The 60,660-nt window shown below is 34.6% G+C and overlaps 2 protein-coding genes across 4 annotated transcripts in view; one reads left to right on the top strand and one right to left on the bottom strand.

The window, feature by feature from the left end:
* LOC150094874 (glutamate receptor ionotropic, delta-1-like) overlaps positions 1-14,653 on the top strand; it is a 23,844-nt gene extending 9,191 nt beyond the window's left edge. For all 3 annotated transcript variants that reach the window (XM_090411400.1, XM_090411399.1, XM_090411401.1), the window contains 7 exons: positions 1-106; positions 647-737; positions 3,862-4,020; positions 5,345-5,489; positions 6,070-6,299; positions 12,506-12,756; positions 13,418-14,653. The exon at positions 1-106 is cut by the window's left edge and continues 1 nt beyond it. In XM_090411400.1, coding sequence (XP_090267526.1) covers positions 1-106; positions 647-737; positions 3,862-4,020; positions 5,345-5,489; positions 6,070-6,299; positions 12,506-12,756; positions 13,418-13,670 — 1,235 coding nt within the window. In that variant the 3' untranslated portion in view covers positions 13,671-14,653. The remainder of the gene's footprint in view (positions 107-646; positions 738-3,861; positions 4,021-5,344; positions 5,490-6,069; positions 6,300-12,505; positions 12,757-13,417) is intronic.
* A 9,735-nt stretch (positions 14,654-24,388) lies between these two features.
* On the bottom strand, positions 24,389-54,937 carry LOC150094873 (glutamate receptor-like). Its single transcript, XM_090411687.1, has 8 exons — positions 54,737-54,937; positions 39,442-39,548; positions 38,918-39,008; positions 38,413-38,571; positions 34,221-34,371; positions 30,104-30,333; positions 27,620-27,873; positions 24,389-24,617 (listed from the first exon to the last, which is right to left on the bottom strand). The coding sequence occupies exons 1-8, from the start codon at positions 54,935-54,937 to the stop codon at positions 24,389-24,391; spliced, it is 1,422 nt and encodes a 473-aa protein (XP_090267813.1).
* Between the last annotated feature and the right edge of the window lie 5,723 nt (positions 54,938-60,660).

Raw genomic sequence — 60,660 nt, 5'->3', positions numbered from 1 at the left:
TTCCAGCCTGGATTCACGTTGGTCTAGATAAGAGTGGCAATCCAATTTTAACTAGGGGCGTATGTGCAGAGATATTTCTAGCACTTGCAACTGTCATGAATTTCAGGTATTGTAGCATATTTAATATTATTTAATTATATTTATATTTAATTTAGTAGTTAAAATAATTATCGGTTATATAATGTGTTATTTAAAGATATATCCAGATTACAATTAATGTATTTTAAGTAGTTTAATAGCCAAACACTATTAATCTAATCTAAAACATTACTTAGTGTTAATAATACTGAGTAACTTATAAAAAAAAATATTTTTTATGAGTTACTGTTTTAAGAGCAGTTAAAGATATAAAAATGGTTTTCAAATTTTTCAAACTATTTCTTCATTTTGAAATATCGGACCCATTTTAGCTTCTATATTTTATATTAGAGATATAAGTACATTTTTCATATCAGTGCAAGTGGTAGTTAACATTTTATCGAATCCAAACTCCACTATGGTCCTTAATGTTAATAACTCATAACAACGTTTGTAACCAGCAGAGAAATATTTTTTTAGAATTTCTCTGCTTGTTATTGAATATTGAATGGCGGATTTATTATAAATAATTTATAATTATAAATTAATTTAATATCGATTTCAATAGATACCGAATCCTCTTTCCACCTGATGGAGCATCGTTTGGAGGTGTAAAGGGAAAGAATTATACTGGATTAATTGGAACAGTTTACAGGCAGGTAAAGGTCAACTTAAATTCATATTTTTGAACTGTTTATTAAAACTTAATAACTTAATAGTTAATAATTATTAATCTCTGAAATATTTTATTACCAACACTAAGTGCTACGCTTCGGATTTGTAAAAATCCACAAACAAAATGTGTCTTCAAGACACATCTTGTGATATGTTTTCAAGATGTGATGAGATTATTTTGAAAACAGAGACAAGTGAAAAGAGTATGAACATTCCAGTCGGTATGTTCATACTTATATATATCTACATATATATAAGTATGCTTCGTTTACGAAACATTCGAGTATTCTTTTCTATTAGAGGAATTAAGAACTTTATCGTTATGTACATTTTTCATATTACCGAACAATTGGTTATAATTCCACTGCATATTGCTTTACAATGCTGGTAAATGAAATTTCAATTTTATTCTTGATCAAAATGGAAAAAAAATGTACTAAAATTTACCACATAATGCCAACATAGAAAATCCTTATAACCAATGATTTATTGAGTGGTGTTTTACGTTTGCTTCTTCATATACACAAATCATCACATCGATAGTTTAACGTTTCGTTTTGAGACTTACTTGTTTGAGACATATGATAATGATGTCATATTATACATCAATTTTAATTGCCTGTATGCATTATTCTTGAATTTGCTCATACTTATACTAATTATCTAAGTTATAAGATTGTATCTTGGCTCATTATGAAAGAATAACTTCTTTCTTATGATTATTTAAAAACTAAATTAGCTGATTGAATTGTTTAGTTCTTTAATGCATACCTTCCGTAAGCTTCGACATTCCTAATTTCTTCCATTACTGTAGCAGAAATGTTTCCACTTATTTATGTAGTGCGTTCATGTCGATCAAGCGATGATCAATATACATAAATAAGTACTCCTGTATATTTAAAGTTGTGATGTATTGAAAAGTACAGGGAAAAAAGGTACGGTTTCAAGATTTGCAGGCATATTTTAACACGTCTGAAAACTTATTTCAAAAGAGCCAAATGCATGAACTTTACTTCGTATCCACACGATTGTACTTGGTGGATCCCTGTACTCCTGTACCGCTTCTTTGGCCTAAGTAAAGATTTGCATAACTTCCTTTCTTCCATAAGTAAAGTTTCTATGTATAATTCATACAATCTGTTGAGCTTAATATAGATTTTAGCAATATGATTCCTGAAAATTTAAATTCCCTTTCAATCATCTATCTATTATCTTATCGAATCGAATAGGCTTGCATTTTTTCACATTACATGTTCAACTGTATATCTTTCTCCATTCATACAATATTTTAAGCTTATAATGTAATGATCGTATTAGGCAAATTCAGTACTCTGCTCAAATATATATCCTTACCAAAAATAGAAAATGGTTACTTCTTAATATTTCAACTTAAATCATTTATAAATATATTAAACAACGAAGATATTAATACAAAATCCTGTGTGCACGCTCCTAACAAGTTGTCGCTTTGAAGACTCTCCTCTCAATATTAATTCTGACGTCTTTCATTCAACCAATGTCTTACTCATCTCGCTATGTGATCATCAGTTACTACATGGTACATTTTGATCAATAGATGCTTATGTGAAACGTTATCAGAGGCTTTCTAAAATCCAAATAAATTGCATCCGAGTCATTACCTCGTTCAACTTCCCAGTTGACTTCATCATGATAAGTAAGAAGAATTGTTATAACCGATCTCACCTTAACGAAACTTTGCTCTGCTGTGTTCATCAAGAGATCATTATCAGGAATATGTCTGATAAGTTTCCTAATTAACTTTTCCATTACTTTGTGTCTAACACTAAGAATACTCACTTATGTATAATTTTCCACATTATTATATTAACCACTTTCCTGAACTATCCATGCACATTTCCGATCAGAAGGAATAATTACAATGTCTGTGATTCTTTGAAGATTATCAAAATGACATTAATTAATTGAGACACGCATCTGTTTACTACCAAGGAAGTTACATCATTCATACCGTCAACCTTATCAACTTATCCCTCGAGCAGTATTTTCTTTTCCCTACGTAATTAGTTGTCAAATATACACTTACAAAATGCTTATTAATTTTTTCTGCTTCCATAGCTAAATAAGTCAAAATGTTTCTCGATGTATTCATTATACATAATTCATTTCTATTATGTTTACTATCTATATTGGCTTATGTTCAAAAGCTTTCTTGGATTAAACATAGCACTACTAGCTAGTTGTATTTCTAACTTTGCTTAAGATCTTTAAGTGATAATTTAGTTAATATTAGTTCTTATATCTATCATACTTAATAACTGAGTTATCAGGTCACTCCACTTTCCATAACTGCTTTTTATATTCCTTAAAGTATTTCTTAAATGTTCACAATAAATCATCTTTTTCATAAATATCATATAAAACCAGGTTTATTATGACAATTATGACAACATTGGCTCTCTCTCTCTCTCTCTCTCTCTCTCTCTATTGAACGTGCGTTCAGCTAATCAGAAATTCGTTGGTGAGTTCTCCACACCCCTCTAAAAGAAGTCACCGTTCCTTCAAAGTTGAACTCCAAACTCAGAAAAGAATTTTTGTTAATCTTTGTAGTAACCTTTGTTGTTTGTTTGAATAGATTCCTCCATTCTTAATCAAAAGAGTGATTTCAGCAGTCTTTCGAATCTTATAATGATGCTATTTGTAAGATGGCTTCAAAATTATTTCTAAAAAAGGTTCCCCGGATAATTTTCTTTCTTCTCTACTCCTTGGAATAATATTATCACGTATGTCTATTTCCCAGAAATAGACGTTAGAAAAGGTGGTTAGGCTGATGCATAATAGATAATAGTTTTGTATGTGAATTGTGTGTATTCTCCTGACTGGCTTACGGAATGAAAATATCGAGATTCCAGGAGACAAACCCTTCCACCTCTATATTGACAGTGGCTAATTCACTTTGCACTGAAAAGTCTAGATGAAGATTCTTCGCTTATAAAAGGGATGGAAAACAATCTCTTTCTGACTATGGAAGGAAATGAGCCGAGTCACTGAGCTTCACATAATTGTATCTATGTATGTCTTATGAAGCAAAATATTATGCTATTTCGTTTTATTTATTTTTTCACTTAGGAAGCGGATATCAGTGCTCTGGAATCAATGCTAATACCTGATAGAATTCTCGCAGTGGATAATGTGTATCCCCATCGGTATCTGAATGTGATCTTTGTGACCCGCTCTCCACAATCGGCTTTGAAACCTGAAGTATTAGCTGCGCCGTTTTCGTTCCAGGTGAGTTTTCAAAAATCGTTGTCATCTTCTGAATTCCATCATATGATGTCTTTCATTTAATTTTATCTTCTTAGCTATTCTCACTAATTATTTCTTATTATCAATTAAATATTTAAATTTTGGCTCCTTCGCATACGACATAAATATATTACACGTTCTGCAAGTTCATTTCTTTTTATCTATAAAAATGTAGTGAAGTAATTTTATTTGATGCAGTTGTATGTGACGCAATGTTTCCACTCAAACGGCCATATTTATAAAATATATCAAATAATTTAAAATTCGTATCCATGCTATTTCAATAATATCATAAAGTTATTTCATTTTCAATGGACCCTTCGCATCCATGTAAATCCGACAAGAAAGCTATGATTATTTAATACCTACTTCAAAACGCAAATAAAATCTTAACAGAAGAATGTGTTTGATGTGACAGAAAAACAACCATTAATAATAAAAGTAATACAATAAAACAAATAAAACTAATTCTTAATAATAAAATCATTATGCCTAAGTTCAAAACAACTACAGATACCAGTTATACGAATAGATGATCTCCAAATATTTGTTACCTACTAGAATTTAATTAAAGTGTCTACTGCTGGAATACTTTTAACGATATTAGAGATTTGATTCACCCTTCCCAGCCGCATTTTATTCCTTCAAGATATGAAAATGAAACAGCCATCCCAAAGATACTATGCCACCAATTTACAGAATAGAACATAAACACCAGTCGATACGGATGATGCAATAATCCTAGGAATCTGACTCCATGATGGATACAGTTTATAAAATAAACCCTGATATACTATTAAATAACTGCACTCTGACTTAAATCATATGCATACCCTACTTCTGATATATCCTAGTTGAACAGATGGTTGAATTTTTCTTTTGTTGGCTATGTCGCTTATTAGAATCTTTCCAGATCCCTCTAATACAATACATCATCACTTCAGAACATCTGAAATGATAATGTGTTGTATTGCACAAGAGGGGAAAAAAATCTTCTCCCACTTTTACCAGGATTTCATTGAAGCAGTCTTCAGTTTCGTGTTTTGAAGACAGGGGATTCACCAATAAAAATAAATAAATACATAAAAAGACAAGAACACAGTGACTATACGAGTAGATTTAGTTGTTTTTATAGTACAAACTCTGTCTGTTGGGCAGCACTGATTACTGTTCAATTATGGGTTCTAGCAGAACTTCTAGCACTTCATTTTCTAGAACTTCAATTCTCATCGCATTTCAAATTTAATATAGAGATTAGGAAAATGGTATGAATTATTAAAAATACTTTTTTTTTCTTTATTTTCAGGTTTGGATCTTGATTTTAGTGACGGTAGGCATTGTCATCTTCTTTGCATATTTCCTTTTGCTGATTTCTTCTCGCATTTTCCTTACAGAGAAAACTAGTCTCCATGAGATTGTGTGGTTAATATTTGGAAGTCTCTTAACAAAAGGCAAGTTTCATTCTGAATAAATCTTTATCAATCAATTCCAAGCTTCCAGGTGAGACTGCTATATTACACCAGTTAATTGAACAATAAAAGTAAAACTTAACAGGTATAATATACAGGTCTTATTTCTACCTGAAACATTAGTTGTTGTTTTGTTTCGGGAAAACAATTTTACAACTTTCTTGTAACAGAAAATAGTCCACCTTCATATGCTTCATCCAATCGGAGATGAGGCTCAAACCCATCTCTTTCCAACAAAGGACAAACGTTGAGTAATCTTCGCTACATAACTATGAATGATTTTAATAATTATCTTACATAAACGCTACTGTAATTCTTATATTGAACAAATTCAAACCAATATTCTAAGAAATTCCTAAGATGAATTATAAATTTTTGTACGTTATAAGATGTATAAAAGAAAACCAGTAAAGATTATGAGGTTGCTGAAATTAAGATAGATCGAGAGACATTTAGTAATATTTTAAAATTGGATAACAGCTTTGATGTGATGCAATATTTAATTCTTTCTTTAATATTTGTATAAATAGCAAAATTATACTTTTTCTCCTTAAACTTGCAGGAATGAATATTCAGCTATTTCGTTACCCTTCTTTTCGCATGCTGGCTATATTTTGGTGGCTCTTTGCCGTGGTCATTGTGTGGGCATATAGTGGAGCTTTACTTTCCTTTATAACTCTTCCACAAGTTGAAAAGCCCATAAGCACTCCATCAGAGATGGCTAAAGCTGTACAAGAAAAACAAATTGTCTGTGGAACTTTTCCGAACTATGCGGTCGAAGCAGCTTTTAAAGTAAGTGAGATTTTGAATTACATTTGAAATGCGATTAAATTGAAACAGTTGTAACTAGATACTAAACTATAGAGCTAAAGTTCTTCCATTTAACATAAATAAGATAATGGAATAAAGAATATTATGGATTCATCTGTATTTTATAGCCACATATTATTTAAGAGCTCATATATTCGCCTTAAATTAGTGCATATATTCTTAATAAATTTCAGCACTCGTAATTTTTTAAGATTTCTATAAAAGTTGAAGGTATTTATAATATAGTCAAGTACAATGACTTAAGTTACTTTAATGAATTAAAATTAGCTATATATTTTAGTATTTAATTACGCACCTATTAAATATTTACTTAAGATGACTATTGAAACTACGGTGAGAAAACTACGGCTGTTCGGTCCTGGGAATTCAATTCAATCCAATACTCTTGGAGGGTAATGGATGGCAATGCTGTAGCCAATGAAGTTCTAACTGAGGCTCGGCTATTGCTGTTACCCTCCTGCCATGATCAGAGCTTTAATAATAGCTCAATAACATCTTATCCCGACACTGTCCTCTACAGATAACGGGGAAGATGAAAAGCATTCTTGCTTCGCCCCTTTAAGCCAGTCCTTATAAGGACTACGGTTGTTCTCATGAGGAACAATCTAATAAAAGACGCAGAACATCGGGAGGTGAATTGGAAGATAATGTAACAACTCAACAAAATCAGATCTCCCAAGACAGAAAAGAAAAGATCCCTCCAGTTATCCTTCGAGATAAAGACAAATGGATCTCAGTCTCAAGATCCCTAGGAAAACAAAATATCAATTTTTCCTGGGCAAGAAATACTGAAGAGGGTGTAAAGATCCACCCTACCACTGTCACTGATTATCGCTTGATGACGAAAATGTTTGACAACTCCAAACTGCCCTTCCACACTTTTACGCTAGCAAGCGAGAAGAACTTAAAGGTAGTTCTAAGAGGAGTGGCTGAAGGCATCACAACTGATGAGATCACAGCTGACCTCATCAATCAAGGACTGACTCCAACCAAAGTCAGCAGAATGTTGAGGTCAGATAAAACACCAATGCCACTGGTGTTGGTCGAAATCTCCAACACACAAAAAAGCATCTGTGAAGTTACGGTCATCTGTAAGCTTAAAATCACAACCGAACCTCTAAGGAAGAAGGCATCGGCAGGGCAGTGCCACAAATGCCAGAGGTTCGGGCATGCCCAAAAACTGTGCAGAGCTGCATATAGATGCCTAAAATGCGGTGAGGGTCATCAAACCAACTCCTGCACCAAACCCAGATCGACACCTGCCTGTTGTGCCAACTGTAGAGGACCACACCCCTCTAATTACAAGGGTTGCCTTTTCCATCCAAAAAACCGTGGATCATTAAGAACTAACCACGCTCCTCCAAGAAATGACACAATGCACATCCAAGCAGTTCGCCCTCCAGATCATATTACCTCACATTCGACAACACATGAAGGCACTCGACCCTCAACCATGTCCAAATCATATGTGGAAGCGTAAGAACCCAGACTTCTTCATCGCAAGAGCGAACAAGCTCTAATCTCACATCAGCTTTAACCTCGTCACTTGCAGCAATGCTGCATGAATTCAGCAAAGAAAGCACCTCACCATCCTCCAGAAAAAGATTCTACCTAGAAACCCAATCCATATTAACAGCTCTCTATAATGTTTAAAAAATTTAAACCAAATTCTCTCATCATAACAGCATGGAATGCCAATGGCTTAACAAACAAAATTCTTGAGCTGCAAGAATTTGCAAAAAGATACAATCCAGACATAATCTTGATCAGTGAATCCCACCTCAGACTATCAAACAATCCAAAACTAAGAAGTTATATTTTATACAGGACAGACAGACTTAACTCTAGTCGAGGCGGAACAGTTATTTTTATCAAAAATTATTTAAGCCACAACTCACTGACCAACCCCCAAACTCTAAACCTTGAGGTGACGGGTGTGGAGGTGCTCACTAATAACGCTGGCAGACTCAAAATCTACGCTGCGTACAATCCTCCCAGTATTCCACTATTGACAGCAGACTTAGACTCCATCCTCGGCTCCACGGATTCCATAATTATGGCTGGAGACCTTAACTCCAAACATACGGCCTGGTTCAGTTCGTCAATCAACGCCAAAGGCCGTACCTTATACAACTACACATTACTCAACTCATCAATAGTAGCTGGACCCACTGAGCCCACCCACTACAGCCGGTCAGGAAGTTCTGATGTGTTAGACATAGTTATCCTCAGAAACATCAAATATCAATACCAGCTGGAGACAGTAGAAGAGCTTAACTCAGATCATAATCCCATCCTACTCAGGTTAGGACTTCAAGACCAGCTCTCTCCCCATCATTCTTTCATTCCATGGGACAAGCTCTCTAAGGTTCTTCCAGTCCACATCGGTCCTCCCCTGTCATTCGTAAAAAATAAGAAATAGATCAAGCTGTAAACAATTTAACTAGGCAAATCAACACAGCAATAGCATCAGTCACTCAAACCACTGTCTTCCACGCTCCTAACTGGATCCCAGAAGAGATAATGGACCTGATTAGGGCTAAAAACGGGGCCAGAAAGCGATATCACAACACCAGAGCCCCGCAGGACAAAGCAACCTTGAACACTTTGAACAGACAGGTTTGAGAAGCCCTCCAGGTCCACAGGAACTCCAAATGGGAAACGAAACTGAAGGAAATCAACCCAGAAGATAACTCCTTGTGGAAGTTTGTAAAATCTCTTCGTACCAAAAGACAACCACTTCCCCCTTTAAAGACCAATCTTGGAGTTGCACACACAGATGAAGAAAAAGTAGAAGCCCTAATTGACAATCTAGAAAATCAATGCAGCCCATCTTATGCAAACTTAAATATCAATCTTATTTACAAGGTTCATCGTAAAGTTAGAAATGCACTAAGTCAGCCTAAGGATGATTCAGAAACCATCAACCCCACATCTCCAACAGAAATAATAAATATCATTTCCCATCTGAAGAATAAAAAGGCTCCCGGCTCTGACGGCATTACCAATAGAATAATAAAGCTACTCCCACGGAAAGCCATAATTCATCTAGTTAATATTACCAGTTCCATTTTAAGATTCCAATATTTTCCCTCTGATTGGAAAATCGCAGACATCATACCTCTGAAAAAGCCTGGTAATAACCCACAACTTCCCCAAAGCTACAGGCCCATCAGTCTTCTTTCCTGTCTTGGCAAAGTAATAGAAAAGGTCATCCTATCAAGACTACAATCAGCAGTGGACCAACAGAAAATAATCCCAAATGAGCAATTTGGATTTCGCAAGGCTCACAACAAGGTGCAACAAATTCACCGACTAACAGAACATATCATTAACTGGCACCTTCATACTGCTGTATTTTTGGATATTGCCAAGGCCTTTGATAAGGTTTTGGCATCAAGGCCTTATCTTCAAACTAATTGAAAACAATAACCCAATTAAACTAGTGAAACTCATATATTCATATATCAATGAAAGATACATGCAAGTAAAACTCAACGGAATTGTTTCTTCAAAGCGCAAAATCCTGGCGGGAGTACCTCAAGGTTCTCTTCTGGCCCCAATACTTTTCATAACTTACATGGCAGATATTCCTCTCAACCCAAGAACAACTACTACGGCCCTTTATGCCGACGACACCGCTATTCTAGCTAGATCGCTCAGCCCTCACCTGGCAATCACTAGACTCCAAGGAAGTATCAATGAGCTAGCAAACTGGTTCACCAACTGGAGAATTCAAGTAAACCCCCTCAAAAGCTCAGCCATGATGTTTTCAAGAAGAAAGATCTGCAACAAAGAAGACATCTTGCTCTCTGGTCAAAAGATCCCATGGCAATCAGAGACCAAATATCTTGGGGTATTGATGGATAAGAAACTCCTTTTCAACAAACACATCAATCTCATTTGCTCCAAATCTTCCAAAGTCATAGCTCAGCTCTACCCATTGATCAACCGCAAGAGCAAATTGAATCTACATAATAAATTGCTTCTTTACCGGATGATAATACGTCCAGTCATTACCTACGCTTCACCAGCATGGAGTCACACTTCAAGATCAAACATTTCAAAATTACAGAGAATCCAAAACAAATGCCTTAGGATGATCCTGGATGCACGGTGGTTCATCAGAAATTCACAAATTCACCGAGAAACCGGCACTCCGGCACTCCATACATCTCCTCCCTTCTTCGTGATCTTGCAGAAAAATTCTTCGTGAAGTCAAGTTCACATTCAAACCTAATCGTGCAAGCTGTCAATTGCAATGAGACTGATTACTACAAACACAAAAGACCGAAGGCTATTCTTCTCTCAACCGATCATAGCTAACACTACTGCCCTCAGAGAGCGAGCTTAATTGCTCACAAATCTCCCATTCCCAAACAACTCTCATTATAGATAAAGGGGAATATGAAAAGCACTTGTGCTTAATCCATCCTGTCAGTAATGTCAATGGTAATGTCAATGGTCAATTACATTTAGTAATTTTACAAAATTTAAATATTACAGAAAATTAAAAAGAAGACCTTTTTAGGACTTCCAGGGTAACGAATGGCAATGCTGTAGCCAATGAAGTTTTAGCTGAGGCTCGGCTATTGCCCGTTACCCAGCCATGATTGGAGCTTTTAGCTCGATAACACTCCATCCGAACAGATTCTCTTCATTCAGATGACAGGAAAAAGAGTCAAGGACTCAGTCCATCGCCCAGTTCTTTTAAGAACTTACATTACATTTATAAATTTTTATAAATTGCTGCTGCGTTAGATCTCAACCACAGTTTAAAATTAAAAAAATATGGTGCAAAAATGTGAACTCTGAAAAAAAACTCAGGAGTCCTCTGCTAGATAAGGAACGCCTGAAAAAATCCTTGCATGTTTAATGCTCAAATTCCCTGACATCAAATACTTGAATCCTTTGATATAAAAGTCTCTTCTTCTCAGAATACATCAAGTGCACTTGTTCTAAAGGAACAAAAGCAGTCTGTCAGGTCTCTCCCATTGCGCGACAAAAAGTCTAACCGATATACTTCGTTCATGATAGGATGTTGGATGATAGGTTTATGTTGTTGTTTTTTTTGTCTTTGTATAAACCAACTTAACGGCAGCAGAACTGAAGAGAGGCCAATTAAAATACGAAATATCATCGAAAAAGAAGTCATCTCAGAAGAACTAAAGAAGCGCCATGTAGATATATTTGATGTCACTGAGACCACAAATACTAAAACAAGAGAGATCCTACTAAGTAATAAATATAGGTTGTTATATTCTTGCTAAACCCGCACAGTCGTATGAACCACAAAAGAAAATTGCTTCTCTCTATATACAGCTGTAATTAGATCAATTATGACTTATACTTTACTGGCGTGGATTCAGCATCAGCAAACTTCATCCTCAGAAAGTTAGAGGTCGTGTTGTGACAATTATCATTCAAGATAATTGTCTCATCATGAATCTAGACGCTCCATGATTCGAGAGAAATGAGGTGCCCCACCGAGAGCAAAAATTCCAGAAACCCGTACAAGCGCGCACGCACGCACGCGCACACACACACACACACACACACACACACACACACACACACACACACACACACACACACACACACACACACAATACCCCAAATGTTTTTACGGACAAAGGGATAATTGAAAAGACTAGGACTTCATCCATCGTGCAATAGCTATAGCATTGAATATAGCTGTTGTCCTCTTGAAGTTTCTGCCTGAATCTATGAAGAGAACCAAGTTATTAAGTTAGTAAAACATAATGCATGCAATAATAAAAGATATATATATATATATATATATATATATATATATATATGTGTGTGTGTGTGTGTGTGTGTGTGTGTGTGTGTGTATTTTAAATAGTACAAACAAATGGGACTCTGCAAAATATAGACAGTTTCTTTCAATATTCAGATATAAAATGTGGATGCATACGTAGTATCATCAAAAAAAAAAAAAAAAAAAAACTTTTTTTTTGTTAAATCCTTTTTCACGCTAAACATTTTGTAGTTTTTTTTTTAAAGGAAGTTTTCTTGTTCATTTACAAAACATGCAAATAATAAATTAATTTTCTCGTTCAGGTATTGTGAGCAATAATTGGGCTAAATTATGAAAAAACGTGGGTATTGAACATTAATAAAAGTGTCTTAATATTCTATTTCAGGCTGCCAAAACAGGAGTAATGCATATTATAGGACAGCAAATGAATGACAAAACCACGTGTACTACTCCAAAAGAAGCCCTCACGAGAACCTTTAATGAGAAATACTGTTTTATTACTGCTGACGCCGGAATTTATACCATGGTTCAATACGGCATGCATAATTATTTCATTTCTAAGGAAGCATTTTATTTTGCATTTTGCGGTCTCCTAATCACACGTGGGCATCCTTGTAAAGGATGGATTGGACAGAAGTGAGTATTTTTGGCTAGATTTTATTAAAGTATTTCTCTCTTTCTGTGTATTGTATATATAAATTAGTCTTAATTCAGAGTTCGAAGAGATTATGACGCTGTGTATCTATAACAAAGATTAAACACATATCACGTGTTTAATCATTGTTTCCAATTCTTATCGACTGTAATAATTTTTAATTTTAACTTCGATATTTTTTAAATTTTTTCATTAAAAATATGTTCATTTTAAACATCAATGATTTTTTTAAATTTTTGAAATCAATATTTTAAAATATTTTAAATATCAATAATTTTTTGAATTTTAAAATTTCTATATCGAAATCAAAAACTGTAAAATAAAATAATTCTACCCTCTGAAGTGGCGTCGCTCCAGAACCTCAATATGGAGTCACTATTTTACTGATCCCTTCCCTTATAATCACATGAGACTGTTTAAATATCCCTTAATCCAAACAACCAATACAAAGTTTTCAACCTTTTCGCTTAAGTTTTACTTTCGTTTTTATCAAACTCTAAAATTAAAAAAAAATCCTTACGAAAGTGATTTGATATGGAAATCATCCGAATAGCCAGAAACAATGTGTGATTGCAATACTAATTCAATGTTTTATGTGATTATTTTCAATATATATAATGGTGATATTTTCCTTCTTCGTAGGATACTTAAGATTTTAGAATCGGGTTTGTTCTGGAAGTGGGACGATGACTACCTTTTCGAAGAAGAATTAAAGTGGAAAGTTCATAAACCGCCTGCGAGTTCTGCTCAACCCTTACAGCTGAACCATCTGCAGGGTGCTTTCATCATGCTTCTTGGAGGTTATGTAGTGTCCGTCGCATTTCTTTTCGCTGAACGTTTCTACGTGTTTTTAGTGAGGAAAATCAAACATTTCCTTAGGTTTAGAGATTCGTGAAGTTCACATACGATCTCTCTCTCTCTCTCTCTCTCCGAATTTGATTATTCACGATTATATTTTCTTTTACTTCACAGTGAGGTTTCCAATCTCAGAGCTTTGTTAAGCTTGTGTTAATTTTGAGGTTAATTTCTTGTTTAAGATGGCATTTTCAAATATTGACATCAGCTGATAGTGTGTGTGTGTGTGTGTGTGTGTGTGTGTGTGTGTGTGTGTGTGTGTGTGTGTGTGTGTGTGTGTGTGTGTGTGTGTGTGTGTGTGTGTGTGTGTGTGTGTGTGTGTGTGTGTGTGTGTGTGTGTGTGTGTGTGTGTGTGTGTGTGTGTGTGAAAGTCTTGCCAAAATGGCTCTCTCCTAGTAGCCTGTGCAATTGTTATCACCTCATATCTTCGCTTCATCCTCTCTCTCTCTCTCTCTCTCTCTCTGGGAATCCAAAGTGCATTAGCGGTCGTACGTCATCTTTTATCCTGGCTAGTATAGATTCAATTATTTACTGACTGCCTTTTTTTTTGAAATATCATTGATCAAACCTATTCTTCATAATGTCATTTTTTACTTTCTACACCTTTCTTTCCTAAAATATAGCTCTCGTTGTTCTTTCGCATGGTTTAGCTATCATTGGACCAGGTCTTGACACTGTATGTTAATATGGGCAATATGATTGAATCCAGTGATCTCCTTTTAAGAGATATACGCCTTCACTGGCTGCATACGAATTTCTGTGTTAATAAGTCGTGTGTTTTGTTTCTGTAGAATTCATTTTTGAAGTCTCCAAGGTGGTTTGTGATGTTTAGCTCAGTTAACCTCCCCAGTCAATTCGTTGAGGGGGGGGATCTTGAGAGACGATTGCAATATCATCAGCAACGCTTGCTTAATTGCTTAAGATGTTCTCATTGTTGATTCTATCAAATTTTCTGTATATATTACCAATTATATTACTAATTATATGAAGAGCCAAAGGCTTCAATTCGGCGACGTGAAATTATTTACGTTAAGGGATATTACATCCCATATTGTTTCATAGCCGAATAAGAAACTCAAAGAGTTTCTTACCGAATATAGAAACTATATAAAGTTCGGCGAGTCCAAGCGTAAGCAAATACCTGGATAGTGCAACACATAGTCCATCTGGTAGTGCAACACTATCCTGGTATTTTCTTACGCTTGGACTCGCCGAACTTTATATAGTTTCTATATTCGGTATGAAACATTTTGAGTTTCTTATTCGGCTATGAAACAATATGGGATGTAATATCCCTTAACTTAAATAATTTCACGTCGCCGAATTGAAGTCTTTGGCTGTTCATATAATTAATAATTTATTTAGGACACCTTCTTGGCAATTCTTATAGTAGGGTATGTAAGTTCTGTTCTCTACAACTTGGTATTATCTAGGTCTGCCTACTCACTGATGAGACCCCAATGAGGGTAGAAACCTGTGCGAGGCGTATCTGGCTTTGAGAGGCTCCGCTTGGGTGTAGGTTTTTGCCTGCCTCTGAGTGGGGCCACCACTGAGATTATGGCTCTGCTTGGTAGTGGGGTGAGCCTGCCACTAGGTAGAGCCAATGCTGAGTTCTTCTCGGTGATAGGGTGAGCCTGTCACTGAGTGGAACAACGCTGAGTTGGGTGATCTTTCGGGATCGTCTTATTTTTAGAACCCCCTTCACCTATACAAAAAGGTTGAAACCGGTCTGAGTAGTGACTTCTCTCATAATCTAGAACAGTAATACAGCTCCTAGGAGCTGGGTTTCACATTATGGGTAAACTAAGAATAGTGATCGGATCTTGCTCCACCCTTACTATGAGTTGCCTCAGTGTTGCACTACCAAATGGGTTATGTGTTGCACTATCCAGGTATTTGGACTCGCCGAACTTTATATAGTTTTTATATTCGGCATGAAACTCTTTGAGTTTCTTATTCGGCTATGAAACAATATCGGATGTAATATCCCTTAACTTCAATAATTTCTCTATATAGATATTCATGTTAAAATGCAAGGATTATTTGATCAGTTTGTTTACGAACTTTATGGATTAGGCATTAATCTAATCTTCCTATTTTTTTTCTGTGCAAAAGCGGATTAATATTTATATGACTTTTATATGATAGCTTTCTTTTAAATGTAGAAGGATGAACTGGACCAGGTTCCAGTTTAAAGGTGAGAATTCTTTTTTTGAGCAGCTATATATTAGGAGTAGACCACAGTATGTTCTGCCAAAGTCAGTGTACTATGCCGGTTGCCATTTCAAATGGTAACTCCATTTCTTAAACCATTTATCATATTTTAGCGAACATCTATTCTCTGTCATTGACATTCTCTGACACTCAATCTAAGTCTAATATATGAGAAACGAAGTCATTCTTTTTCCTACAGGCAATCATTCAAAAGACTGTTTGGAATGTTTAAAAATTACTCGATTATTTCAAGCTCTATTTTGAACAGCTTAAACAACCTATATTTAATAAGTATTTCACTTAATAAATAATTTTGCCAAAAATTCCAAATTATTCGAATTTTGTCTGTTTCCTTAGATTAGTCTACTCGTGTTTTACCGTTCACTACTCTTTACAAATTACTATAGTGATTTTTCAGTTCTTAATAAATGTTTATAAAATTTTAAGTTCTCACTAAACATTTATAAAATTCTCATTTATTAATAAATCCTTATGAAATTTTCAGTGAAGTGTAAATTAGTATTGGATTTTGTAATGTTTTCGTATAAACAAATCTTTGCTTAATAGAGTTGGATTCAAGTCAATGCATGTGTAGTATTTAAATAAATATAAATAATTCAAATTCACGATATTTTAGTGATTTCTCTAAACATGCTATATTAACATATATTAACATATATTAACAATAATTTAACACACCAATTTAACTTGGTTTATAACGAAAATGAAGTGCTACTCCTACCCATATCTCTAATGGAACATTTCGTGTGTTGTGGAACATGACATTGAAGGGAAGTAACTTGTAACATGAACAATAACCCCAATACTCACTTTTTATGTGATCCGATGAAAGGTGAAAATGTATCATACATTTATTTCCGTATTGGATAGCATCATGAACCTCTCTCTCGCTAAATGTTTAATCCAAATTACTATAGTGATTTAATGTTTCCTTACGAAGGTATTAAAAACATTTGACACTTAAATTGCAGGCAACAGTATCAGACCACTGTTTTAAAAACAAATATGATGTTACATTTCATATCGATTTGCACAAAATATGAAACACTGGCTGTAATTACATACGCAGAGTTTAATCAGTGTCTAAAATGAAATAAAAAAATTGCTGCAGTGATCCTAAAGCAACGCAGTACTCAGTCACTAACCATTAATATTAAAATAACCATTAGAGCTAAAATTATCGCCCTGCTGAAACACTCAATCTAAGTTTCATGTATAAGAAACGAAGGCATTCTTTTTACAACAGGGAATCATGCAAAAGAGTCCACAGATTACCAAATTTAATTATCTTGGGAAACAAATACAATTGATAAAAAAAATCTATCCCACAATTCCTGCAGGTAGCATCAGTCACCCGATTTCGACGATTTATTCCTTATCTATTTTATATAATTCATCTACAAAGTAGGCAATATAAAAAATACCAGTTAGCTGAGCACGTAGGATGTAATATATAATTTGGAACCTGAAACTTGAATGATATTATTCTTTATATTGTTGAGAATGTAAATTCCCTTCTGAAATTCTGAATTGTATCTCCATCTTCATCAGCATTTGGTTCGTTTTTTTAGATACAGAATGGTTTCCCTGTTAGAATCCATATTATTGAATTGAATTCATTTTTGAATTCAATTCATTTATTGAATATTATTTTCTTTCAGGTTCTTCAGAGAACTACCAGTAAACTAATAAGAAAACAAAATCTATGAAAAATCAGCTCTATATTTATCATTATCGAGAGTATCGAGATAAACTCGATACTCGAGACAAATTTATCGAGAGAATCTCGAGTTTAGTGACAGAAACTGAGAAACTGGTAAAATTAGATTCGGTTGAAAAGGCTAAGAAAACCGTTTGATCTCATTGAAAAAAAATAAACGGAGGATTTCTGTACCAAATAGTATGCATCTTCATCTTCTTCTCACTACTTTATATGATTTTCCATTAGGAGGAACTCCAAATAAGTTATTTGTAAAAATGTACTTTCTCAGGCAAGTATTTCCATTTGCTTATAAAATACTAGGAGCTGAATTATGTGATTCAGGGTAGAGAAAGCTCTAAATATCGTTTACAGATGATAGTATAATGTAAATATTACAACTTGAAAAGAAAACAAAAGCTTTACCGAAGACGAATAAAATAAAAGTACATGTCTTTTCTATAGTAAATCATGAAATACAAGATCTGTGTAGTACTAGTGAGTGCTTAGGCTTATTAATATTATCACAACAGATGTAATATCTCAAATGTTATAAACTTTTTCATGGTCAGTTAAAGTATTTAATTAATTAATTTTATTTTAATTTATTTTCAAAAACTATTTAACTTTTTGAAACATTTATAGAACTGAAAAAATTAATTCAACTGTTTAGTAATTGGACGATTAGCACTGATAACAGCATGCCAAGAAAACAGGATTAAAAGTAGGTACAAAGTTGCTATTCAGAGCAAAATAAAAATAAAGAAGTAACATCAAGTAGCACCCTAGTAAACTGAAGTTTACTGTTATGTAAACTCTCTTAGAGACTTATCTTGGTAAACCTCTCAAGGAAATGTCTGTTTTGAATTCTTGATTTCTAAGTAAATAGATTATAATTTTATTGGTATTAATAATTTAATTTTCTTATCATATTTATTGAATATTTGATTCATTCTTTATGAGAGAATAATACGTGATACTCGCTTACAACAGGATACTTTCATTTTATCAAAGCTACTAACACAATTCTTCATCTGAATTTGAAAGAGTTCGTTAAATACGACGTGCAAAGAGCTCAAATTGATCGCTTTATAGAGAAGCAAAGAAGTGCTACAAACTTGTAGATATAAATTGAGAAATATAGAAAGTGCATATCTCGAAATGGGAAACAAATTTTTATAAAGCCAGCAGCTACTTGTTTGACAGTACACAGGAAAACCTCGCTTAACGTGATTAATTAATCCATCAATTAATGTTCTCAAAACAAAATCGCGTTAAGCGACTGCAATAACCAATAGGAATAATTATAATTCATCCATCAATTAGCGTAAATTTGGTGAAACAAAAATTACGGTGTAAGCTATATTACAGGATAAAATTATCAAAGTTAATAAAAATTAATTGATTAAATTTTTATTTAATGTCTAAACATTTCATTGAACTACTTTTTTTACAAAAAAAAATAAGTAAAGATGTTTGAATCATGCTCGACTTTTTCATCTTGTCATGCAATTTGCAATAGCTGGCGATCGCTTTATCAAGATTTCGGCGGACTTCGAAGCTTCGTTCCATATCACGATCAGCATCAAACAGAATCTCCTCAGCATACTCAATGTGATTAAAAACTACCTCAAGTTCTTTTGCAGTTAGCTTCTTAGTCGTAACATTCTCTTCTTGTTCGCATTAGTTTAGTTTACAAACATATTTTAATATCAAAGTGACATAAATTAAAGATGCCAAGAAATTATATTCTTGGTTTTAATCCTTTATCCAAGTAAGCAAAACAAAATTTGTACATGAAGTAACTTCACGAGGGGCAACTTGTATAATACAGGCTAATGACTTCACATCAATTGCCGTAGTATGTATTCCATAATATAAAACACGTACCCTTTCGGACGTGTAAAAATGCTATGAATAATAAGAAGGGCCACTACTCAAACCGGTTTCGACCTTTATTGAGGTATGTTTAAGTGTGGAGGATACCTATCCAAAAACTCTGAGTGATCTTCAAAATCACTGTAATTCTCAGTGAGATTCAGACCCCTTAAGAATCATTACTAAACGCATTATTCCTGACTCCAGCAGTGATTAGACCCAGGTAAACCTCTGCCGCCAGGTGTAGCCTATGCTCTCCAGGAGGCAAGCAAACTCAATGATGAGCATTAAATAATATCATCAGTGGGAGCCAACCCCGGAAGAGGTATCAAAATTCACAGAACTCAGAACATTGCTGTTTCGTAGGGTGAAGCAAGATGCTTTTCATGCTTGACGTTGTCTGATACCTACGAAACAATGATGGAGGAAACTTTATGAGCTATTAGCTCTCTCTGTGAGAGCAAGTGGGTTACGTATCTTCACTTGATATTAAAATGGCTTCTGTTTGCCTTGGAAGTTTGGTATTAAACAGAAAGATGTCTCCTTTGGGAGATGATAACCTTCTAGTGAAGAGCACAGCTACACTCTTCTGAGGGTTAATTGTTAATCTCTAGTCGGTGAATCGTTATTCTAGTTTTAGAATGTTTTCTTGAGGTTTTTTCGATACATGGTGTGGACGAAATGATCTAAGCTAATACAGCTGTGTCATCTTCATAAAGGAACAAGATGGATAATATGGGATTATGCGAGATATGTGCCATACAGACCGAAAACAGAATCGGGGCCACACCAGCTAAAATACGATTGGGCTGAAACAGTTCCGTTTATCTTGACCTGCGTTGATCTGTCCATGAGATATGATTTTATTAATAGTATCATTTTCAACGGAATGTTAGAAATAAATAAATAAATTCCGTGTGATGATACAGCGTTCCCCCTTTATACGGGAGTTCACGGTACCATTTAGTCCCCACCCCCCCCCAAAAAAAATTATCCGAGTTCCGGAACCGGCATAGGCTGACAAATCAAACCTATAGCTGGGTCAGTATTCCTGACTGTAATCCGTGTGTGTCCTCGGAGCGGTTTGCCTGCTTGTGGGATGAAAACCCCCAGATAACTTGCGGAAAAAACCCTGCTGTCCACGCCCAAGACCGGCTAACTTGGCTATGGCTGAGGAAGATTCTTGAGCTCCTCACGTCGTTGACGGGAATCGAACCTAGGATACTCCTTCCCCAGGTTATATGGTTGCGAAGCGCAAAGCCATAAGCTAACCTCGCGGACATATTAGAAATAATGAGTTTATACAATAGTCCATAGTGCCAAATTTTGCTATAAGAAAGATTCTGCGTTTTCTGCAACTGTATGTGCAAGGTCCAGATCTGATTGGAGAGGGGAAAGAGATTTACTCTTATTTCTGAGATTCCTCAAGAGCTTCCAGATGAAATGATCAGCGGGGTGATACATGATAACTTATTTTCCCATAGTTGGTTTCTGTGATTTTTGAGAGCATTTCTGACTGAGCTATTCAGTTTATTAAGGAACTTTTTGTCTTGAGGAGCACGTGTGTTATGATATCTTTTCCTTGCTTAGTTTTTCTCTCTTATTAAATCCATGATATCTTCTGGAAGACGATTGGACTTGAGGGCAGCTGTAGTTTTGGTGACTGCTGTCAGAACTTCATAAATTGATTTGTAAGATTTTTTTATTGCTATGTCAACGTCTTCCTTAGATCTTATGCAGGTAACAGGGTCAATATATTCCGGAATCATTTTAGATAATTTTTCCCAAGCTATGAAAGAATGAGAGAGTATTTAGTTGTTCTTGTTTTCCTAGATAAAGTAGAATGGGGTTATGGTCTGATTTAATGTTCTGTGGCTGTACTGATATTTAATATTCTGTAGAATGGCAATATCTAGGATGTCAGCTGTGCCAGCAGGACTGTAATGAGTTGGCCCAGCGGACCTGTCACAACTGCGTAGTTAAATCCTGTGTAACTAAAAAGGATGCGGCCATTTTTGTTGGTAGGTTTACGGTTCCAAGATGGTTGTTTGGAAGTGAGATCCCCAGCGATGATGATGGACTCCCTTACGCCAAGGATTGCATCCAAATCAGAAAATAACAAAGTTCTTGCCAGTGAGTTGTACGCAGCATTGTTTTCCTGCAGTGTTGGTGTGAACTTCATTGCATGTAATCTCAAGGTTAGTGGTTGGAGGGTTGAATAATGAATGATGTTTAATGTAATTTTTAATAACGATGGCAGTGCCACTCTCTCTGTAGTCAAGTCTTTCGTTTCTGTGGAGCTGGCATCCTTTCAGTTCAGGATTATCTGCAGGTCTTAGATAGGTTTCGTTTATTATTATAATATCTGGGTGATATCTCTGTGAGAATTCTTGGAGTTCTAAGAGCTTACTAGTTAGGCCGTTGGCATTCCAAGCTCTAATGTGTAGTGAATCCTGGAGAAGTCTATTTCTGTTCATCAGTGAGTGCTGTTAGAATGTACTGTGTTTCATGCAGAAATATGTTTATAGCATTTAATGATGGGTTGGATTTACTAAAGTGTTGAAGCATATCTGTGCAACTAATTAAAATACATACGCCGAATAGTTTTATATTTATAAATCTGAAGATATCCAAGAAATCTTTTCGTACGCGTTGCATTTTGCCTACTCTACATTTTGCCATCATAAACTATGCGTCCTTTACTGGAGCATCTCGACATCCACTTTATACACTAAATATTCAGGTAGACTAAGACAGCCACTTCATCCAAAGTATTTGAAGTGCTCGATAAAATAAAGCATCTCTAACAGTTCATCTTGAAAGTGACGATAGACACTGAAGTTCCAAGGACACATCACAAGTGTTGCAAAGACTTTAAATCGTATGGCTGTCATGATTTTAAAAAAAAAAGTACATTGACATATAGGTAATGAAGTGGTTGTGCCTCTGTATAAAGCACTGGTCAGACTACATATGGACTATATATGGACTATTGTGCTAATATTTGGTCTCCTAGTTTTCGTTGTGATGTAGAAACACAACACAGGGTCCAAAAATGGGAAGAAAACACGCAATTGGGAAGTTGACAAATCCTCTCTGGAAAATCAGGATATTGTATATCTACTGCCACTGGTTGTGTGCGTCACATTCCCAGTCATTGAGATGAGAAGATTCGCTAGTGCAGACGTATGATTTGTAGGTAAAGTCAAAAAATACAATGATAAGTCGCCATTTTTAAAATTAACTTATTGAAAGGAAAATACTCACATTGGTTAAATTTCAAATAAAATATTGGTAAATATTAATTTGCTATATTAAATAATTAGGATGAATTCTGAAAAATGCAAAAGTATTCAGAGAGTTAGCACTTTAGTCATTTTAAAAATAAATGAATAGATACTTGCGTGAATCAGATGAAATTTTCGATACATATATTCAGATTTTGGGAATAATATCGTCAGTTGCTTGAAAATACAATGCACAATCTGTTCTTTATCCTAACGTTTTTATTAAAAAAATAAATCAATCAGATAACGCCTTTTATTCCCGTTAGGGAGTAGGCGAGGCCTTTAAACCCTATCTAATTTTTTGAGACTGAGTGGGCAGTTCGACTGCGCCAGTAGCCAATCAGCGATAGCTGCCTCATGTCTATCACTAATTATAGGCAGCACCGCTGAAAAGATGGGCAAACGAGTGCTGCCATCTCTTGGTTCCTAACTCTAACTAGGATATGTTACTGTCTGAAATAACGTGGGCTCTACGGTCGATTTTCTTGAGATTACAGAATGAAAAACCAGAGTTTCCGGGAGAAAAATCCCGCTTGCCCGTGCCAGAAATCGATTGGCTCGGGAACTGGTCGAAAAAAGGCTTTAAAAAAAAGTTTCTCTAGTCGACAACCAGTTTAAGTCTACCTTCGGGTAGACTACCGTTAAGTCTACCTTTGGCGACCAGTTCAAGTCTACCCGAAGGTAGATTGAACTTGTAGCCAAAGGTTGACTTGAGCTTAAATCTACTTCCGGGCGGCGTAGGGAATAGAAGAGCCACTTCCACTCAGCTACACAGGCATCCTAACGAGTTTTATAAAGCTTATCACTTAACGTTTTTTTTGCAGTTATTATGCAGTCTAATACCTTTTCCACATGAAGCAAAAAACGGTAAACAGTATTTTATTGAGATATTTTCATAATTACCAGCGAAAAGTACAGAATATTTTGGAAGGCTAACGGTTAAACTTAACTTCCGCTTCATACATAAAGTAATGCCTTTTGAGACAAAATGCATTATACTATAATGCTACACTAATCCTATTGAGCTCTGTTGTCATTCGGTAAGTGTGATATTAGTAAAAAAAAAGCTATGTAGAATGAAAAAGGGAAATGAAAATACGAGTGTTTTATAGTGAATCGAGTCAGAACATTGTGCGTAGATATTATGAACATGAGAAACGCTTTTAGTCTTAAAGAAGCAACCCAAAAAATGAAGCTAATGAGATTCTAGAAGAACCTTGAGAATGCTGAAGATTGTTTTTATTAATTTGACAGATTTCATAAAAGCTTTATGTAAAAAATTACCTCTATTTCCTTTAGTATATGTCATCCCATACACATTATAAAAAATGTTCAAAGTATATTTTAAGTATACGAAAAGGTAATGTATACGATCACTTTGCCTGAACTGTGTTGAATCAATCGTATTGCTCAAAATATAAGCATAGACATCTAGAAATGACAACGTTTTAGTGTAGAGTAATAAATGTATTCAAATATTTTAATAATTTTATTCTGTGATACATTTATAGGATGTTTTATCCTTTATATAACCATCTTCGATTAGAAAAATGGCAAATCTTTGCAAATGGAAAGAAACTTCTGATAATTTAAAATGATAAATTATATCTGTCTTCATTTTCAACTCCAAGTGTGACAACATCGGAATAGGATCTCTTTTCATTTCATTTTTCTTGCTAAAGAGACACAGAAAATTTCAGCGAAAAGAACTATAAATGATAATACATAACCTCCAATGAGCAAAATGAAGGCACCTTCAAGATGATTCAACTGCAACGCCTGAACTGAACTCGTAGGTGGTTTGGCAATTTTCCACTTGAATTCTTCTCGGAAAAAGAAGTGATCGTCCCACTTTAAGTACAAACCCGCCTCATACATCTGAACTACCCTAGGAAGAAAAAAAAATCTTTATATAGAGAAAATAATCACATTCATAATTAGCTGTTTTCAGCTTTTCAGATGGTTTCCATATTATCAGATTACACTTCTGAGAAATGTTTTAAATAGTATAAATTGTTCGTATATAGTGAAAGGAAAACGGAAACTAAACTGAAATAAGCTACGTCGGTCGTAGCCTTTTTCTACTTTTAAAATACAGAGTGGCAATAAAATAACTTTCCTTCTTTGGAGGGATCTGTAGCTAAAATCAATAAACAGAATGAGACCAAATTTTATAGAGACTTTTCAAGGCATGGGGAGGTAATTTCCGCGAAAAAAAAGATTTAGTACCAAAAGTCGCCAATAGGGGAAATTTTGGCGCTGGTGGAGCCGAAAACATTAAAGGCAGATAAAATGGAATAATATTTCGACGGTGTAAGCGATAGCTGCGTCACTCATTCCAGCTGGATATGTGGTGCATTACAATGATAATACGAATAATAATTAAACTAAAACTACAACTAGCGAGAGACACAGAAATTAATGTAGTAATTGAACTCACAGGAAATAATGCTTTATTCATCAGAATCAGGGTCCCTTGGACGACATACACGATTTTCAATGTGCTGACCTTTCTTGTGTACAACAAATTGCATCCAGTGTGCAGCATGCTCTACAGCTGAGCCTAAGGTAGGACGCATATTGAACACAATTCGTCAGTCATTCGAATAACTTCCTGAACGTTCCTAATCCCTTTTAAGTGGAATTGGTGTCGCTGCTGTCACGTATGCACATTTGCATAATCCTTTTTATCTGCGTTTACTGCAAATATTTGACTGCTTTCGTGTCCGCCAGCGCCAAAATTTCCCCTATCGGCGACTTTTGGTACTAATTTTTTTTTTCCGCGGAATTCATCTCCCTATGCCTTCGAAAGTCTCAATATAAAATGTGGTCTCATTCCGTGTATTAGTTTTAGCTACAGATACCTCCAAAGAGGAAAAGTTAATTTACGAGGTGGTATCAAAAAGTTTCGAGACTAGGTTTGTAACACACCACCAGATGGCAGCACAAGGCTGAATACAGGGACCACCTGCCTTCATAAGTCAGTGTGCCAAAAGACATCGTCCTGTATACATCGGGAGCTGTGCAACTGATGCTATTCTGACCACCTGTGATTTCATCATAGACAGCAAGTTAGAACAAAGAGCAAACGTGAAATTCTGCATGGAACTCGACAATTCATGTCAAGGATCATTACCGGTGACGAAACTTGGGGGTACGAGTACGAACTTGAGACGAAGCAACAGTCTTCACAGTGGAAGAGCCCATCATCTCCACGACCGAAAAAGGCGAGGCAGGTCTCCAGCTCGACCAAGTGCATACTCACCGTCTTTTTCGACATTCGCGGCATTGTGCAAGACCGTCAATAGTGAGTTCTACTGCCAGGTTTTAAGGCGTCTGAGGGAGGACATTCGGCGAAAGCGACCAGATCTGTGGCGCGCGAAAAACTGGATGCTCCACGACGACAATGCACCTTGTCACTACTCTCCAAACACGTGAGTTTCTCGCCAGAAACAACATGATCTCACTTCCGCACCCACCCTACTCGCCAGATTTGGCTCCTGCAGACTTCGCCCTCTTCGGGAAGATGAAGATCCAGCTCAAAGGTCACCGTTTTGACACCACTGCGGAGATCCAGCGCGAATCGCAGAAGGTGCTTGACATGCTTCGAAAAGAAGACTTCCAGGAAACATTCCAGAAGTGGCAAGAACGCTGGGAGCTATATTGATATGCAAGGGCACTATTTTGAAGGTGATAGTGTGTAAACGTAAATAAATAAAGTAATTTCTCGTAAACAGAGCTGGTCTCGAAACTTTTTGATACCACCTCGTATAGCATCCTGCAGTTTTGTAATTTTGGTTTATGTTATAAAATATTGCAAACTTTGACAACATTTCGTAATGGCGCATGGAATTGAACAATATTCATAGTTCGAAGATTGTAATGCATCTCGACCAATACCAGAAACTGGTGTGCGCATGTGCAGGAGAAGTGTTGCCTTTTTATTTTATTTTATTTATTTATATATATTTTTTTTGACTAGATAGGTGAAGCAAAAATTCTTTTCATATTCTCCGTTATCTGTAGGAGAAAATGTATGGATGGGATAATATAGGGCTATAAGCTCTGATCATAGCAGGAGGGTAAGAGCAATAGCCTAGCCGCAGTTAAAACTTCCTTGGCTACAGCATTGCCATCCATTACCCTACCTGGGTACTCATTTTAGTCGCCTCGTATGACATGCATTGGCTACAGCGGGGCTATTCTTATCCCAGCCACCTCACAAGGTTGTTGTTAAGGGTTGTCTAACCAGAGGCCTATGGATTTATCCGAAAGCACTGATTTATTTTAAATAGTGTACCACCATCAGAAAATAATTTAGAAGAGGAGCTCAAATATTGTTTTGTTATAAATTTATAATTACATTTATTTTAAATTATAAATTTATAATTACATTTCTAATTTCATCCTTTAACTGCATTGTGATAAAATGCTACTGACGAACAGTTGTGGAAATGTTAACATTTTCGTAACAAACACTAAATGCGAAGGTATCAGTTACTCAGTCGGTATCAAGGATACCCTTTGGTGAGAAAGATCTGGTTTGGAATCCCTTTTAAGACGCGAAGGACCTTTTACGGGGTTTTCAGCTGAAGATTAATTAACTGTTCTTGTATGTAAAAAAAAAAGTTTTCTTTTTTTTTTTTTTACTTTTGGAAACTGGGATTTTTCATCCCAAAAAAACAGACAATCAGACCAGAACAACACACGAAACATCATATATCATACACTTGCCTCGTAGCCTTAATTGTTTCGGACTCAGTTCCAAAGCATCATAGAAGCAGAAATCATATCCGTCACCAACTTTGAAGTAGAAATATGCAATGCACATAAAAAGCGAAAGGTGGGGGAGAGGCAATATCTTAATAATTTGTATCAAAAATTACTCACTTGTGTTTAAACCACCCTTTACATGGATGTCCACGTGCGATGGCAAATGCAGAATATGCGGAAAAAAATGATTCCTCTCCAATGAAATAATTATGCCTTCCATGTTTGATCATGTTGTAAGAAATATCTAAATCGGTGACGATCAAGCAATATTTCTCTTTGAGAACCTTCATGAACCCAACGTCCACGGAAGAACACATGGCGTCGCCAACCATTTGCTTGCCTATGACATACATATCTCCCGTATCAGCACTCTGAAATAATGAAAAATGGATATATTAAGGTATAAGGGCATTTCAGAAATATGGAATTTTTAAATGAATATCTTAAGCAATAGGATAAGGGTAAAAAGGATAAGACTTCATGTGGAAAAATTTGTAAACAAACATTATTCTGTGAGGATATAACCAGCCAATTTAAACTTCATGAGAGACTTGGTGACTATCTCAGAATGTTCTCATCTGGTAGAAAAATATCCGGGTCTCATACTCGCGAAAATAAATATGTTTATACCATATGAAAGACAAACCTGTATGCCCCTTTCTTTATGGAACCTTCTGTCACTTGTATCACATACATACATACATGCACTTTACGTCTGTGCATAGAAGATTTCCCCCCCCCGACCCCATTTCCAGTAACATCAGCTCATTTCAGTAAGTTAAATTTTACTGAACTGCTGTCAGAATTGTTAAATGAAAATTCGTCTACATTAAAATAGTTTGTAGTTAGTCTGCGTCAACTCCTTTTTCTTGTTTGTTATTTCTTTTCTCGTACCTTGTAACTGCTCACTTTACTGCGACAAAACATCACAGTGGTGAAATTTAATTATTAGCATGTGGTAAATTTTCTGATTTTCTTATTAATGATTTTAGAACTTGGATACCTAAATGTCTCTGACCTTAATAAACACCAAAAAAAGCACAACTAAAAACAATATGCTGAGTGTAAAAGTATTCAAAGAACTTCAGTTTTTTGTATATCTTTGTCATTTAATCTCTTTCTAATAAGTCATGGTATGCACGTGCAGAACAACAGACAAATTTAGATGTCAAATGTCATTAAAAACATTAAAAAATTAAATGTCATAAAATAATTCTTAACAATTTTGGTTCCTATACAATAGTGAGTGTATCCAAAAATTTATTCAGGATATTAAGAAACTATATCTTCAAAATAATCATCTATATTGGAAAAATCCAAACAGTCAAGGTAACAGCGACTCAAAGTTAAATTGGATTCAGTGTTTCTACATGCTCTGACGAACAGGAACCGTACGCATGAGCAGAATAACAAACATGCTGTGCATACATAATCTATGAACTCAGGTGGTATGGCTATAGTGCAAGAGAAGGCCCAGTATTCTTTGATGAGCATTGAGATGAGCATATTTAGATAGACTCTTAGTGATATGACAATCAGAAAATGACACAAAGTGGGGACTATTTTGCTCACAGAACAACTGAATCAGATGTGTTTCGTAGTAACTAGAACTTTGTCCTTGTTATTTGTAATTCAAGGCTGAAATTATGAATTGTATCTGAGACCAGGTAGTCTACTTAGTACGAACTAAATTCAGGATACTAGAATCACTTTGAGATTTATGTTCCAAGACAGATATATATAGCACTTTGCATCCATGCATTCCCATTATCTACATATAGTTCGCCCACCGTTTGCAGGTCCCTGCTTCGCGTCTTTCCAAGAATAGTCGATTCATTCTGAAGGGGAGAAAGAAATGAAGGACGTCCGAATTGGTCGCCAACACGCGAAACCACGTGCTTTATAGGTAAAATTTTCCAACTGTTATAGAAGCAACATAATTAACTACAGTAATCATAAAAGAGAAGTTAATTTTCCGACCGGTAATAATAAACAACTCATCCCACTATACGGACTGATTACCCTATTATCGGAATGGATTCTCCTTTTTTTGAGATGTGCAGAAGTGTTGAGGGACCTCAAATCGGTGGGCGAATTATACCCTCTTTTTTTTCGATATTCTATAGCATGCCATGAATTTTTAGTTTCGGATATTAAAGAACTAATCAATCTTTTCTAGCCAAACAAGGAATACTATGGGAAAGAAAGAACAATATCTAAATACTTTTTCAAGAAAAACGATATCATCTTATACTACAAAAGAGGATTTGTTGTGCGAATAACACCAGTCCCTCCCTGTAAACCACTGATACATTAGCACACGCGATAGGCCTAAAGGTTAGATAATTTCTGAATACTGCTCTGGAAACCGAACATGGAACTCATGGTTGGCAATGAACATCTGTTCTCCTAAACACATTAACAAACATCTCCAGATTTCGGGACTCGAACTCAAAGCCTCTGACTTTGGCAGGTCGGCTATCCACAGCCAACCAGCGAGCTAGATGGCTTTCCTGGTTCACAAAAGGAACTGTATGTGCAGAAACTAATTTCGTTTTGATTATCAATTTATTTAATTTAAAATACAATTCAAATACCTACTTTAAACGCTGCGTCCATCGCAGAGTTACGTGTAGTTCCACATACTATTTTTTTCTCCTGAACGGCCATAGCCATTTCTGCTGGATTACGAATGACCTTATCAACTTCAGGAAGAGTTATAAAGGACAGTAGAGCTCCACTGTATGCGAATACAATAACCATTATAAAAGCCCACCAAGACAGCACCAGAATTTGAAAAGAACGGTAACGAAATAACTGTATTTTCATTCCTGTGAGTTTAAGAAAAAATATTTTTATAAATTATGCAAAAGGAGGGAATGCATAATAACACTTTTACGTTTAATTAAGATCGTTCAAAAATTTTACTCATTTATGCTAAAATCAAAATCGTTATCAACAAAATGGATGCACTCCTTAGAGAATAAGACACCACCCATTTATTTCTCTTTCGAAAGCTAGTATAGAGAAATGCAGAAAAAATTTGACGAAACCAACAGTTCATCGAACAACAAATAATGGACAATGAAATTGATCAAAACGTATGCATAATTCATCGAAACAGCAATTCATCGAAGAAAGTAGTTCACCGAAAATCGAACTTTTGATTAACTGTTTCATCAAAACAGTGATTGATTTGATTGAGATCTAAATTTTTTTTAACCTTTAAATCACTAATACCCTCTGATGCAACTTGCATTCTTTAATAAGTATTGAAATTTTAAATTCTTTTTACTATTGTATTCTTTGTTTTACTGGCTACAAAGAGACTTATGTTGTCTTTGTAGCCAGTTTTTATAATTAAGAAGATACGAAGAACGAAAGAAAGAAAGAGGAAAAGAGACAAGGACACAATTAGATGCTCTGGTTACTAGCAATTCAAACGAAGTCAATCAAAACATAGTACTGTATTACAGTAGATGAGACTGTCAGATAATATTATTATCTAAATAGTATTAGAACATCCTTATCTCGGTCAGTTTCAACGATGCCCTTTGATTGGGAAGACCTCTGTTCGAATTCCGAATAAGAAAACAAATTCTTCAGAATTTGTTTTCTTGCAAAAGTTCTTGCAAAAATATGTTCTTGCGAACATCATATTAAGTGAAAATTGTTTTCAGTAAAATGAATTAAATAACTCATTTTACAGGAGTACTTCATACGTTCTGTTCCATGACAACAATGACTTTAAGTTAAAATATTGTACTGACGGTTGAATCACAAGGCTTGTTATGATTCAGTTCATATATACTTTACAGAATAATGTTCTAAAAGTTACCAAATAATTATTAATATACTCAATGACCACTTAATCATGTGGCCAGCATCTTAGGTAATTTTATACAATATAATCTTAACAAAGACATAAAAAGAGAATTTCGTAAGAAAATAACCGTTTTAGTGAATTATGAAAGGAATTCTTCAAAAAATGAATGACGAATTGATTTTACAAAGAATTTTCATTTGATATTTTTTCAATGAATTGTTATTCGGTGAATCGTTCTTTGATGAATCGTTATTTGTTATTTTTCCTGTGATTTTTTTTTGGAATAATTATTTATTTATTTATTGCGAATTGCTTATTGGTGGCATTACTTTTTCGGTGAATTGGTTTTCGATGAATTGCTACCCAGCAAACTTTCGATGAATTTCCATTCAGAATTTTGGCTTTCAGGTATATATTTCAAAAATAAGTGGTATTCGCTGTCAGTGGCGGATTTCCCAATAGGTGCATTAGGTTCAAGCTTAGGGCCTACTCGTCTCGAGGGGCCACAGAAATTACATAACAAAAAGATAATATGCCTCTAAAAATTTAGTGAACTTTATATTTTTTTTTCTAATATATTTTAGATAGCTAATATTATGGTAATATTTAAAATGTGCTTATGGAAAATAGTTTAAATCATAATGAAAAACCATTAAGTTGACTTGAAGCTTAAAAAATTGGCAAAATAAATTCGATGAATATGGAATGCTTTGTTAACGGTTTTGTGGGTAAATTGCTGCAAAGAATAAACGCCACCAGCAAGTCATTACAAGATATCCAATCTAATGTTCTTCAAGAATCAAATTTATTAAAATCACTATCGCAATATGTAATGGAAATAAAAGGTAGATTTGAAGATATCGAAAAAGAGGCAAACTTGCTTAGAAAACCATGATTTTAAAGAAAACCGAAAAAAAAGAAACGGGAACTTTTTTGACGAAACTACAAATAATGAAACCAATTTCGCTCAAAGGGAATCTTTTATTATTAACGTACAAAATGTAAAATGTGTCGTAATTGTTGGGGGAAATTACAAATAGAAATATTATTTACAACAAAGTCTTGGAGAATTTCCAATTTTTGATAACGATATTGCCCAAGAAGATACAAAAATTTGCGACATATCAAATAGTTACAAACAAGATATTGACACTGAATATTTCGAAGATGAGGCTTTTCATTGCATAAAATTTATCAAATGTATAAAATGTACAAAACAATAATACATGGGTTTTCAAAGAGACAATCCTGACGTAGAGACAATCTTAAAATAATTTTTGACTTTACCAATAAGCAATGATAGTGGCAAACGTTATTTTTCGGTCTTAAAAAGAAATAAAAAATTATTTAAGAGATGGTTTAGAGCAGACTCATTTAAATGATTTATCTAATAATGCTTATAGAAAATGATATCGTTAATATGTTAAATTATGAAATCATTATCGATCAATTTGCAGATTTAAAAGCCAATTTTAATACTAACTAGACAAATGAAATAAATACTTATAAATAAAGAAATACTTGTTATTATTTAATGGTTGTATTGTCTTTTTAATATAAAAAACACTCTTACACAAAGGCTTTATAACAAAATTTCGCACATACGGCCTCAAAGAAACATAATCCGCTACTGTTCACTGCTGTATCTATATTAATATTTCATGTTTGATTTGTATTCATGCTGAGTCTTTTGAGCATGATGCACAATCATTTCAATTATCAACCTCAGTACTGTTTTTCTTTTCAACTAGTGAATTAATTTTACCCATCGCTCCACTATTAACACAGACTTGCTAAGTAATGAAACAATTATAGAACGAAAGTGCAATGTGGAAATAACGACTTTCACGAAAATAATAGAGAGTAATTGACTTGAACCACATAACTACATCTGTTCACAATTCTCAGGAAGAGTTCCCCCCTTTTGATTGCAGTTAACAGGAAAACAAGATCCGTTGCTCACGAGATGTTAACTTTTTAAGTGGCACCCATTCGTGTATGCTAGTCAGCGGTTTCACATACGTTTGAAAATATATGATTGAAGGTTTGCGGTCATTTATTGTATTAAAAATCAAAATAAGAGCTGAAAATGCTCTATTTCTCGCCCATACTTGCGGCTCCTTTGGGATATACTCACAAACCTCTGGAATAGAATATATTCGCACAATCCCAGAGTTTGAGTACCTTAGCATGAGAAACACTGTTATAAACTCTAGAAACACAGTTTTCAATTCTCTGATGTTCCTTTAAGTAAAGAAGGTTTATAAAGGAATTTTTTTTAAGTTAGGAAGCCTGTCTGCAGTAACATCCATTGTAGTTAGCAGTTTCATGCTGATAGAAGTACGCATAACAACCTACAGACAAAAGTATATCTTTAAAACATTTAAAGTATATTTTTTAATAAATATTTAATAAATACTAATACCAATGAACTAATTTTAGAAAATACAACCCCATGCAACTGTAGAATAATTTCCAACGAAGAAACGTTGAAAATTATTCTACAATTGCATGAAGATAAGTTTCTCACCATACATATGAATTGAGTATTGCTGAGTTCAGTACTGTTCACAGTGAATTGAGCAATACTCCCACTTCACTCACAGACTGCTCAGTGAACTGAGCAATCATGACTATGGTAAAACTGATATTCATTTATCATTGATAAATGATAAATATATTAAACATTTGAAACATTTCATTTATCTGTTGATCGACAATTTCGACAATCATCGAGAATTTTGGGCGCTATAAATATAAATATCAGTATTCCTACATCAAATATATAGAAAACGCACTACCCAGGTTTTACGTTTACGACATAAGCACACACGCAAAAAAAAAAAAACTGTAAATCGATTAATAAAGATATATATTCAAAATCAAACTGACCTTTTGTCAATAGACTTCCATAAATTAACCAAACAATCTCAATTAGGCTACTTCTATGTGTAGCTGTGAGGAAAAAGCGACATGAAATGAATGATATAAGATATACAATGAAGATCACGATACCCACTGTAAACAAAATCAAGCTCCAAACCTGAAAATAAATAAAAATAAAATAGCATTAAGAATATTTCTTAATTTTTTAATTTACATATTAAATATGAAATGATTTCGGCTTAGACGAAATGTTTTCCACTGTTATAACTAACGACATTCGTTACCAATGGAGATTTAAGCATAGGTCGTTGGTCTGATTCTCAACTTGGCGTGACTTTCTCTCTGAATGGTAATCGATGCTCATCAGTTACATCAAAACTAAAGAAAAGACTTCAGGTATACGATATAGCAAAAAGGTAGTTTCGAGTATACAAAGAGCATGCAGAGGCTGCTTTTACCGTATATACAGGGTGGCCATAAAATAATTTTACTCTTTGGAGGCAAAGAGTAAAATTATTTTATGGCCACCCTGTTATGAAAAAAATTTAGTACCAAAAGTCGCCAATAGGGAAAATTTTGGCTCTGGTGGAGCCGAAAACAGTCAAATATTTGCAGTAAATGCAGGTAAAAAGGATTGTGCAAATTTTACTGTGTACATGATAGGCGCCAACAATTCAACTTAAAATGGGATTGGGAACGTTCAGGCAGTTATTCGAATGACTGACGAATTGTGCTCGATATGCGTCCTACCCTGCCTTAGCTTGCTTTACTTGTTAACTTGTTTTACCTTAAACAGTGCAATTCAGTAATGAAAGGGTTATCAGTCAGTTCTTTCCAACGGCATGGCCGCCTCGATCCCTGGACATCACTCCATGTGACTTTTGGCTGCGGGGGTATTTGAAATCCGTTGTGTATGTTGGTGACGTTCCCCTTGCATGTCTTTAAAGAGAACATAAAACGGGCTATTATGAACATCCAATCCGACTCCTTACATTCAGCTGTGCAGCATGTCGCACGCCGGATGCAATTTGTTGCACACAAGAAAGGTCAGCACATTGAAAATCATGTATGTGGTTCAGGACCTTGATTCTGATAAATAAAACATTATTTCCTGTGAGTTCAATCATTAAATTAATTTCTGTGTCTCTCTCCAGTTGTTGTTTTAGTTTAATTATTATTATTATTATTATTATTATTATTATTATTATTATTATTATTATTATTATTATTATTAAGAGAGGGCGCTGTGTAGGCATACGAACGGTCGCACGGTGATATCGCTGCTCCAGTTTTTTATAGTTTTAAAGTGGCTCCAACTCCTGTTTTAAGCTGAAAGTGCTCCCAAGTAACCCTACTGATCACGCCGAAGACAGTGATATAAAATTCAACGAGATCGGCTAAGAAGAAACGAAATTTTGAAGTGTTGAAAAGGGAACAGAGAGGACCGTGGTCAACAACCAGCGAAGAACAAAGGACGTCGCTATCTTTATAATCACGCTTTACTGCCTAAGGGAAGAAAGGTGAGTAATGAAGTATATCAAATGCCTGGAGGAGTTATCGTCCAACGGAAATAATATAACTTGTACGAAATGCAGTAGAATTCTACACTTAAAATGTGCCGACTTTTCAGAAACAACCGGGCAACATAAATATGAACCCGATGTAACACGTGAGGAATGGAAGTGTGTAATCTGCATGAGGAACAAAGAAACGCACGTAAGGCAGCCACCTACGATGCAGCCGATTATGGAGGCAAAATCAGATGACGAACTGAACAGACAAAAAAACGCAGGTGAGTCCTATAATAATTTAAACTCTTTAAGTATACTAATAGAAAACGGTCTAGTGACTATAAAAGCCAGCATAGTAGATCTTGTGCAAGAACTCTTTAAGAAACAGAACAAACAAATAACAAAAAAATCTAGCGAATATGAAGATTTGGTAAAACATAATAATTTAGCAGTTATAGAAGTGTTGCAAACGGTAAAAGACATTAAAATGAGCATTAACGCACTAAAAGACAGGCAACACAATTTGATGAAAGAGACATCCGAACTCCGTCAAGAACTTAATTCTCTAAAACTACAATACGAACGTTTAAATCAGCAACAACATAAAAAAGATCTTGTCATAAACGGTCTTCCTGAAACTGCACCTACAGAAAACTTCAGAGACGTGGTTTTAAAATTAGGCCATGTGATTGATATCCCCCTACAGCTTAACGACATTCAGACCGTAAATCGGATTCCTAGGAAGAGCGAAAACCAAGGCTTCCCACGACCTGCACCAGTCATAATTCGTCTTAAGAGCAAGTCCACAAGAGACAATCTCATAAAAGCCAGCAGGCAGAAAAAACCAGTTGCCAAGGACTTGAACGCACAGCAAGACAATATACCAATCTTCCTATCCGAATATTTAACACCATACAACCAGAATCTGTTGAACCAAATAAGAAAAGCAAAAATGGAAAAAAATTACCAATTTTTGTGGACCAGAGATGCCAAGATATTCATAAGGAAGTCACAAACTTCAAAGCCGATACAAATTAAAAGCACAGAAGACATAGAAAGGCTGCCACCGTGAAGAAAAAAGCTTCTTAAATAGTTCAAAAAGAAGCCCACAATAAGAAAAAGAACGTGAACCATCAAGACAGATGCAATAGCACAGGATAATCGGCAATTTCACTTTGATCCGACCTTTCAGATCATTCATTTAACCTCCCAAAGATCTGTCTACTTCCAACACAGCAACCAAATCAATAACAAATATATGTATATATAACCAGTATCACCCTCAGATAAGCTAATTAAAAAGCTTCGAGGGTGCAGTTGAGTTACATCCTAGTAGCAGTATTTATCTAACATTATTCATTTAACATTCTGTAATGAATTCTAGTAGTAAACAGAAAATGTGATAGTAATACTTCAGTTATATATTTAAGTTTAAAATTATATATTTAATTTACAATTTAAAATTTAAAAAATTATTATTATATAAACTGCAACATAAGTAATATTGTTTAACTTGTGAGTCATTAATAATAAACACGATTACTATGATTATTATTAATGGTAATAATACACACTTTTCACTCTTGTGTCAATGAAAAATCCTGCAAATGACAATGATATTAAGAATAATTATAATTCTTACTGAACCATTTTGCAAGAAAAAGATGTATTGTTGCCTAAATATTAGTATACTCATGTAATTATTTGAGAGATAATAAACTATAAAATAAAAAAATAAATAAATAAATTAAAATTATTGTTATTATTATAATTATTATTATTCTAAATTCAAAAATTCTGTATAATGTTTATTGTAAATATTGTAAATATTATTATTGTATGTAATTTATACTGAAACATAATAAAATGTTTAAAAAAAAAAATCATTGTAACGCCACATATCCAGCTGGAATGATTGACGCGGCTGTTGCTTACACTGTTGAAATGTTATTATCCCATTTTATCTGCCTTTAATGTAATTATCCGTTTGTTTTCGGCTCCGCCAACTCCAAAATTTCACCTATCGGCGACTTTTGGTACTAAATCTGTTTTTCGCGGAAATCATCTCCCCGTGCCTTTAAAAGTCTCAATATAAAATTTGTTTATTGGTTTTAGCTACAGATGCCTCCAAAGAGGGAAAGTTATTTAATGGCCACCCTGTATATTCAAAGAGAAGCCGGTGCCACACGATAATGAAAGGTGAAATTATTCTTCCAGCAAAAAGTCGGGTTTTTCATCTCGCAAACAAGGAAACCACCAGAAGAGTAAACGCAATATGCTAAAGTACAAACCATAAGGATTGTATTTAGGCACACTCGATTGTTAATGGTTGTTTTTAATGGCTTTATGTAACGATCAAAGATATTCTGCCTGATGGTTGCATAAAGGAATCCTCTGTGCCTCTGAGGATGCCTCTTAGAATCCTCAGTGCCTCTTAGAATCGATTCTAACGTGAAAACGGAATAATATTAGATTTCATGCATTTTGTTTATTGCATTTTATACAAGAGTTTACAAGACCAGTGGCTCACAAAATTCACGTGCGATAATGAAAAAAAAACGTAAACATGTATCTGATAATACAAAATAATTAATGAACGAAAACACTAAGAAAATAAAACTAAAAGAAGACCATATGATGGCATTCAGTAAAAATAAAGTTAAAAATCATATGAAACCACTACCTACTTGGAGTGAAAATGGCGCAGCTAATACTTCCGGTTTCAAAGCTGAATTTGGCGCCCGGGTCACAAAAAGCACTTGACGATTTCGGTGAGGATACACAAAATCCACTCCTAGAGATCTCGAAGATGTTATCAGTGTATCAATGGCGCTAATATCGGCCTCCTGAATAAAAATATATATAAGCAAAAGAAAATATAGTTGTGAAATGTTGAACTCCAGAAAATATACAAGTATATATAAATTAGTAATTCATTCACATATTGGTATTTATTTTCCTTTTAAACTGAAAAATCTAAATTTAAATTAATTTCATCCGGGATTATATTACATGAACTAAAAAAAAAACGATAAGGAAATAATTTATTTGATCATGTAATTAATTTTTAAAAGCATCCATTTTCTAGTATTGGGTGTATTTAGAAATAAAGTATGAGTAATGAAATATTTCAGATTTTAGTATGCAACAGCAAAAGGTAGGCTGAAAATCATAACATCGATGTAACTGTACCTGTCTATAAATTGTTCCAATTATTCCAGTAAAATTCTTTCCCTTTAGGCCTCCAAATAATACACCATCAGATGGAATGATGAGACGATATCTATTATTAAAATCAATATAAAATTAATTTATGATTTTACATTATTTATTAATAAAGTTAAATTGAATATTCATCGGAAATTACTGTACAACGAATAATTCAATAATTCATCATTTTTGGTAATAAGGTTCGAAAACGCATTTTTCATCTTCTGTAAAAAATTAAACTGTGCATTATTAAAATTTGTGATTATAGTGTCGTTTGGATTTGATAATTTTTAATTCCATTTAGGAATTTTCAATCTTCACATTTTTACTTCATTTTGAATGGGTGTTCGTGTATTGATTACATAAACTGTTTTTCGTGGCGTACTTATAGTTACTCATGAAGTAATCTATTTAGAGATATGTATCTTTTTGACTAAGTCTTTGTCTAATCTAGAAATCAATTCATATTTTAAGCACCCACAGACATTGCAGAAACGTTATAATACCTGAAATTTACGGAGTCCGCAAGAGCTAGAAACACAACTGCGGATGTACCATCCTCTATTATTGCTTTTCCTTGTTGACTCAGGCCTATATGAAGCAAAACCGGATACTGCATAAAAATAAATAAAATAATGTCAATTATTTTTTCATCTTTTTTATTTGGAATCTATATACAATAATGAAATATTCAAATATGCTTATGATTTTATAAATTTAATTTTATAAATTTTATAAATTTATTAATGCTGTATTATAATTTTAGATATATAATAATAAATATATATATATATTATATATAATACTTAGAAGCTCATATATATATATATATATATATAAAATGCTCTATGATATATATATATATATATATATATATATATATATATATATATATATATATATATATATATATATATATATATATATATATCAGAGAGCATTTCATACAATTGAATCCGAGCAAGCGCGCTCTCAAGTCACGTCTTATTTTCAGTGAACACAAACGATGAAGGCCGCCAACACGAAATAGATTGGAATGCAACATCTAACGTTTATATCTGTCACGATGAAGTGGAACGTCGCATAGTTGAATCCAAAGAAATTCTCTTAGACTCTTCTCACATCAATAGCAACCTCAGTTTACCGGACTCGCATAGTTCTGCCATTAGATACTGGCGTATTCGTGAACTCACACGCTCGCATATGAACAACAGAACTATAGCACGGACTACAACGACATTTCAAACTTAACTTCAGTTTACAAGTCTGTTATTATAATGATACAGTGTTTTTATGATTTTTCCATTTGCTTTAAGTGTTCCCACACCTGAAGAAGTCATTTTTGATGAAACATGTTGTGTGCCTCATTAAATTAACTGGTTGCCTGTTTTCTCGGTTTCAGTCAGTCAAACAAACAAACATGACCATATCTAATCACATATCATCTGATTTAAATGACGGATGTAAATCCTATCCTTCTTCCCAAAATATATTTATCTTTCACCTTCTTCCCAAAGAATTCACAACGCACCCTTAAAACCCGACTTTTAAATTCCCATATCCCTCCCCTGGGGGCTACGGCGCCCAACCTCCCGAGTTCCGGTCTGGTAGGACCGGTTCTCCTTGAATTCTGATGACTGGAATTTTGAAGACTCGACACTCAGTGTAGTCCCTGAGTTTCAAAACGTTTCAAAAAACGTGACATAAATCTTGACATAAAAAGGCTTATCATTTTATATATATAGGGTAGATATAACTTAAAATAAAAATGCAAAAAAGTTAATAACAAACATGAAATTTATTCACATTTAAATATAACATAGAAATAAAGCAGCAATTAGGAAATACTTTAATGCCACGAGTGTGTTTGCTATAAAATATAAAAGTATTCATTCTTATTCATTTTTATTCATTGGAATAAACAGAGTTTTGCTAACTATATCTATTCTTTCGGAAGACGAATGAAAATGTCCTAGTATATTGATAAATATCCTTCCTATCACCAACAAATTCCACACTGCATATGCAAGAAAAACAAATAGCTTTATTGTTCCATTAAATACAGTACGGACCATTAGTGTATGCACTATAACAGTTACTATGTTAAGCGACAATTGGTAGCCACTCGTAAATTGCAGGAATTTGGGATGAAATCGAGCTATCGATACGCAATGATAAGCAACTCCCATCGCAGAAACTGTTGTCTTAATCGGAATATGCATTATCATTAAGACAACTTAGTAATTTGATGATTTCAATTCAATCGAAAGCATTCGAACTAGGTGCCGTATATATTTAAAACTTTGTAGAAATTTGTTCGCTCAACGTGGAAGGAGCATGATATACCCGTCAAGGGAGTTTCCTCTTGGAAGGAAAGGAGAGAATATGACACCACCCAGCGTGAATGTGTTAAAGTCACAAAATCTAGGAAATATACTCTGATATTTTCTACTATATTTCATTTTAAAAAATATTGATTTTTTAAAATGAAATTATTGATATTGATTTCACTGGCCACTAATCGGTCGCAGTTTGAAAAATGCTGCTCAATAACATTCTATTCCAGAGCTTTTTGAAACATTAGGTTAAGCTTCTTTTCCTAGAGTCAGTTTCATCTTTAACTTCTGGAAGGTTTCAGAAGTTAAAGATGCTCAACATCAATTTCTTTTGCTAACATTAACTTCATCTTCAACTTTCAGTAAATTTCCTAACTTTTTTTTTTTTTTGAAATAGGTTTTCCAAAAAGCTTGTCCACTAATCTTATGCTTATATTAATCAAAAATTCTCCATGAATAAATAATATGCTTTAAATAATTAATTTTAAAAAATGAATAAATTCATTTTTAAATAAATTATTAAATCAGTTTTTTTTTCAAAAAAAAAAAAATCAGCTAACGCCTTTTTACTTCCATATATAGGAAGTAGGCGAGGCTGTGTTTAGCCCTATTTAACTTTTGGAGACTGAGTGGGCAGTTCAATCTTCACTGGTACCCAATCAGAAATAGCTGGCCCAAGGCTATCACTAATTAAGCGGCACGCAGTGAAGAGAATGGCTCAATAAGTGCCGCCATCTTGTGGAGTTTGTGGAGTTTTAGAATTTTTGTTTTAAATTTATTTAAAAACTTATTTAAAAATTTTTTTTCTTTATTTAAATGTAAAGCAGGTTTCTTTTGGTTTCAATGATTCATTTACTTTTTATGTCTTATTAATAAATGTAAGTTCGTGTAGAATTCAAATCAATGTGCATTTCTCTATGTCGTATTCTAATGAAAATATACAATAATTAAGGGGATACAAATCCCTTGTTGTTCAACTGCCAGTAAGCAAAACTCTAAGATCGAGAACTGCGAATCTATGAGTTTCATATATACCGAAAAACTATAGGCGAATCCAAGTGTAAATGAACACTTGGTAGTACAACACCAAGGTAACTCGACGCAAAGGTGGAGCAAGCTCTCTCACTATCGTTGATATTTTCTCATAATGTAAAAACACAGCCCCTAGGGGATGTAATACTGTAATTACATTATGAGGAGAGGTCACTAACCAGACAAAATAAAATAAAATAAATATTTTATTTTATTTTGTATTCTTCAATCAAAGTTATATCTTCAAATTCATTGTCTTTCAATTAAGTCACCCTGTAGTTGCTTTAGATCATAATTCTAGGTCTAACAAAAGCTGGCATGATTGCAAAGCTAATTTATCGTCATCAGCACAACGCCGAAAGAAATAAACACCTCAGTATTCGATTAAACTGAAAAAAGATACGAATTTTCGAATTAATATATGTCAAAATAACAACTGCCTTGTATTCGCTACGTTCAATTCTCACGACTATACCATCAAATAATCCATCTTTTCGAGTGAACTTCATGCACGCGGAAGAATGGATGTTCGAGTGGAGAGTGATTCTCCTAGCAATCATACCCAATTTGCGAAATTTAGCATCATAAATCGGCTGGTTTTTTTTTTTGTTGTTTGTTTGTTTTGTTTTGTTTTTAATGTTGGGCATATGCTAGCGCAGTGTTTCTTAACCGGCATTTCCCGGAACACTGGTGTTTCGCGGAAGGTGAATAGGTGTTTAGCGAGAAGTTCTGGAATTTGTCATTATTAAATTAATTTGTCAGCACAAATTTGAGAAACACTGTGCTAGAGGTTGGCCGATCAACCTATAGTACGTTAGTACCGTATGTGGTTAGTGGGTTGGGAAAGGAGAAACTTGTTAACATTTGATTTAAATTTGATTTGATTTATGTAAGGAAATATTTGAATACTGGAGATCACATTCGTATCACTAAGTGAGAATCCCAAGTTGCTTGTATCAATCAGTGTCTTTGGTAAATAAATAGTTTTTCTGATGCTTTTTGAAAATAGTAATGATTTTAGTGCGAAGAATGAAGTTGTACTACGCTAAGGGAAATCTAATATTTTATTCTATAGACTAAGACTTGCATATAAGCCTAGATATTATTTCCTTCCGTTTTAACGCACATATTATATATATTTTATATATATATATGAAGCGGATGGAAGTATTTTGACCAAATATCTGTTGTTGTTTTTTCTGAAAAACTAATGTAGCCACTGCAAAACTTTTATACCTCCATACTTAAGCATTTCTGGGTGAATATCATCCACTCCAGCTGCTTTTCCACATTTCAAGTTTTCGACAGCTTTTTCTACCTCGAGTAAATTTTCTCAAGTACTAGAAGATTTTCTGATGTGGTTTTGTCACTGTTTGGTTCGTTTAACAGTCTTTCAAAGTAATTACTCCAGATATCTAGTTTCTCCTTATCTTCAGTTTTTATGTCACTTTTATCATCTTTGCTTTCTTTTACATTACTCTTTCCTCCATTTCTAAGCTTCTTCAGAAAATTCTGAACAATATAGTCTCCAGAACAATTTGCGATCTTCCTGATATTTATTCTCTATACTCTTACCAAAGTCTTCACATGACTTTTGTTTAGCTACTCTTACCCACAGCTTAGATATCTTACATTTTTCTCTGTATTCTTTTAGGGCATCTGCTGAGCTATTTGGTAGGAACTTTTGGGTATGCTTTCTTCTTTTTTCAGAACTGCGTCTTTAATTTCTTCTATCCACCAGGAGGTTCTTATTTTTCTATCCTTGCAGCCCTGCATTAATCAATATCTTTCAGTTTTTGGGACCGAGACTCCAAGGTTTGATTCTTGTTTTCAAACTGCTTCAATTTTTTTTTCAATAATGCTTGTATAGTCGAGTCTACAGTTTACCTATAAAAGCTACTCAACTCATTATTTTTAAAACTTTCTTGCATACTGTTTTTTCAATGTAATATCCATTTTTATAGTGCTTGGCACTCAGTTAAGGTTCACTTCCAACTTCAAATCCTCTGTGCACTCTGGTATCTTGAACCAACATGAAGATATCGCTGTCGACAATGATATAGTCAATGAGGCTTTTCTTATTTCTTGTGTCTTCTCTCCATGTGAACTTATGCACATCTTTATGTTGAAATGGTGTTAGTAATGACTAGTCCTGGTCCTGAGCAAGTCCAGTAAATACTTACCATTATTATTAGCTTTGCGCTTTTCTCCAAATTTTCCCAAAACGTTTCTATATGTCTGATTGGAGTTATTTCCTACTCTGCTGTTCAGATCTCCAATAAGGATCACTTTTTCATTTTGTTCATGTCAGCTGCCTCTTCTAAAGACTCAAAAAATACCTCCTTTTCCGTTGGACCATAGGCAAAAGTAGGTTTCGTTGTCCATATCCCCATTTTGACGTTTACTCGCATAACTCTACTTGAAACTGTCTTCCAATCAAGAGGTATCTTCATATTTCGTGTTGAATGCGATAGCATTCAACACATTATGAAACTGTGCATCAAAACAAAAATAAACATATTAGAATTCGTTGAATAAATTTAACACGTTTAATCTGTTCTCATGAGTTTATCAAAGAAAATTGAAGAAACCCAGTTCACAAACTAGTAGAGGCCAAGACTTCGTTTTAACTATTATAAGCCAAAATGGAAAAACTGATTCTGGCTTCATTGCGTAACTTGTCAACAAACTTACAAGTTGGTCTATTCTCTGACAAATTTTAAATTTAATAAATTTAAATAAATGATTTTATAATTCTCTTACATTGTTTTTATTGAATGCGAAATATATTTCGCATCTTTTTTACTTTTTGTTGGTGCATTTGTATGAATAATTTTACTTTATTTATAATAAACAACTCTTGTTTAGTTTCCTAATTGTTTTACACACTTATAATCAGATTAGTTTCACTTCAGAAACGAATTATAGTTAATTCTTCACAAACTAATTCAGAAACTATTATAGATAATTGATTTCAAAATTTATCAACAAAATAAATTCCAGAAAACTTATAGCGATCTTACCTCAAATACTGAAGCAGTCACCGTTGTCCCATTCAAATTTCGACATTCGCCACCACGGGAAAGAAGAACCCCACTGGACTTGATTGATTTAAAAATATTCATTATGGCCGTATGAGAATTGACTGGAAACACGGGTTTAGCGAATTTATAAATTATAAATTTCACAGGAAACTGTAATAGAAGGGTCACAAAGGAAAAAGGTTATATCATATTTTTCAATATCGGTGGTCATAAAACTTATTACATATTTGCGCGGTGTGGGCAAGTGATTAGGAGAAACAGTGTATGAGAGCTTCGATTGCAAAGAACAAAGGTAGACGAAATGAAAGTAGAGATGAATGAGAAGCAGGTTCAATAATTTTGAATCTGAACTATGTAGGAATGTTGACCAGTGAAGCAGCGCTCATGAATATCATTACAAAAAGAAAAAAAAAAGAAAAAAAAGAAAGAAAGAAAAAATAGAGCGGCCATGAGAAAGAAAGAAGGGATGTGAAAGTCTACCAGAAGAGAAAAAAATTAATTTTGATCGGCGATCGAAATATTAGAATGTACGGAAGGATCGAAGTAAGAACTTTCTTCCTAAAATAATAGAAGATTATATTTTGTTTAGTAACGTTGAACTTATGGGTTTCTTGATCCTACTTGAGAATGGAGAAGAAATCTAAGGGAATCTTACAGAAGATCTTGAAGCTTCAATTCGAACAAAATATTACAAGGTTTCTCTAATGAAAAAAGGAATGCAAGGAAAAGAATGGAAGGAAACTATGAAGAGAATTTCAGACTAATTAAAGTTATTAATATATAAGAGTGTTCGTCCGCGCGGTTAGCCTAGTGGCTTTGCGCTTCGCAACCATATGCCTGTGGAAGGAGTGCCCCAGGTTCGATTCCCGTCGATGACGTGAGGAATTTGAGGATCTTCCTCAGACATAGCCAAGTCAGCCGGTCTTGGGTGCGGGCAGTAGGGTTTTTTCCGTCAGTTTATCTGGCGTTTTTCATCCCGCAAGCGAGTAAACCGGCCCCGTGAACATACGTTTCTATAGTCAAAAATATATCACCCCCCCCCCAGCGGCAGACTAAGCGACAGGTCGGTTGGGAGTGGTACTAACAAGAAGTCGCATCTAAGTAACACGCGGACCCTGCATAGGAAGCGGCAATAACGCGTAGAGAAAGAAGAAGAAGAATATATAAGAGCGTTCAAGAAAGTTCGGAACCGTCGGATATTCCAGCATTCACAGAATTGTGATAAGAAGAAACCATTCATCATGATACGCAAGGAGTTCCATGCAGGAAACTGAGATTCAGTCACCAAGGATAATAGGAAGGCCATAATTTAATGTGCAAAGATCTCGATCAAATAGCTTTAAAAATATTAAGAGCAACCCACACGAGGTTCTCCAAACTTTTCGGTTTCTTATGTCTAAATAGAGTAAGGTTTTTAAGGAAATTTGCTACGTATAAGAGTTTTATAGGTGATGGAACGCAGGCTTTTCGTACAGCTGAAAACATATTACCTTGACCAGGAGTATTCTATTAAAATATACATTACTGCACATTTTCTGTTTTATTTCTGGCGAAAGTTCACAAGAAGCATTAGTAGATTGTTCGTTCTATAATAGGAAATGCGTTTCCTTGGTAGTCCTTTCAATTTGTTGATGACATTCTATCATTGTTACGGACTGTAGAGTAGGATAATTGGGAAACAGCTGTTTTTGGACTTGGATCATTTAAGATACGATAATTTTTATCTGGGGCTACTTTGATCCACTTGTTGGAGAACGGGAGACTTGCATATCGGTCGCAGTTTTGTTTGTAACGGGGAAAGAAGGGTTCTCATTCCAAGTAGAATAATTTCAGGTAGTTAATTGTTAGGAACTGGAAAGCGATCTCATTAATAAGACCATTAAAAAAGGCTCAGAAATATCAGAAGTCGCTCTACACTGCACCATAGTACTGCAATAGGCACTACAGTGGTACCGGTTAGCAAGAGAAAGAGGTTTGCTAGGACCAATTGTAGATAAGGAAACGTGACAAAGTTATGATCGTAGTTGCTAAGGGGATAACTATTATCTACAGACTATTTGGTGTATCAACAATCTGGAAATTTTGAAAAATTTGTGTTCTTGATATTTCCAAGACATTTAATCGGGTCTAGTATCGTGTCCACCTTCCCAAGATAAGATATTAGGATTTATTAAGATATTTTGATGTGATTGCCAGTTTCCTTTGTGGTCGTTCATCGCAAGTCACAGTGGATGGCTTCCTTTCAACAGATTCTTTCATCAAAGCTGCAGTACTCCATGGCTCTGTGCTTTTACCCATTCTTCTTTCCATATCAATGACCTTCTGTAACTTGGTCGGCTTGTTTCGTCTGTTGATTAGTATCCACTCTCTAATCAGCAGGTTAGAGAGTGGATAAGCTAAGGTACAAATTCCGCCATGGGCTTTAATGTTTGTGATATATCATTACTCAGCTTATTGGAGGCCTGAAATAACTTGAAAAAGTTTGTTCTCTAGAGAAGGATTTTAGAAATATATGTTTCAAATAACTTCATGAGTGAAAGGCACCCACAAAAACAAAATAATAGTAATAATCTTAAACCTGTTCAGAATTTGGATAATGACAGCACACACACACACACACACACACACACACAACATAATTATTATTCTTTACTTATAAAACCTTGTAGTGTTAAATGAATCAAGCTTTAAGATCTTTAAATTGGCAATGTCTTAAACACCAACTGCTCACCATTCTCAAGTGGTGAGGAAGTAATCTAGTGAATTTCAATGCTACCAAAACACAATACTCTAAAGAAGAAAAAAATTTGCTTCGACTCTAATCTTGGTTAGTGATTAGAATATTATAACTTAATCGTTGTAATATTCTAATTGCTAATCAAGATCAGTTTTCTCTTCTTGGGTTGAGTTTTAGCTCTAGCCTCTACTGGCGTAAACACGTCCACAGCCTCTTCTCCCTTCAAAAATACTTTGTACTCTTTTTTGTTCTAAGCATTGCTGCTGTTCTACTCAATGCCTAACAATTTATAAGTCATAATTCCTTTCGACCTTAAAACACTGTTCTGTACCTAAAATTTCCCTCGGAATGCTTATCTATATATTTATAGGTAATTCAATGAACGCCACTCCACCGAACTAACCACTCCCATTCCTTGTGATTTCCTCTAATCATATACAAACACAAGAATCCGCTGACCTACATCCATACACAGTTCAGATAAGTGCTTTCTCTCTAGCTACTTGCCCACTACAGCACTTTCGTGATACCTTGTTACTTTACATGGGTAGGGTTGATAAAAATTAAATAAACCAAAATGCGAAGAGAAAGCTAGTTAAGATTAATCTGTAGGTAATCGATATTCGGAGATTAATAAATAAACAGCTTTGTGTTGTGATTGGAATTTCTTGCCCAGTTTTTTGCAAAGTAGCAAAGTGAGGCAAGGAAATTTTCATATATACAGCAGATCAAACAGAGAGAGAAAGAATTCTAAATTCGTTAATTTTTATCATACAAGGTCATGCTTGATAAAATATCCGCTATTCGCTACCGAAGGAAAAAAAATGTAGAAAACAGACAAATTGATGAAGTGTAGCTATGGAGGAGGTCAATTAAGACTCAGTAATTAATGACAATCCACGGATGGCCTCTACAGAGGCAACATCTCAGAAGGGTAAGGAGCAGCAAGATTATTTCTCAGGAAATAATCTTCATCCAAACTGGCAAAAATTCTCAAGAAGTTTAAATTCAGAAGTTGCTTCACTACACTCCAAAAACTTCGTTCAATACTTAGTAAACCTAAAGAGAAACATCTTCCAACTCAGTTTCCAGGAGTGTGCAAGATTTTATGTGATTGTGGAAAGCCATACTATGGCCAGTCTGCTAAATGCATCCTTCTACGTTTGGAAGAACACCGTAGAGATATCTCCTATAACAGGACTAGAGCTAGCGCTCTCTCTAGCCACGTTTTATTTTCAGTTAACTCAGACGAAAGCCGCAAACACATTGTGAACTGGACTCAAACTTCTAATATCCATGTGTGCTATGATGAACTCGAGAGAAAGATTGTCGAATCTAGAGAAATTTCTCTAGATTCTTCTCATATCAGCAACAGCCTAAGTTTCAATCTCTCTGACGCACGCATTGCCTCTGTTCAGTATTGGGGCACTCTCGACAGCGCGTAGTATACGTTTGTTTCGAAATTTTCGAAAATACTAGTATATTATACTTATAAGCACACTTCCACATTGTGCACGTATGCCATTCATTGTTGTCTTATTTGAATTGGATATGATTTCAAATTAAGCGTTCGTTTTACTTATATATTTTCACTTTAAGCTTAAGAAGAATGCAAAGAATTAGTTTTTATGGTTTCAAAAGTTTTTAATTTTCAAAATTAAAATAATATAAATAATAATAATTATTATTATTATTATAAACTGGAGAAGTATAATAGTTGAATGTACAGATTACAACGAATTCTAGCTCCCTGTTTTTCTTTTATTTGTAACCTCCATATTTTTTTTCAGAAAAATACAAAAATATCACTTATTTAAATAGAGTAATGGAAACAAATTTATTACAGCTACACTTGGGAGACTATTTTTGTCACATTCTCTCCAAACCTGAGAACATCTCTTGGAATGCTTCATGTCGTTCGTCCTTGTGATGCACAACTGACATCTTTCTTTTTCTCCTTTAACTGTATCGCAGGTTCGATGTTCACGAAGTCAATGACTGTCGATGCTTCATCAACATATATTAAAAACTCAGTAATCATTTCCATCTCTGACAATGAACCATTAACCAGTTAAGAGAACAAGTATCATAACTTATCACAATATGCAGCTGACAGAATTTCCGATAATAAGACATACAATATTATCCGTGAAATATCTACAATATTCTACTTACATTCGATGAGAAATTACTGTTAGACTTGGAAACACTAACAAAGAAAATTTGGTCAATGTTAGAAAGGGAATTCATAAACCCTTTTTCAGCATAAAAGGTATCTGATTGGATATCGCAAAGTATATACCATCGAGTAAAATACTTTCCTCTGCGATCCATCTATAAATAAAAAATACACCTTTGTTATATTATACCAGATAATTATGAAATTATACAGTTTAAAGGACAGTATTATTGCAAATGTTTTCCATAAAATTTATTAAGATAGCAAAATTGAGAATGCTTCCTGTTTGCTTTTATTCTCAATTTTGCTATCTTAATAAATTATCTCTCTTTTTAAAATAATTTTAATTTTAACCTGGTCCATTCTGAAGGACCAGGTTAAAATTAAAATTTTAACCTGGTCCTTCAGAATGGACCAGGTTAAAATTAAAATTAAAATTAAAAATTTGGTATATGACCTTTGGTTGGAAAACCTGAGCTTGAATCTCGTCTAGGACGGAAAAATTCTTTATCAGAGCTTTTCACTTGAAGGTGAGTGTTAGTCTCATACTGAGAAGACAAAATTTCCCTTCTGAAAATTTGGTTTTATTTTTCATCTCGTAAAACAAGCAAACCAGCAAGAAGAACACATGCAATATACAGACATAAGAGACTGTCGGAGAAGGCATAATTCCTTCGGATCTGGTTTCGAAAGCTTGCATAGTACGATGTGAGTCTATGCGTAAGCGTAAACCAGATAGATTATATTTCTATATTATCTCATAACAGGACTAGATAACAATGAGGGTAATGTATCAAAATGGTGTTCAGAAATGATAACACTGTAGTCGTCATTTTGGAAGAAATGGATTTACAGTTTTCAACGATAACGACTACAGTGGTAGTGGTGGTTCACTTTACGAGAATATAATCTTCACATGAGAGTTGACTTGGTACTGCACTTCATAAAACCCAACACCTCTCATTCCAAAAGCTATGATCTATATGCCCGTGTTCTCTTTTACCACTTAACTTTCAACTAATAATTCCTATTTATTACACCTTCTACAAAGAATTTTTGATGGCAAGTGAAGTGTTTGAGGCTCTTTTCTTCTGCACGTTGCTATACAACATTTCAAATGCCCACCACAGTGGTATCTGATTCAAAATTATTTGCAACAAATCAAATACATGCATTTTGAAATACTTTGTAGTTTATATTTGTATGAGATGTCAATTTCAAATGAATTCATCAAGCCATATGATCTTAAACATTATAAGTTTAATTAATTTAGAAATCAGTTTTCACTTTTTTATTTTAATATCAGATCAAAGATGGTACTTACTGACTAATATATTTGCCAATTATTTAACTTTTCTTAAAGAAAGGATTCGTATATTAGGTGTTGTGTCGCTTTCTTCCTTATCACAACTATTTTAACCTTTTATGCTCTATCTCCTCAGAGGTACCACGTGCTACACTCCATCTGGTAGCACGTGGTACCTCTGAGGGACAATGGAAGTCCCTCGAGATCGAGGCAGTACCAGAGTATCTGAGATTTACCTCTCGTAAAACGCCAAGAAATTTATTTGTTTCGCTGTGCCACTTAGCGCTATTAGATTAATTAATATTAACAACCAAGAGGTAATCTCAGGACAGTACTTAATGATATCTATTAACTCTGCAGACGTGGCCTAAATATACCCTTTTAATATCCCGCATAGGTCCTTCATATTTTATAAGAGGTGCATCGGATTCCAGAAATCACAGAAAGTCTTTGTTAGAATCAAAAGCAAGGTTTATTGTACTCAAAAGTTGATACACATAATAACATAAATTAAAATTCCCTCTTAAGGGAGTTCCAGACAAGGTATATAATATTCAAACACTACTATTACACTTACAAAATATTATACAGTAGCTTCCTAAAGTAAGAATTATATTAACCATCGCTAAGCATTAGTCATGTACTATTATCACAATCAATCTAAAACTCCGTAGCCCTGTCAGACTACACAAGATAACATTCATATCTTTCACAATCTCTTTATATTATGCCAATTCTTTACTCTAACATATCCTTAACTTCATTCAATATAAAGGCGAACTTTAACACAACGACAGATAGTAAGGTTAAAATCGATATTCTTCTAAAGTGATAACAATACAATCCTATCCTATATCATTGATATTCTTCTTCTATAACATATTAACGTGACACAAATCTTTCATTCATAATCAGTGTAACACAAACAAAGTTTACTTATCTTCCCTTTTCGGCTCTTTAGTGCTTCATAGGTTCACAGGAAACTGGCCTTCTGTGGACAGCCGGACTTGCTTTTTTTCGCGGAGAATACGGCCGCCGAGACCGTAGCTGCCTATTGGGATCCCTCCGACACCGAGGGCACTCGCACCATACGCCACCACGAGAGAGAGGAACACACAGGAATCCAGGAACAAAAAGCCTTGTTACAGGGTCGCATGACCCTTATATTTCCCTTGTTCCTTCTCGGCGATTCTCGCCCTTTTCGATGTCCAGCCAACTCACACGTGCTACTACGTCATGGCGTCCATAGCCCCGTTATCGCACATACACTGACGTCACGTTGTTTGCTTGGGGCGAGTCGCTCCCTCGCGTACGTCTCCGTAACCTTTGGACTTGACTCCCCCCCCCCCAACTGTTGAATTTGTGCATACATTCTATAATTCCTTTATACATGTTATTTTATAATACTCTGCTAATGTTTTACATTTTCAATATTAATTTAACCTCATTCGCGAACGGCACAAAATATATACTTATTTAACCTTTTCATAACAGAACATACTTGATATACATGTACATATTACTTATTTTACACTTAGAGGCAATTTACTGTATTCATCTCCCTTTTTTGTTTGGAAAAGAATGTTAGATTGTGATAAGATAGGAGTTCATAAAATTCCACTCAATGGGTTAAGTTTCAATTTTTATTTAAAGTAAAAATTAAAACAAAAATCATTTAACGCCTTTTATTTCTGTATAGGGAGTATCCGAAGCTGCTTTAGCCCTATCTATCTTTTGGTAACTGAGTGGGCAGTTCAAAGTACACTGGTAGCCAATCAGAGATTGGCTGGAACAAGGCTATCACTAATTTAATCGGCACGCAGTGAAGAGACAGCTAACAAGTGTCACCATCTCGTGGTCCTTAACCGTAACACAATATTTTTAATGTCTGAAAATAGTGTGGGTTCGATGGTCGATTTTCTTGAGTTTACGGGCGAAAAACCCGAGTTTCTGGGAGAAAAAACGTGTTTGTCCATACAAGAATCTGACTAACTCAGGAACCAGTAAAAAAAAAAGGCTTAGAAAATGTTCCTTTAATCGGTGAATAGATTTGAACCCAAGTATTCCTTCGTGCAGTCAAGAGCTGTGGAGCACAAACGCCATTTCCACTGAGCTACACGGTACTTGAAAAGGTTAAATAAAATGGCCTATAGTTCGAAAAAAATATTTGACTAATCAAGTATATATATTTTATGACTCCCATCAACTTGCTTACTAAGTTTTAAACCTATAATACATCGCACTGTTATAGCACTGCGGGTGGTGAAGATTTTATTATTCACAATTTTATCATCATCATCATCAAATTCTTGATATATAATATAACTTCGGGGGTCTACATGAAAGTTTACATGATTACTAACTTCCTATTGAAAATATCATCAAAATTACAATGTTATCTGTCAGACTGTTACATTTCATATTTCGGCCTTCTAAGGCACTCAATCCACTTAGGCCATTGGATCTTTTTTCTGCCATCTTGACCAAAAAACACTTGTTTTGCTAACCTTTCCTCTTCCATTCTGTTTAGGTGGCCCATTACTAAATGCTAACGTTGACATCTGTTCGCTCTACTACTAATCTTTCGCACAACTCTCATTAAACTTAAAATGTGAGTTTTATTTATTTTACTTTTATTTATTTTTTTAAATATTTTTATTTATTTATTTTTCTTCTTCAATATTCTTCTTCCCAGAAATTCGAGTTAGATTTTCTGACTGGATTTTTTGACTGGATTATCTACCAAAATAGATAATCCAGTCAAAAATTTATCAAAAAAAGTATGTAAATACATAATATACTAGTCTCATAGCTTTAATTGCTTCAGTCGTAATTTTAATGAAAGTAATTCAACCCAAAGAACAGACGACAAAACGTTAGTTTGTGGAATATTCAATGAAATGTGCAAAAACAATTATCAGTTAGATTTTAGTTTTGAATGCGCTACGTCTTCTAAACTAAAAGAAAAGAGGTAAAAAAATTGCATTGGTATTCTAGAATATATAAAATTTTTCAGTAACACATATGAAAAGTTATTTAAAAATTTTATTTTATTTAACCCATTTTTTTCTTATATTTCCGGATAAATATGTTATTTTTGAAGAATTAGAGATAATAATATCTTCCTTGATTTTAAAAATAGGCTAAATATTTTTTAAATTAATTACCTTTTTGAGTTTTTCTACAGCTTTGCTCATGGTGGCTGCATTATAAATTGCAAGAAATTTGTTTCGTCTATTCACATAGCGAAGCGTTTTATTAAATGGATCAAATAACAGATTCAGGAAATCGAAACCTCTATCTTCCTCATATATGTAAATCACTAAACTTCTCTTGTACGTTGTTTCTAGAATACATTCCGTGGTCATGGTATCTATAAAATAATGGAAAATAAACAAACTGCTATGGTACAGCTTCAAACTAATAGATGGCACGTTATATATATATATATATATAGAGAGAGAGAGAGAGAGAGAGAGAAGTAAGAAGGCACGTTGATGGTAGTCCTGCGTTTGAAGAGCTCTGAAAGATAAGTTATTTAGTTTTTTAAAAAATTGCGTTATTAGTTTAAAAATTGTGCTAGAATTAGAATATACTGCGGAGTTAATTAGTTTAGCATAAAAAGTTTGGTTTAAATAGAGTTAATTTAGTATTTTGATAAGACATGTTACATACGTAGAGTAGCACATGGCACCAAAGCGAAGAAAGGCACTGGCGTCCAAATCGCCGTATTTGTTTGATGAATTTAACAAAAGGGAATTCGTCCAGTGTAAAGTCTGTGGAATGTATGCTTTGCCGAGAGCGGTTGGAGTTTGGTTTGAGAACGATAACAGTGGGAAAGTGTCATGAAAGCAAGGATCTGAAGTGTGTGTGTCAGGTCGCGAGATTGACATGGTGGATGAAAGTCAGAATGCGAAAGAAAATTGTGATGAAACGCTAGATAGCATAGAGAGTGAGTTTAAAAGTGATACGGTTGATGGTGAAAGTAAAAGTACAGGGCGAGAGAATGGTTTGACTGATAAATTGCTTTTGCACTCTATCATACACTTTCTCCAGATCAATAAATACCAGATGTAGCTCCCGTTGCTTCTCTCGAAGCTTTTCCATTATCTGTCGTACTCCAAAGATAGCATCTGTGGCCGATCGACCAGGCATGAAGCCAAATTGCTCCTTGGCAATCTCCGCCTCCTTCCTCAGGCTTCCATCAAGAACCCTCGCTAGGATTTTCATTCTGTGGGACATCAATTTTATTCCTCTGTAATTCTTACAGTCTTGTGTATTCCCTTTACCCTTGTAGATGGGGACAAGAGTACTTTTCCTCCATGCCTCAGGTATATTTTCCTGTTGGCAAAAATTTAATGAACAGGTCCCACAACAGCTCAATTCCCTCTTCCCCCAGAGCCTTTTATGCCTCCACTGGAATTGTGTCTGAGCCCACCGATTTTCCATTCTTCATCCTCTTCATGACCTTCTTTACTTCCACACTACTGATATTCTGCGCCATCCTCTCAGAAGGCTGTCCATCTTCTCTATGACTCCTCGCATTTTCCTCATTCAAATGTCCTTCAAAGCATATTCTCCATCTGTTTCTTATGTCCACATCCCTCTATAATATTCTTTGTTCAGCGTCTTTGATCTGCCTCACACGTACAATGTTCTTTGAAACCTTATTTCTACATTTTGCCAATCGATAAACCTTTCTCTGTTCTTCCTTTGTTTCTAATTGATCATAAAGGTCATGATATGCAATGGCCTTCGCCTGTGCAACAACTCTCTTGGCTTCTCGCTTTTTCTCTCTGTATTCCTCTCTGTCCTCATCCACTCTTGACTCGTCCCACTTCTGCTTTGCCTTCCTCTTAGCCGTCACTGCTTCTTGTACTTTATTATTCCACCACCAACCCTCCTTCTGCTCTCTAATCTTTCTGGATGTTTCACCAAGCACCTAAATTGCACAGCTTATAATTACTTTTGAATTATGCTTCCACCAGTCTTGTACAGTTTCTAGTCCATCCGAAATCCTCTCTAACACCTTCTCCCTAAAACGGCTCCTCACACTCTCTTCTTTTAAGCGAAACAACTTAATTTTCTTCCTCTCATGGATTCCGAAGGTTCTTATCTTCGATCTTATTTCAAAGTCTGCACACAGCAGCTGGCATTGCTGCGCACTTGATCTGTTGGGATTACTTTATTCACTGGTCTAGCAATAATATCTATAGAGCATGAAATTGCATCTACAATCAATATAGATGAATTAATCCAAAACTTTGCCAAAGCAAAAACCTGAAAGATTAATTTTTCATAATTTTTGTGTTTAAGATGTAATAATTTTCTTGCTGTACAGATATTAGGAGTAATCATACATGTATTCAAATATATTGGTTTTGATTAATAATTTTTTTAATGTTCATAATGATATTATTTTTATAAATATCCGCATGTATGGTGTACGTGTGCTTGTGTGAGTATGACAAAAAATATACAGAGAGAGACAATGTATCGGGACACCTAAATTTTCTTTGCCTAGGGGAGTCAGATACTCTCGGACCGGCCTTGGTTTCAATACCGAAAACTTCCCACAAAACTTCTAAACCACAGAAACTTACGTTTTCATAACATTTATTTAACAAATCATGCTGTTCATCCAAGAGAATGTAACCCAATTCTGGATTTTGGTTCTAACTAGCCTCTCCATTACTTTAATCACGATACCTGACACAAATTGATTCTATAATTGGAAGCTTGAGTTCTGTAAATTCCCTTATAAAACAGTACAATCTTGCCCTCCTTAGACTTCTCTGGAACTTAACCCAAGAGTTAGTTGATTACGTGGCCAAAAACTAACTCACGATACCAGCTACGGAAGTATTTATCAGTCCACGAACGTTTTGATCAACATCGTTATATTTCTAAATAATATGCAGTAAGGGAGAGATAAATGGAAACATCATTATAAATCACTAATGCCTGACAGTCTCAGAAAGTCAGCAATGCGTGTAGACTGTAGTAATTCACTTTCTGTTAGTTATTTATCCTACATAGCTCAGTTTCTTAGTTAGAATATATCATCATCATCATCATCATCAAATTCCTGCCATGTACCCTCAAGGGGTGTACAGGATATGATAGTACTACATGAAAAAAATTACATCATTATTAATTTCCTATCTACAATTTTCCTCCAAATCAGTCTGTTACTTGTCAACACTCCAATATTATCAGATCTTATATTTCTATCATCTAAAGCACTTTGTACCGTATCAATCCACCTATATCTTGGTCTTCCTCTCTGTCGTTTTCCTGCCAACCTGGCAGAGAACACTTGTTTTGCTAATCTTTCCTCGCCCATTCTGTTTAAGTGACCATACCACCTGAGATTAGCTCTGCTAACGCATTCCTGGATGCTGACAATGTCAAGTTCTTTCCTAATATCCTCGTTTTTAATATGATACTGCCATTGATGACATCTGTTCACGCCTATAATCTTTCTCAGGACTCTCATATCTGAAGTCTCTAGTCTTTGGTCAAGTGTTTTACTTCTGACCCAGCTCTCATATCCATAAGTTAAAACTGGTTTGAACACTGTCTTGTATACAGCTAATTTAGTGTTCCGACTAATTTCTCTCTTATTCCATATGAATTTATTCAATTGACTTCCCACCATACCAGCTTTGCTGATTCTGTTGTCTATTTCTATATTTAATTTACCATCTTCAGTAAAAATCGTGCCTAAATAGCTGAAATGTTTCTTGTTCCACAGGTTCACCATTCACAACACAGTTGACATTTTCAATGATTCTGCCTATTTTCATTGTCTTTGTCTTTTTATTGCTGATCTTCATACCATATCTATTACAAGAGCTATTCAATTTAGTCAGAGAATCTTGCAGACTTGTAGCGGATTTATTTAGAAGTATAACATCATCCGCATAAAGCAAAGAGCTGACATTAACATCTTCAATTTTGATATCATGTTTAATACCACTTTCCTTCATAATGTGATCCATATAGATAATGAATAACAGAGGGGATAATGTACATCCTGGTCTCACGCCAGATTTAACATTAAACCATCTTCCTGTACTTCCTTCAATTCTAACTGCTGACTTACAACTCAAATAAAGACTAAGTATTGCTTGATATAATGTCCCATTGACACCATATAACTGCAGCGTATTGAATAGCTTCTCTCTTGGCACCTTGTCATATGCCTTTTCCAGATCGACAAAACTTAAATACAGATCTTTGTTATATTCCCATGCTTTCTCGACTATTTGTCGTAAAGTGAAGATCTGATCCTGACAGCCTCTGTTTGGCCTGAATCCAGCTTGTTCTTCACCAAGCTTTTCTTCCACAATTCTTCTCAACCGTTTCTCAAGTATACATGCATAGATCTTGCCAGGAACACTCAGTAGGGAAATACCTCTGTAATTCTCGCATGCAGTTTTATTTCCCTTTTTATATATGGGTACTATGAGAGCTCTACTCCAATCATCGGGAATTCGTCCCTCTGTCCAGGCTTTCTGAACTATGCAGTGCAGCCACTGTAAGACTCTTATACCACCATACTTCAGCATTTCTGGTCGAATATCATCTACTCCTGCTGCCTTTCCACATTTCAAGCCTTTGATGGCTTTTTCTACATCAAGTATGGATATGTATTCCTGACTGCATGCCTGGTCAGTCTTTTTTACCACTGTGCTGTCATCACTGCTTGTTTCATTTAGCAGTTTTTCAAAGTAATTACTCCATACTTCAAGGATCTTTTTCTCCCGTTTTCATGTCACCTTTATCATCTCTAATTCCTTTTATAGCACTCTTTCCTCCATTCTTAAGCTTCTTCAACAACCTCCAGAATATTTTGCCACCTTCTTGATATTTATTTTCTATATTCTTGCCAAAGTCCTCCCATGACTTTTGTTTAGCTAGTTTTACACAGTGTTTAGCATTCTTGCATTTGTCTCTATATTCTCTAAGAGCACAAGCTGACTTATTTGACAGGAACTTTTGGTATGCTTTCTTCTTTTCCTTCACTGCCTCTTTAACCTCCTGTGTCCACCAGGGAGTTCTGATTTTTTTATCCTTACAAACAACCTCACCACATGCCTCTCTGGCAGAATCAATCAATCTTTTCTTCAGAGTTTGCCACTGAATCTCCAAGGTTTGATTCCTGTTCTCAAACTCTTTCATTTTTCCTTCAATAATCTTGGTGTATTTTAGTCTACAGCTCACATCTGAGAGCTGCTCAACTTTTATTCGCTTTAAAACTTTCTTACATGTTATTCTTTTCAATATGAAATTCAATTTTATCCTGCTCAAGACTAAATAGTGATCACTTCCAATTTCAAATCCTCTGTACACTTTGGTGTCCTGCACCAGGGAGAAAACATCACTATCAACAATAACATAGTCAATGAGACTTTTCTTATTCCTAGCCTCTTCTCTCCATGTGAATTTGTGCACATTTTTATGTTGGAACATGGTGTTAGTAATAACCAGTCCATGTCCTGAGCAGAAATCCAACAGATATTTGCCATTATTATTAGCTTTGCTCTATATAATAATAATACATTTTTATTTATAATACAGTACGTATTATAAATCTTTAATTCAGTTATATGGATTATTTAGTTATCTGGATTTTCAGTTATTACCTCGATAATCTGAATTATTTTATTTAGCCATGGATAATCATTGGAAAATTTTCATTCTTTTTCTTAGAGAAAGAGAGAGAGAGAGAGAGAGAGAGACGTTTGCTCAAGGAAGCATCGCCTAATTCCATGATAAAACCAGAAGGTCAAAGTAATATAAAAATTAAAATTACTCAATTATTGTTTTATTTAATTTTTCAATAAGACGACAGTACTTCTGCAAAATAACTTACCAGCATCTTCTGAATGCAAGTACAGAATGGTGTAATTCAGGTGCGCTGGACTCTGAATTTGACTCAGGAGTTGTTCGACTGCTAGGCATTTCCAGTCTGCAAAATAATGTAGATTAATGTTAAAATATTATTTCGACAACAGAGAAATTAGCGTTTACTTGAAAAACAAAAAGCAGAATAAATTAGAAGACAAGGAAATAATAAATATCC

This window comes from Typopeltis vanoorti, chromosome 21, assembly GCF_054136105.1.
Source record: "Typopeltis vanoorti isolate ZY-2024b chromosome 21, IOZ_Tvanoo_1.0, whole genome shotgun sequence".
Classification (NCBI taxonomy): Eukaryota; Metazoa; Arthropoda; class Arachnida; order Uropygi; family Thelyphonidae; genus Typopeltis; species Typopeltis vanoorti.
Note: the sequence above shows the minus strand (reverse complement) of the source record. Positions and strands in the feature narration are given on the sequence as shown.

Bases quoted from the DNA above. Each gene is read 5' to 3' on its own strand.
- LOC150094873 (XM_090411687.1), bottom strand. From the start codon at position 54,937: ATGACCACGGAATGTATTCTAGAAACAACGTACAAGAGAAGTTTAGTG. The intron at 34,372-38,412 runs GTAGGTAGTGGT...ATTTATTTTCAG, and splicing joins CTGCGCCATTTTCACTCCAA to GTTTGGAGCTTGATTTTGTT. The intron at 24,618-27,619 runs GTGAGTAATTTT...TTTTCTTCCTAG, and splicing joins AAAGGGTGGTTTAAACACAA to GGTAGTTCAGATGTATGAGG.